Source organism: Cantharellus anzutake (genome assembly GCF_015039405.1).
Source record: "Cantharellus anzutake strain C23 chromosome Unknown EI90scaffold_3, whole genome shotgun sequence".
NCBI classification, from domain to species: Eukaryota; Fungi; Basidiomycota; class Agaricomycetes; order Cantharellales; family Hydnaceae; genus Cantharellus; species Cantharellus anzutake.
In genome coordinates, this window is record NW_024066953.1 from 1,726,404 (window position 1) to 1,779,500 (window position 53,097).

At 49.2% G+C, this 53,097-nt stretch overlaps 20 protein-coding genes across 20 annotated transcripts; 14 read left to right on the forward strand and 6 right to left on the reverse strand.

Moving 5' to 3' along the window:
* The first annotated feature begins 222 nt into the window (after positions 1–222).
* EI90DRAFT_3032610 (uncharacterized protein) lies at positions 223–2,932 on the forward strand. Its single transcript, XM_039058403.1, has 15 exons — positions 223–782; positions 852–930; positions 988–1,001; positions 1,055–1,075; positions 1,131–1,236; positions 1,292–1,343; positions 1,400–1,456; positions 1,525–1,536; positions 1,593–1,681; positions 1,735–1,805; positions 1,858–1,945; positions 2,002–2,026; positions 2,080–2,099; positions 2,151–2,188; positions 2,246–2,932. The coding sequence occupies exons 1-15, from the start codon at positions 718–720 to the stop codon at positions 2,433–2,435; spliced, it is 927 nt and encodes a 308-aa protein (XP_038922886.1). The 5' UTR covers positions 223–717; the 3' UTR covers positions 2,436–2,932.
* Positions 2,933–3,326: 394 nt separating this feature from the next.
* EI90DRAFT_1321307 (uncharacterized protein) lies at positions 3,327–3,859 on the forward strand. Its single transcript, XM_039051666.1, has one exon. The coding sequence runs from the start codon at positions 3,503–3,505 to the stop codon at positions 3,770–3,772; it is 270 nt and encodes an 89-aa protein (XP_038922887.1). The 5' UTR covers positions 3,327–3,502; the 3' UTR covers positions 3,773–3,859.
* A 2,251-nt stretch (positions 3,860–6,110) lies between these two features.
* Positions 6,111–6,549, forward strand: EI90DRAFT_3032619 (uncharacterized protein). Its single transcript, XM_039058404.1, has one exon. The coding sequence runs from the start codon at positions 6,212–6,214 to the stop codon at positions 6,434–6,436; it is 225 nt and encodes a 74-aa protein (XP_038922888.1). The 5' UTR covers positions 6,111–6,211; the 3' UTR covers positions 6,437–6,549.
* EI90DRAFT_2965346 (PLC-like phosphodiesterase) lies at positions 6,111–8,137 on the forward strand. Its single transcript, XM_039055522.1, has one exon. The coding sequence runs from the start codon at positions 6,512–6,514 to the stop codon at positions 7,868–7,870; it is 1,359 nt and encodes a 452-aa protein (XP_038922889.1). The 5' UTR covers positions 6,111–6,511; the 3' UTR covers positions 7,871–8,137.
* Positions 8,138–8,683: 546 nt separating this feature from the next.
* On the forward strand, positions 8,684–10,823 carry EI90DRAFT_2903794 (uncharacterized protein; the record flags this gene model as incomplete). Its single annotated transcript, XM_039054155.1, has 8 exons — positions 8,684–8,742; positions 8,810–8,913; positions 8,975–9,008; positions 9,105–9,915; positions 9,974–10,223; positions 10,283–10,512; positions 10,578–10,712; positions 10,773–10,823. The coding sequence occupies 8 exons, from the start codon at positions 8,684–8,686 to the stop codon at positions 10,821–10,823; spliced, it is 1,674 nt and encodes a 557-aa protein (XP_038922890.1).
* A 774-nt stretch (positions 10,824–11,597) lies between these two features.
* Positions 11,598–13,198, reverse strand: EI90DRAFT_3278872 (P-loop containing nucleoside triphosphate hydrolase protein; the record flags this gene model as incomplete). The annotated part of the gene is made up of 9 exons (XM_039066633.1): positions 11,598–11,774; positions 11,833–11,919; positions 11,974–12,007; positions 12,060–12,352; positions 12,405–12,600; positions 12,651–12,752; positions 12,806–12,912; positions 12,969–13,080; positions 13,143–13,198. 9 exons carry the CDS (start codon positions 13,196–13,198, stop codon positions 11,745–11,747), a joined length of 1,017 nt encoding a protein of 338 aa, XP_038922891.1. The 3' UTR covers positions 11,598–11,744.
* A 2,774-nt stretch (positions 13,199–15,972) lies between these two features.
* Positions 15,973–17,453, forward strand: EI90DRAFT_2903778 (Di-copper centre-containing protein; the record flags this gene model as incomplete). Its single annotated transcript, XM_039054154.1, has 8 exons — positions 15,973–16,137; positions 16,207–16,313; positions 16,376–16,396; positions 16,451–16,572; positions 16,631–16,797; positions 16,861–17,037; positions 17,092–17,143; positions 17,182–17,453. The coding sequence occupies 8 exons, from the start codon at positions 15,973–15,975 to the stop codon at positions 17,451–17,453; spliced, it is 1,083 nt and encodes a 360-aa protein (XP_038922892.1).
* A 1,204-nt stretch (positions 17,454–18,657) lies between these two features.
* On the forward strand, positions 18,658–19,843 carry EI90DRAFT_3032639 (uncharacterized protein). Its single transcript, XM_039058405.1, has 5 exons — positions 18,658–18,706; positions 18,781–18,836; positions 18,895–19,100; positions 19,169–19,348; positions 19,417–19,843. Exons 1-5 carry the CDS (start codon positions 18,695–18,697, stop codon positions 19,524–19,526), a joined length of 564 nt encoding a protein of 187 aa, XP_038922893.1. The 5' UTR covers positions 18,658–18,694; the 3' UTR covers positions 19,527–19,843.
* On the forward strand, positions 19,417–21,554 carry EI90DRAFT_3032640 (uncharacterized protein). Its single transcript, XM_039058406.1, has 7 exons — positions 19,417–19,757; positions 19,793–19,960; positions 20,260–20,380; positions 20,448–20,614; positions 20,681–20,833; positions 20,900–20,942; positions 20,998–21,554. The coding sequence occupies exons 2-7, from the start codon at positions 19,793–19,795 to the stop codon at positions 21,270–21,272; spliced, it is 927 nt and encodes a 308-aa protein (XP_038922894.1). The 5' UTR covers positions 19,417–19,757; the 3' UTR covers positions 21,273–21,554.
* On the reverse strand, positions 21,391–23,496 carry EI90DRAFT_3032642 (uncharacterized protein). Its single transcript, XM_039058407.1, has 2 exons — positions 22,955–23,496; positions 21,391–22,904 (listed from the first exon to the last, which is right to left on the reverse strand). The coding sequence occupies exons 1-2, from the start codon at positions 23,162–23,164 to the stop codon at positions 21,624–21,626; spliced, it is 1,491 nt and encodes a 496-aa protein (XP_038922895.1). The 5' UTR covers positions 23,165–23,496; the 3' UTR covers positions 21,391–21,623.
* A 1,848-nt stretch (positions 23,497–25,344) lies between these two features.
* EI90DRAFT_3143628 (uncharacterized protein) lies at positions 25,345–27,281 on the forward strand (the record flags this gene model as incomplete). The annotated part of the gene is made up of 6 exons (XM_039065040.1): positions 25,345–25,666; positions 25,750–26,337; positions 26,390–26,609; positions 26,668–26,933; positions 26,987–27,085; positions 27,145–27,281. The coding sequence occupies 6 exons, from the start codon at positions 25,345–25,347 to the stop codon at positions 27,279–27,281; spliced, it is 1,632 nt and encodes a 543-aa protein (XP_038922896.1).
* EI90DRAFT_2965361 (uncharacterized protein) lies at positions 27,277–31,022 on the reverse strand. The gene is made up of 12 exons (XM_039055523.1): positions 30,712–31,022; positions 30,208–30,606; positions 30,084–30,155; positions 29,761–30,031; positions 29,562–29,701; positions 29,248–29,508; positions 28,967–29,197; positions 28,575–28,913; positions 28,272–28,514; positions 27,749–28,206; positions 27,626–27,699; positions 27,277–27,581 (listed from the first exon to the last, which is right to left on the reverse strand). Exons 1-12 carry the CDS (start codon positions 30,862–30,864, stop codon positions 27,541–27,543), a joined length of 2,682 nt encoding a protein of 893 aa, XP_038922897.1. The 5' UTR covers positions 30,865–31,022; the 3' UTR covers positions 27,277–27,540.
* Positions 30,977–31,549, forward strand: EI90DRAFT_1321221 (NADH dehydrogenase 1 beta subcomplex subunit 3). Its single transcript, XM_039051665.1, has 3 exons — positions 30,977–31,086; positions 31,152–31,365; positions 31,417–31,549. The coding sequence occupies exon 2, from the start codon at positions 31,154–31,156 to the stop codon at positions 31,352–31,354; it is 201 nt and encodes a 66-aa protein (XP_038922898.1). The 5' UTR covers positions 30,977–31,086; positions 31,152–31,153; the 3' UTR covers positions 31,355–31,365; positions 31,417–31,549.
* Positions 31,466–33,161, reverse strand: EI90DRAFT_2965364 (retinal short-chain dehydrogenase/reductase; the record flags this gene model as incomplete). The annotated part of the gene is made up of 10 exons (XM_039055524.1): positions 33,022–33,161; positions 32,838–32,948; positions 32,683–32,784; positions 32,533–32,628; positions 32,406–32,482; positions 32,258–32,343; positions 32,121–32,205; positions 31,949–32,064; positions 31,613–31,896; positions 31,466–31,572 (listed from the first exon to the last, which is right to left on the reverse strand). Exons 1-10 carry the CDS (start codon positions 33,110–33,112, stop codon positions 31,466–31,468), a joined length of 1,155 nt encoding a protein of 384 aa, XP_038922899.1. The 5' UTR covers positions 33,113–33,161.
* Positions 33,162–33,815: 654 nt separating this feature from the next.
* Positions 33,816–36,782, forward strand: EI90DRAFT_3116181 (uncharacterized protein; the record flags this gene model as incomplete). The annotated part of the gene is made up of 4 exons (XM_039062865.1): positions 33,816–33,873; positions 34,002–34,438; positions 34,491–34,911; positions 34,963–36,782. 4 exons carry the CDS (start codon positions 33,816–33,818, stop codon positions 36,780–36,782), a joined length of 2,736 nt encoding a protein of 911 aa, XP_038922900.1.
* Positions 36,783–37,870: 1,088 nt separating this feature from the next.
* Positions 37,871–39,332, reverse strand: EI90DRAFT_3116182 (Di-copper centre-containing protein; the record flags this gene model as incomplete). Its single annotated transcript, XM_039062866.1, has 8 exons — positions 37,871–38,130; positions 38,185–38,227; positions 38,286–38,462; positions 38,524–38,690; positions 38,758–38,879; positions 38,931–38,951; positions 39,015–39,121; positions 39,189–39,332. The coding sequence occupies 8 exons, from the start codon at positions 39,330–39,332 to the stop codon at positions 37,871–37,873; spliced, it is 1,041 nt and encodes a 346-aa protein (XP_038922901.1).
* A 1,472-nt stretch (positions 39,333–40,804) lies between these two features.
* Positions 40,805–42,609, forward strand: EI90DRAFT_3116183 (uncharacterized protein; the record flags this gene model as incomplete). The annotated part of the gene is made up of 3 exons (XM_039062867.1): positions 40,805–41,348; positions 41,407–41,708; positions 41,764–42,609. The coding sequence occupies 3 exons, from the start codon at positions 40,805–40,807 to the stop codon at positions 42,607–42,609; spliced, it is 1,692 nt and encodes a 563-aa protein (XP_038922902.1).
* A 1,092-nt stretch (positions 42,610–43,701) lies between these two features.
* EI90DRAFT_3032658 (uncharacterized protein) lies at positions 43,702–45,510 on the forward strand. The gene is made up of 5 exons (XM_039058408.1): positions 43,702–44,033; positions 44,111–44,246; positions 44,310–44,454; positions 44,532–44,624; positions 44,666–45,510. Exons 1-5 carry the CDS (start codon positions 43,982–43,984, stop codon positions 45,299–45,301), a joined length of 1,062 nt encoding a protein of 353 aa, XP_038922903.1. The 5' UTR covers positions 43,702–43,981; the 3' UTR covers positions 45,302–45,510.
* Positions 45,511–46,524: 1,014 nt separating this feature from the next.
* Positions 46,525–47,563, reverse strand: EI90DRAFT_1322601 (uncharacterized protein). Its single transcript, XM_039051667.1, has 2 exons — positions 46,706–47,563; positions 46,525–46,609 (listed from the first exon to the last, which is right to left on the reverse strand). Exon 1 carries the CDS (start codon positions 47,357–47,359, stop codon positions 46,718–46,720), a length of 642 nt encoding a protein of 213 aa, XP_038922904.1. The 5' UTR covers positions 47,360–47,563; the 3' UTR covers positions 46,525–46,609; positions 46,706–46,717.
* On the forward strand, positions 47,318–49,818 carry EI90DRAFT_3285348 (carboxylic acid transporter protein). Its single transcript, XM_039066965.1, has 11 exons — positions 47,318–47,563; positions 47,626–47,713; positions 47,829–47,902; positions 48,017–48,250; positions 48,325–48,353; positions 48,466–48,784; positions 48,840–48,917; positions 48,981–49,216; positions 49,274–49,337; positions 49,408–49,474; positions 49,530–49,818. Exons 1-11 carry the CDS (start codon positions 47,431–47,433, stop codon positions 49,741–49,743), a joined length of 1,536 nt encoding a protein of 511 aa, XP_038922905.1. The 5' UTR covers positions 47,318–47,430; the 3' UTR covers positions 49,744–49,818.
* Positions 49,819–53,097: the final 3,279 nt, after the last annotated feature.

Below are 53,097 nucleotides of genomic sequence, written 5' to 3' on the forward strand. Positions count from 1 at the left end.
TACCTTTCGCAGTCGACAGGAGACAAGGCAATACTGTCACCAAGCCGAATACCAAAGAAGCCCATGACCAATTGCGGGAGAATGTCGAACATCCAGCAGGAAACAGCGGTGGTGCAAACAAATATCGATTTCCCAGCGTGGTAGCAGCGTGGTCATGTCTGTAAACGCTGTGTTGGAAAAAGTTACACCTTTCCGCGATCGCGAGGCAGTGCAAACGCTTCCCCGCACTCAATTTCATTCCATCGGAGCTTCCACTGCTTAAAGGACCAATCCCGAGAACAAGGAGAAAGGAACCTCCTCTCCACTCCTCTACCCCTTCGCTATCTCAGAACCGATACTGGAGCAACACTTCTTTTTTGTGTGATGTCCCGCAGTCGCTTCCCAGTCGGGCGGCACTTGTGTCTTATCGGCCGTATTGAACAACTGACATGCTCCGCGACTGGAGAACGCGCCGATATATCGGCACTTCAGCACCCATCTCCTATATAGGGTTCTGTGAGATATGCTGCTACCTCTTCGCTCCGTGGCCTCTCTGGCCCTCAATATCCGCGTTTCAAATACATCTGGATATTTTGACGGAGTAACAGCCCCGCGCCCCGAGCCTCTACGCGGTTACAGAGGTTTAGGGGAGTCTTAAAACTGTCGGATATTTTTGGAGTGGTTGAGTTCGCTTCACCCGATACGCTTCTTTCATCATCCTATCTGCTTAACGTTTCGATGACCGCCACTAGCGTCCACGATATCCTTGGGGGCGCATTCTCCGGTCAGCTGCTCGCTGCTGTGTGAGTTGCCATAGGGAACTTGTCTTCCCGTCAGCGTCCTAAACCCCTCCTGTATCACAATACTACCAGCTTCTTCGGCATTATCACAATACAAGTCCGCACCTACTTCTCTGCCTTCCCAAAGGACTCTCTATATATCAAGCTTGCAGTAAGTGCATTGCGTTTTGGTCGTGACAAATGCCTGAAATGTGGAATGTCCAAACAGGTCTCCTTTTTGTGGTGAGTACGAGGCTCAGATGATGGTGTGACTATAAATTTAAAGTGCTGCCTAGGGTCATTCAAGGTCTCCTGGTGTGAGTCTTTCTCAATTTAGCGCTCAGTAAAGAACTCGTCTCACAGAAGATGAAGTGCATGCACGACGCAGGCTCTTTATTGGTACCTTGTGGTTGCTTCGACTGAGAAGAACGTCCTTCCGTTCGTTACCTGGGAAATGGCAATGCATCAAACTATGACGGTGCGTTTGGCATCCACCCACGGAGTTTAGGTTGGGGGGTTGAGACAAATTCTAGGTTGTCTCTTCGACAGCTGTTCAATCATTTTTCGCATACCGCGTGTATGCTTGTACGTACCACTCATTTCCTTGGTTTTGTGGATACCCATGAGAGGCTCCCCTGCAGTGAGCACAAGCCGTATATTGGGGTGCCTAGTTGAATTGTTATCTCTCGCGCAATTCGGTATGTATAACACCAAAATCTCACACACTATGAAACTGACGATGGCATCGAATTCCTATGTCTACTAGGCCTTGGGATATGTACGGTCTCTTTTGCGTTCTGCTGTTCGTGCTGCCAAACCGTTTCCCCATATTAGCATCTGCCTATCGTGCATACCATCTTGCGAATTTTTCCACGATTCCACAGCAGGAACGATGGTTGATCGGATCATGGCTCCTTATGGAGGTTAGCACATGTTCTACTCCGATGTTCCCGGCCTCAATCTGAATGATTGATAGGTGATTTGTGATGTCACACTTGCCGTTTCGATGACCATCCTGTTACGCCGGCAGAGAACTGGTTTTAAACAGTTAGTTTGACCTGAGGGTGATGTTGTGCAAGCTTACAAACTCGTTCCGCAGAACCGACAACATCTTAAACAAGTTGATTGTTTATTCAATCAATACTGGAACAGTCACAGGTGTAATAGCTATTGTCATTTGCGTCGCTGTACGTATCCTTACCTGAGGGTCAATTCCTAGCACTAACGTTTCTTTCGGATGAAGTTTGCAATTAATGGCTTCGGTTTTGGTACGTTAGCATCGTTGGTCAGCAGACATTGGGACTCATTTTCGCTGTTTTAGTCGTTCTCTTGTTGGGGATAGTGAGCAATTTTTCCCCCGGTGTTGAGGCAGCCTTCTGACCTTGGATATAGCCATTCGGTGCTGTATACAATTTCACTATGCTTGCCAAGTACGTGGGCAAGACATGCGCCTCAACACACTCGAATGCTGATTTTTTGCGCTTCAGCCTGCACTATAGAACGCAACTCCGTCAACATTTATGTCCCGCACACATGCGGAACACTGGTACTGGGCCGAACTGCCTGGGTGTCAAAGTTACCGTCGACAAGACTGTAGAACCATCACCGTCCCGACATGCCCTCGACTCCAGATCCAGATCCTTAAGTCGGAAGGGCTCTCCTGCATCACCTCCCTGAAGTAGTTCTGGAAAACATTGGGATGATTCATGATGATACGCGCCTCATTCAACCTGAATTGGAGGATTTGTTCGCTCCTACAAAACGATTATCGAAGATAGATCATGATCAAGGCAATAGAAACCGTTGATATTGGTGTCCTGGATACAATCACGGCCAGAAACACATACGCTCGTGCCTAAAGAGAATACCTATCGCTGACTACGATGCGGATCCATTGGCACAGTGGATGGAGAAGCAACTCATTCCCCCCAATATTCACCATCGCGGACGCTGATTTTCGAATGAAATCGGCTAGATTGTAACATAAACACTCGTTGGCCTTCATGTCCAATTTGATTGTGTTGGTGCCCTTTTCCACCTAGCACTAGGTTCCATCCGCCGTACCGCATTTATGCATCATGTGCGGTTCCGCCGATTCCACACCTCTACTCAGTGACTGATAAGGGAGTTGAGGTTCGATGACCGGATAAATGACCGGGTGGATTGAGCGCACAATAGCCACTGGTTATGTAGGATAGTGTCAACAATACGATTCCTTATCTTCCGGGCCTCCACTATCGAACCATGGTGAGGATCGGTCGACAGTTGCGGTTGTCCGCTTTGAGACGATAGTATACAAGATGCGACACGAACATCACTGCCTCCAGTCGAGCTTTAGAGGCAGGTTATTTACTTGGCGACACAAACCCCTCCCATTATGGAGCGTAGCCTATGAACAAAGCAGGCACGTCATTCCCGAGCCGTTATCGCACCCTTACCCACAAACGGAGACCTGGGGCGTACCTTGTAACCACCGAGCTGACGGCGTCGGCGTTCGTTATCAGCATCGCCTAAGATGTGGGCAATGGTCAATTCCTACTGGCGTACGTGACAGTTGCAGTCAACGAACCAATTACTCTATAATTCATCCCGATCATCGGTTTGTTCGAGTTGGCGTTCTTGTCCGAGGGTCTAGAATTCAGATTCTATATATGAGTGCGAACGTATGATATTGACTGGTCGAAAGATAGGCAGAGCACATGTAATGTACTTGAGGAGAGTGCGGCTCTGTACCTGCTAGAAACATGGTGAGCATGCTCTTCGTCCTCTTCATGAGCGGTGGCGTAGCCGCCGATTCCGAGTTCACGAGCAATGTGAGGGATCTCAGAGCGTGGGTGCTAAATGGAAATACCATGTCAGGGAAAGCTGGGGGGGAATCCGGAAAACACGCACTACTATGGTTGTTGACTGCAGCTCTGTGGCCGCGAAGAACGTTTCCGAGACCAGCTGTGAAATTAGTGTTAATCGTTACTGTCCCCGAGGCCACTTTCTCAACTCCATTCACCAGACATTAGTAGATGAGTCAAAGTTTTATGAAATTAGATTGACCCGAGAGCAAGCGAGGTTGGTGAACAGTAAGTTGTAACGACGTAATTTACGCCCATATTTATACGCCCAAGCCCATTACATCGCTCTCACGTTTATAACGAGGTCATCTAGGACTCCTCATTGAAGTGGCGCCAAAGGACTACGCGGCTTGCATGGGACGCATCAATAGTGCGTGCATCTGAACCTCAATACCGTCGAAACAAGCCCACGTCAAGATTGCAACCACACTAGGCCATGAACCCCAACCATTCAAATGATCCGGCACCTGGACGAATGGGATTGACAGGTGGATGCACGTCAGAAATAGATCTAGAGTGTCGATTGGCCGGAAAATCGATCGTGGGAACCTCCAGAACCCTGAGTCCCTACTGTCGTTGCGTGAACTCCCTCGGAGCGCAGTCCACATTACCATCGCGACGACTCATGATTCGACTGGAAAATTATACGAGTATCTGTAAGCGGGACTTGTCAATTACGAAGGGATGACTTATTTTTATATATTTATTTCGAAGACTCCTGCCCTCTCAACAGCGTTTGCAAACTAAATACCTAGAAGTCTTAGACACTCATTTCTGATACCCACTGCTCGGGAAACACAGACACCCCCTGGGTAACGTGGGAGGCTTAGGACAACGGCCGTACGAAATATTGGAATATCAATGTGCATGCGTACTGATATTTTCTTTATTGACGCGATATCAATTGAGGATATCGTATATACCTTTTTGTCTTGATGCACTCTTCATTGCCGGTTATAGCAGGCAGTCGCTATAAGCGATATTAGCGCTAGGTGTATAAAACACACTGTGCGCGGAAATTTTTCACACCCCCTCAGTTCTCTTGTTCGAGACTGAGGTGATATCCTTTTTCTTTTACTTTATTCATTGTATGCGAGTTCTGACTGTATTTACAGACCGCGCGTATAGGTAAAGGAACAATAAACTTAGTTCTCTTGTTCGAGACTGAGACCGCGCGTATAGCTTATTTACTTTACGAAAAACCGAAAAACTCATGGCCTGACCCAAGGGCATCACCAAATTGGCGAAATTCCCTGGTGTAGTGGAAAAATGTACGAACACCCGAGATGGATCCGATCCTGAACGTAATTTGGCAGTCGCAGAGCCGGGGGACTCAGGAGAGAGAAAAGGCGGAACGACATGGAGCAAAGATGAACTATAATTTCCCCATCATAGACACCAATCCCTGAGGACACCAATCCTGAAGACTAGCTATATGACACTACACCTAGTAACCCACCTTTCTAACTCGTAACCAGGAGGTTTGCCAGCCGAATGACATTCATCCATTCATCTTCGGTACCACATCATCTTGGCATCTGTCATCTATTCCAATAGAGGCTGGTAGCCTACGTCTCTCATACCGCTCATACCGGATACATCATAAGGACTGCCATCCAAACGCACGTTCGTTGGGATGACGGTCTGGTGCATAGGCTCAAGCAGACGGTGTATCATGGGTCTTCTGCATTCTCCGCATCGACAATGACCATACAGTCTTCTATCAATCTGTGTCCGTGGGTCTGCCAACCCATGACATAGCGCATGCGATACCCCAAGTTTTGCTGTAATTGAGCGAGTGGGTGACTCTTCAATTATCCGAAGTGTTCTTGTCCACTTGAATCATTCCTTTAGTTGCATCCCCCCAATGCGGAGCCTCTACCGGTTGCGACGGTGAGATGCCCGCGGAAGGAGTACTCGGTGCGCTTCCCTTGTGTTATCTACGTTTTCAGTGGCCCAATCCCGTTCAGTGTTATTGGGGGCCGCTGGAAACAGAACACGTTCTGCTGGTCTGAATCCCATTCATTCATATCCTCGGGGCCCCACTGAGTGGCCTTGGAACTTGCGCATCGGGTTTCCGGGCGCCGACTCCATACTCATTGATGTGCCCCTAGATTATCAAATCTGCGTATAGATACTCCGTTGGCGTCCCTTGCAAGGCTTCCCGTCTTTATCGTCCCCTATTTAGGGCGCGCGATTTGGTGTGCGCTACCAGTGATCAACTGCTTCGTTAGGAGGGTCCATACGACTATGATACGGGAAGCTTGGTGAGGGTGGCAACCCCTGTGAGATGCCCAATATCTTTATCGAAATTTCAAATTGGAGACTGGGAGCTGTGCAAAGCCTGCTCCGGGATCGCCGATCCGTGGCATAAGCGTGTCTTAGGTGTCTCTCTGAATTGTGTTCCCGTTGACTTGGACTCAATGGAAAGACTACCACGTTAGGCAATGGATCATGTGCAGCAGGCATCCCTCTTCATAAATAGTTCGTCAGACTCCGTCGAACATGACAGTTGTCAGTGCTACGTGTTGCGGCTCACATTGGGAGGAGGCCCGGGCAACTGGGTTAACTGTCGCGCCAGGACTTCGATATCCGGTACTATTTCCAATGGGCCAGGTAATTGGATGTGATCTGTATTTCAAATGCTCGATTCCTTTACTAGGGGTGCTGCTGTGTGCCCAGTCTGCCCCCTGTTTGGACCCACGCCCCTGTACCATTCCGTCATATAAGCTGGGCATCCAACCCAACCCGATTACCATCCACCCTCTGAAGACAGGGATTAACACGCTGTTATCTCGCCCCCTTTTTAAGCGTGCCTGTGCCCTGTTTTAGCAAAAGTGAGGTCAGACTTATTATCTCCATATTGAGAATTCAACCTCCTCTCAAGATTTGGATTGTTTCTTACCAATGGGTCAAGGAGGATGGATCGACATAGTAAACGGGACGACGTATGACTGGACCCGGGGCTATGTCCATTCTTATCAGATGTCCGCTTGGGACTTTCCTTCTGTCATCAAGGCCGGGACCTCCGCATCCGTGTACATTGAGTTTAGAGAAAAGTTGGGCGACAAGTGGGAGGATGATGGGGGCGAAGTTGAATTTGTCATTCAGTCCACTCAATCTCCCCGCTTTCAAATTCAAGCCGGGGGCAAGGGAGGGTATACACTTCAGGCATGGTTCAGTAATTTCTGGACCCAAAACAATCCTTCTGGCTCGACCATCCGCCTTGGATGGAAGCACAATGGACACGTAAACTTTGTTCTGTCGGGCTTGTCCGGGAATTTCTCGTCTACGAACCCGCCCTCTGCGTGGATGCAAGCTAATCGAGATACCCTCGGTAGTCGAACACTGAAGCAGATCTGCATTCCCGGCTCTCACGACGCTGGAATGTCCGTCATGAACGGTGGAACTGCTTTCGCTACCCCCGGAAACAGTCTGACACAAAGCTTTGGGATAGGCGCTCAGCTTGCTGCAGGCTCGCGTTATTTCGATATTCGACCTGTCATCAGTGGAGGCCATTTTAAAACCGGGCATTATTCATATGTCGGTTCGGTCTTGCAGACCATCGGTGCAAACGGGCAGTACATTAGCGACATCATCAATGAGATCAATACGTTCACGTCGCAGAACGCTGAGCTCATTATCATAAAGTTCAGCCATACCTTCAACACCGACGTCGGACGAACGTACCCGTCATTCACCCAAGCTGAGTGGGAGAGACTGTTCAACGATCTCCTTTCCATTCATAATCGATACATCACATCTGCGGCAAACCTCACCACCGACCTCACTCTTAATGACTTCATCTGCCCCGCCGGAGGCCCAGTTCCTGCAGTCCTTATTATTGCCGATGTCGAGTCTGATTGGATAACTGACAAGTACAACAACCAGGGCATCTATCCTTTGTCATCGATAAATCTCTACGACAGTTACGCGAACAGTGACTCTCCCGATGCCACTATCTCCGATCAACTCCAAAAGATGCGAGATAATTCCAGCCAATATTTCCTCCTCTCCTGGACGCTTACGCTCCAGGCAGCAGATATCATATCTGGAAGGGCTACGATCAAGAGCCTCGCAGAGACGATGAATCCTTTGCTGTACTCGCGATTAACCGGAAACGTCACCAACTCGGTGTATCCAAGCATCATCTATGTCGACTATATCGACTCGAACGTTGCGCCGCTTGCAATGGCTATTAATACTCGCATCACATCACTTTTGCAAGTCGGATCCTTGGTGTCGAAGATAACGTCGAAACTTTAAGCTCGTAGCGACTGGGGTCGGGTTTATGGTATACGCAGGATTGGAACGGACTACTGTGTCGTGGAATGTTGTGTATATTTTCGTGTGTTCAACTATCTTTACATCATTTACTGCGAGCAAATGTCTCGACTCAGCGGACAATCCCAACCCGACCTCAGTACATGTACGTTGACCACCCTGATCGCTGCTTTCTTTGATATTGGAGCAACATTAACAACGCGATGTGCAGCTGACGTTTGCTCCAAGTTCGGGAAGAGCATACTCCCTAGTAGTAAGCTTCCCAAAAATGAGGCAACCAGACAAGTGGTGGGTGGCCTCTCACGAGTTGCCGAAGCACTACTCTATAGCCACGTTGTGTGTATAAATGTCAGCTCAACGTATAACAGCGAACGCGCATATATCCATCAATAATAGCCCCTCCATGTTGTAGGCTCAGGTCAATTGTTGGAGACTACGAAAGGTGAGATCATTCAGAAGCCCCTCTGGAGCATGGAAAGTTGAACCCGAGGACCTCATCACAGCCCTCATCTGGAATCCTGCCCGCCCTCATGTATGCTGCGGCGCAACCAGGATAGCCACACTGCCACAACATTCCGGGACCGAATAAACGATGAGCCCCGCTCGATATGGAACTCGGATCCAGATATAACCAGCTAGTATATTAGATAAATTCCGATCTATATTGGGATGCTCAAAGCTTTCTCCCTTCCCATTCCCGCTCTCTTCTCCCAACGAACCACCTTCTTGCGTCCACTCACTCGACGAAATCTTAAGAATCACGAATCCGTGCCTCGATACAATCTTACTGTCAGGATGGCTTCAAGCAAAACGATTGCGGTCCTTGACGTCAACGAACTGAAAGATGGGCAGATGTGAGTATAATATTCCCGTGAGAGAGGGTCGCAGTAACTTTTTCCTCTACCACTACACAATATCAAGTAAAGAGGTCGACTTTGACTCTGGAAAAGTTCTTCTGAGCAATATAGGAGGCAAGATCCACGCAACCTCTGCGTACTGCACGCACTATGGTGCTCCTCTTGCCAGTAAGCGTCAGCGGCACAGTTACTCACTATATCAGAATTACTGACGTTAAGCGTTTCGTAGAGGGTGTCCTTGTGTCCTCTGGTCGAATTACATGGTACGTAATCATACTCCACTCGTTCATCATCACCGATTCAACGACTGACTCGTTACGTCATTTGCACTCCCCGCCGAACTGTGGCATTGATCCCAGCCCATGGCATGGTGCTTGCTTCAACGTCTGCACCGGCGATATCGAAGACGCGCCCGCTCTAGCAGCCATTCACTCTTTTAAGGCTACCGTTAAAGACTCCAAAATATATGTTACCGCTGACCCATCTCTCACCACCAATCAGAACAAATCTCGCCCACCGACTAACCGTTCGAAAGGTCTTTCACTTTCCGCCACCGACCCTGGTGTTGTCATCGTAGGGGGAGGAGCAGGAGGTCTCGCGACTGTGATCGGCTTGCGAGAGAGCGGTTATCCTGGGAAGATCACAGTATTGAGTGCTGAACCACATGCGCCGATTGATAGGACGAAATTGAGTAAGGCCCTGTTGACGGATGCGAGCAAGTTGGAATGGTATTCTGCTCAGACACTCGTTGAAACGTTCGACGTCAATCTACGCACGAGTACTACCGTCACAGCAGTTGACGTTGCCGGGAAGAAGGTTTTCGTAGGGTCCGAGGCTGTTCTCTATGAATATCTTGTCCTCGGACCTGGTGGAATTCCGAGGAGATTACCCGTTCCTGGAGCGGATTCTCCAAATGTGTACACGCTTCGCTCTGTGGATGATGCTAAGAGGATCAGTGACGCTATTGGACGTCCGTCCATCCTCCCGGGCAAAGTGGCTAATGTGCTGCCCGGAGGGAAGAACTTGGTAATCATCGGAAGTTCATTCATTGGGATGGAGCTCGTGGTTGCTGTGAAGGACAGAGGGTTAGCGAGCATAAGCGTTATTGGAATGACGAAGTTCCCGTTCGAGGCGGTGCTGGGAGATAAGATCGGCGAAGGATTTAGGAAGGTGGATTTAAAATTTCGTCGGTAGCCTCACGTTCCGACTTACATTCTCTGTCACACAGTTCCACGAAGGCAACGGGGTTAAGTTCTATGGAGAATCCAAGGTCACAGCTATCGACGAAAAGTCGGTTAGCTTTGAATCTAATGAGGGCAAGAAGACCACAATTCCAGCTGATGTCGTCATCTTGGCTGTTGGTGTGGGTCCCGCTACACAGTTCCTGAAAGGTAGTGGCATCGAGACGCAGAGGGATGGAGGCATCATTGTAGATGAGTACCTGCGGGTTAAAGGCGTGGAGAAGGTCTTCGCAATCGGTGGGTTATCTCCGCCTCCTTAATGATACCGGCTCAACGCGCATGTTAAACCACGTCAGGCGATGTCGCCATCTTTAAGGAGCCCACAACTGGAGAACAGGCGCGCATCGAACACTGGGATGTTGCGCAGAATCATGGTCGTTGCGCCGCATCTGTCATCGCGGGTAAACCCCTTCCATTCGATAAGACACCGTACTTTTGGAGCGCTCAGGGTCAACAGCTAAGGTACGCGGGGTATGGGCACGGCTATGATGACATCGTCATCCGCGGGGACCCTGCGGCCTTAAAGGTGCGGCTCTCTCCAGGGTTTTCTACAGTTCAACTTGAGAGCTTAACAAGGAATTTGTTCCATAGTTCCAAGCGTACTATACAAAGGGGGACAAGGTTATTGCAGTTTCAACCATGCAAGCTGATCCACTCGTGAGCAAGGCGTCCGAGTTATTTAGGCTGAATAAATTCCCTTCTGTGTCAGAAATCAGAGCTGGAAAGGTGGGTCTATTACTCATGGTAATGCAATGTGAGAGCTGACTCGGCCGGAAACATCTCCAGGATCCACTGGAGATTGATATTTCCTCGAGCGCTGTGGACGTTCGCCATTGATGCAAGATTTGGATATTAGGTCCAAGTCCTTTCGATGGAGGTGGTGTCAAGGAATGAACAACAAATTTGAAATTATCGTATTGTCATGCTCGTCTGATGCTGTATTTTTACGAAGCGGTCACCAACAAGATCGATGTTACGCGAATATACAACTAGCCGAAGTTATGCAGTCATTCTCAAGGGCATTTATGAACCTCGACGAACTCGTTGAGGGCCGGGAAGGACACGCGATGAAGCGGGTCACTATGCCAGCCCCCGGACCCGGTGATGACCGTGGTTACCTCGCTCTGAACCAAAATCACAAAACCACATCTCGTCAGGCACGGAGCAGATTTTGTGTGGTACTAAAGAGAAGTCTGACAATGGACCTGGAGGAAGAGGTAGGATCCCTGATAGCGAGTAGCCTCGGAGCTAGGAAGGGAGATACTTGTGGGCGATGGTAGGTCTATAGATCGTGTGAGGCATTCAGGGGACTCCGTCACATCCGAAGTCCGATCCCAGGAAGATTTCAACACCTTCGGGTTCCTAGAGCGGGCGAAGGATCCACCTCAGATCATTCGCAATGAGTCCACCAAAGGCAAGCGTTTCCGGATTCGGATTGGGCAGCCAGTCAACCAGAGGATGGCGGACATGAATGAGACAACCCAGGGCCAGATACCTGAAGTTAGGACCAACCTCAAGAGCTGAAAATGAGAGCAACGGAGGTGCGCCGCATCTACACATTGGCACGACGTTCCAGGGTGTTCAGGATGGATCCGATATTATTGTCATTCCAGAGAAGCGTCAAGTTACGGCAGAATTAGAGCGGAAATATTGAAATTGAACTCCCGGAGACATAGGGAGACCAAGATAGACCGTTCCCGAAGTCATAATAGAATTCTGTATTCACTCAGCGCGAGGCTTTTATCTAGTACGACAAGATTACACTTTGAATAATTCAGGTTTCATATTCTGCGGATATCAATGTGTATGATGAGCAAACCCCTTACAGCAGCTACCACAAACTCACCAGTTTGCAAAGACGTGCTAAGAGTCCAGAAAGCTGGATCAATGTCCCCACACCCTCGAGGATCCGCATATGTGTCCAACCGATCTCCTGGGGGACCAACGGTAGTGAATATAATTAATGTTATTTAGACTGTTAACTCACTTTGATGAATTCAAGCTTCGTATACTCGGGAAGTCTGAGAAGCACGGAATGAGAAGCTAGAAGAAGGGAGAAGCACGTCACCGAACTCATCGAATGTCTTGACCACACGAAATATTGTCGTGATAATATCTATTGCGCTGTAGCCCTGATCCCAAACATCCTTCAACTTTTCCATTGCGCCATCAATATCACCTTTCTGGCATGCCCTAATTATTGCCTGGATTGCGATTGGGTGTGGCTGGTCGCACACTTTGAAAACATTGGTGCTGCTGACGAAGCCAGATCCAGACCAGGTAGACTGCAAGTTGTTTATGGCTTGCCGCATGTCGCCTTCGGAAGTGAATATCAACGCCGAGATACCCTCATCATTGTATTCGACCTGGAGGGGATTATTGACGGCGTGGTTGACAGTAGCAACCATATGTACGAGCCTTTTCGAGTTCGCATATCTCAAGTAACCGCTTCAGAATCTCGGCATCTTTTAGCTTTGAGTAACGGAGGATGGCACATCGGCTCTGTATAGGTTCGATGATTTTGTTGGAAGTATTGCACGCTAAAGCGAATCGTGTTGTGTTTGAGTAAATCTCCATGGTCCGACGCATGGCTTGTTGAGCGCCTGCAGTCATGCTGCGGAAGTTTGAGCGAATGCAAACGTAATGAATGCCGAACACTTGTACCTATCTGCCTCGTCAAGTATAACTATTTTGTGGCGGCCAGGCGGGAGGGTGACCTTCTTTTGGGCGAAGGTTTTGATCTTATTTCGCACAACATCTATGCCTCTGGTTAAACCTTCAGTTTGACGCAAGGATAACGGAACCAGCGACGTCTTGACCTTTCATCGGATGCATTGAGCTCCAGGACCCCTTCTTTATAGGAATCACCCAATAGTGTATGGGCAAGACAGTGGATGCTAGTCGTTTTTCCAATTCCAGGTAGGCCCTGCAAATTGGTATCAGAACCAACTCTGCATCGCAAACTGAAGCAAAGTAGCGTACGGATATTATAATGTGGGGGCAATTTCCTTCGCGAGCAATGACCTTTAAGCGATCGATTGTTTCTGAGTTGCCAACTACGTCCTCCAGCTTTCGGGGCCGGTACTTTTCTACCCTGTGTCGAATGAGGTTGGGTGAGAATGACGAAATTAACGTCCATGGAGGATTTTTACTCGCCAAGGGAGCTCGTATGCTTCGGGCACCGAGTCATCTCCGGAACCGTCTTTTGCCATGGGGTCGAATGGTTGATTCTGCTTCACGTTTCCGCGACGCGTCTGACGCGTTTGCTTCCGTTCTCAAGTCAAATAGTTCTACTTTAGTGCTCATACATTGAATGATAATGCAACAGTATATAGTCCTCCGAGAAAACTTGAGCTCACCCGCCCAGATTGAGATAGAGATTGGTCTAGGCATCGACGACCTTCAAAAGATTTCCACAGTGAGGCGCATTTGGATGGCCTCATTCTTCGGCGATTGGCTTTTTGTCATTTATGCTCCAGTGTTAGAATGGTAATCCCCTGCTCGACATTCGAGCATCGCCGTTGAGAGTAGTCACCAGTCACTCGATCATAATGGCACACGTTGTCGCACTGCATTCGAACCCAAAAACCACTCTGCCCGTCCTAGGCAGGTTACCAGCCTCTTATGTCTGTTACCTTCGTTTTTGCTCTCGGTCATTTGATAATGATCAGGATATGGATGATAACACGTACAAACTGGTTTACAATAGATACACGTACTGGTCAAGTAACAGTGGGCATGAAAAACATGTCGAGAAACTTCATGTGCTTTGGTCGGGTAATTACTGTATGTCAACAAGCCGTGGGGGGACAATGCAGTAGCCCACGACACGACACTGCCATGTCGCGCGCAAAATGGAAGAGCCGAGCGTCTCCCGAAACCTGCCTTCTCCACGAATTGACAACAGTCAAGCCCCCAGTAACCATGGAAACTTCCCGTCCTACGTTCCAGCTGCGGCCCGCGTCCAACTACCATCTTATAGTATCTACACTCACGCGAGTGTCATGGCCGTCGACGATCCGTCAAAGATCGGTCTAAACAATATCATGTCGATCGTGATCCCGATCAGCTGCGTAAAGAAGGCTTTCGCTGCGGAGATATCATAGTTCCAGTATTGGGGGAAGGGAGTTTGTGTTATGATGGTAGTGAGACGGCCCAGGAGACTTGTCGCCACGCATACACAAAGAAGACAGGTTGGCAAGCCACGAAGCACAGAATCACCGTTACGCATGACGGCCGCTCTTTGTTGGAGCGCCGTTGCTGCGATGCATGAAACGTTTTTCCAGTTATCATCCTTGTAATCGACTCGACAGTGGAAGGAATTGCGTATTGCTTTCCCAGCAAATGTGTTACGTGTGAACGTTTGAGCACCACCATTAATGCGGTGCCACTTCTCTGACAGTTCAAGTCACCCTCAAATCGACATGGATGTAAACCCATGATTCCCACTAAGCGAAGGTTCAGCCGACTGGCTCTGCCATGCTGGCAGGTTCGTTTTGTCGTTCAAGAAAGTTTTCCCTAGCCATAGATCACGTTGTGATCTCGTCGATGGTATCGAGTAGATATGATGCACATTCGAACGCAACGTTAAGGACAAAGATGACGATGAAAAGCTCGATTTCATTGCTCGGGGCCCGCAAGCAGAGCGCCACTTTTGTTAGGGACTGCCAGGAGTTCCACACCCGTGTGGAATTGAAGGTTTCCCACGAAGGCAACATTCAACGCCATTTACTTTGTGGTGGCATAACTTTTCTCCGCCTCTGCATTTTCTATCTTACAACGGCCTTGCTTCGTCGATCAACGATTGATATGACTCCGCTGTGGTCGGGATCGGATTGGTGTAGCACTGGGTGGGGGCTTCTCGCTTCCCCGGCTAGGCGGCTCAGCCCGTAACATTGTCACTAGCGATCTGGGCTTAGAAAGCGGTTACTTCATTGTCCGATCTGTCCGCGGACTTTTGAAAGCGTCCCTTCGAATTCTTCAGACGCCTTGATCCACAGGTGGGAATAATCAAGGCATGTGTCGCAGCCCCTAGAGAGACTCATCAATCGCCGGATGATCACTGCATGGTATGTGTGACTCAATGAGGACCCAGTTGTTACCAAAGGATGGTGGACGTCGTGCGTATCAAATTTTCAATCCTAAGATAAGTTTTGCGTGGACTCGTTCTGCCGTTGCTCGAAGAACCCGGGAGTTGTCGAATTCCGTCTTCGGCTGGAAGAGGCTGCTGTCACATCAGGTGGTGTGCTAACTCATGGTTACGCCCAGCCCCAAAAACTATATAGTGCACCGCCTCGCTTTCACCCAACCATTTGGCATATTATTTGCAACTCTGTCATATGTCGGCGCGTGAAGTTACCACTAGTCGTGATGTCTACAAGGATTTGCACCGCTCCATGGTAATTCGTTGGGTTGATCGGCCTTACAGTATGGAAACGGAGCATTCGCATTTCCCAGTTCATGATAAATGTCAATGGCTCATCCCCAGCATGCGCGGATGATCGGAGTTGGCTACAAACCCCACAAACATAGACAGCAGGGAAGTCTATTCACCTAGGCTTTGCTCCGCGAACGGAAGCAGGAGGAAATGCGCACGTTGAAACACGTACCCTCCTCGTTTCATGCGTCCAATTATCACTCGGTCTCAACCCGATCACATAAGACTCAGAAGCAGCGGAGATCAATGAATCACTCTTTGTATCGCCTCGGATGCTTATACATGGGTAGATTAAGGCTCACACGGCTATCGGATACTTGTTTTAGAGGACATCGGCAAAATGTTCAAGGTGCTAATCCATTCAACATTACAGTCAGTGACTCTGTCATTAGAAGAGACGGCAAGTTCGGCGTTATAGTGCTCCTTCAAGAAACGTCACCTGCCAGGCACAAGCATCTTCTCATATACTATGGCATCAATTGGTCGACATTCGCGTATAAAAGTGTGGCTTGCAGTTTTGCTTGCTCACCAGTGCCTCCCTCTGCTGGAATGAAGGGGGTCAAGTCATTTTTTATCATCGCATCTGTTGTCGCCACAGCTTTAGCTGCACCGGGATCATGGCGTAACAAATGTAAGAATCCGCGAGTCCGAAAAGAGTGGCGATCCGAGTCCCTGGGATATAATGGTCGGAAGGCATTTGTAGATGCTATCAAGGTCTGCTCTTCCTTATTATTTCATACCTCTAGCCATGTTAATTGGGGTTGTACCCCACTGCCTCTTCAGTGTTTGAGCTCCTTGCCTCATGATCCTGGGCTTAAACCCACTGGCGCTACGCCTGGACTCCCTCCGATTAGGGCTGACAGTTCACGATATGACGACTTCGTGTATACGTAGGTACTTTGCAGTATGACCTAATACAATTAGCTCATCCCGATGCTTCGGTCGCCCCCAGGCATATGGATGCCACCGACAGGTGATAAAGTTTAAGACGCAATCTATTTTACTCCTTAGCTAATCGTTGATTTAGTGCTCATTACACCGGCATCTTCTTCGGTTGGCATCGGCTGTTCCTGAATACGTTGGAGAACATGCTTCGAAAGGAATGCCACTATACCGAATCTCTTCCCTTCTGGGATTGGACGTCCAAGGGTTGGTTCGACTCTCTTGAACACATATTATGCATTGAATAATGGCAACATGGCTGCAGATTACCACGACATCGAGCATTCGTACATTTTCAATGCCGATCCCGAAGTCGGGTTCGGTGCATTTCCAGGTCCAGAGACAAACTACACTGTCACGACCGGAGCCTTCCGTAATTTGATCCGCGCGTATCCATACACTCATCATGTTCAGAGGAATTACAGCCTAACTGTGAGTCACTCCCGGATATGCATCGATTTGTTGTATGAAATAAGACTCTGACACAACGATTAGCCGTGGGAGGAGCCCCGACCCCCGTTCACTTTTCGTAAACCACATCTTCAGGCGAATACAACCCTCACACCCAAGGAATGGAAGAGGCTTGTGACTGGTTTTACTGGGAATTACTCAGCCTTTCAATATATGGTCGATGGTGTGCGGTGGCAAGGTATGCATAGTGCCGCACATCTTGTGAGTCATTATTTCCACCTTCGAGACCTTGGAGTAACTTGACGGGTGGTGCAGATCATCGGAGGGCTCGGAGGGGACGCGTCAAATTTATCTTACTCACCAAACGGTGTGTAAACAGTCTCCCACCTGGCAGTTGTTCATGAGTGCTGTCAACAGACGTAATATTCTTCCTCCTTCACTGCCAACTTGATCGTCTTTGGGCCGCATGGCAAGCACACTCTCCCCATAATAGGCATGCCATTGGCGGGGGTCTGACTCAGGATATCACCAATTACGACATATATCCGACCGGGAGGGGTACGCCAGTTACGTTGGACACCGTTGTTCCTCTTTCGAATCTCGGCCCCGATACGAAAATCAAAGAGTTGATGGACACGGAAGGCGGTGTCCTATGCTACAAGTATGAATATTACTGAACTAACGTGCATGCAGTGTTCAGAAGGCCAATGGACAACTGGAGAGTGATGACCTGTGCACTGGAAACAAGTCTTAAAGATGTATTTACCATCGCTGAAGCTGCTTGGGGGTCATGAAAACTGAGAGAGTTGCCGAGAGTATGAGTTACCCATTTCAACAAGTGTTGAAAGAAATAACCACTAACTACGGTTCATATACGTTAGCTCGCAGTGCTGTTTTTGCGCGCATTGCAAGAAAACCTCTGAACAATTGACCCAGCCGCTTTGGGCCTCCATCGCCTCCTGCATCCCACATCCCCACGGCAGATCACTCATTGAGCCACCATCGTACAGTATCCAGTACCTGCACCCACGCAAAGACCTTACCTATTGTTGTTAGCCTGCCAAAGGTCAGTCTAAGCAATATCAGGTCGAGCCTGTGCAGAGAATTTCGCGGGTGAGACGCCACACTTCGAGAATCGCAGACGCAAGGTTGCGGGACTGCCATCCACGAAGCACAGGATCATCGCTACACATACAGCTGCCAGGCCCCTAAGACGATGGTAGGTCCCTGTCGAGGCCCGACGCGCCATTACCTCAGGTGTCTTCATACTACATAGTCTTCCATTATCGACGCCCGGCCCGCACTCCGGACAATTCTGCACTAACTGTGACATGAAGAAATATTGCCGACATGTGTATCTCGACTTCTCATCAACTTAAGCGGAAAGTTCCCCCTGAATAATGTGGATGTCCTTGCTTCTCAACAGCGGAGAATCCAAGCACCGAAGGCAGCATCAAACGCTGTTTGCTGAGCTTACATCACTCTGGTGCCGCAGGGTGTCCTATTCTATATCTTCGCACATTTCCTGGGATACTCATTCCCCAAATCCTGTCATGGATCCAGGAAGACCGTGACGTCTACTTCATCACCGCCCTCCTGCTACCTCACATGGCGATACTTCGTCGATCGTCGAAGAAACATTGGCTCCGTCGTTGGTCAGCATCAGACTAGTGTGCTCGGCGGAGGTTTCTCGCTTTCCTGTTCACGAGGCTTAGCTCGTGGCACATTCACTAGCCCAGATCCGTTACTGTCCTGTTCAATCTATCTGGTGACTTTATCCGCCATCCAGAGGTGGGGATAAAGGGACAGAATTGAAACCGATCCCCTGTGCCCATACCAAGGCTTACCAATCACCGGCTGATAATCGCATGGCATTCGTGGGCCAATGCTATCTTGAGGGCTGATTGTCGCTCAAAAAATGTCGGATATAGTAAGCGTCGCGTTTGAGGTCCCTGCACTCGTCCAGGTGGGCTAATTTATGGGCTTGCTGCGCCGTTGCTGGAGGGTCCGAAGGACTGTCGCATCCTCCCTTCAGCTCGAAGAGACTGTCACCATTTTAGGTGACGTGCCCGAGCCCTGATTATGTTAGTATATGCCAACACTCGGAGTTGCTGCTAGGGTCATGGATCTTATCATAGGAACAAAGCATTCGCTCTCTCCACTCGGCAATGCATCCGGCTCCGGTGCGTGTTGCGGCTTGGGGATAAGTTCCGAACTTCCCAGACATGAACAACTGGAGGGTCTGTTTAGCCCCCTGAATGGAAGCGAGTATGGCAAAACAGATAGGAAGAAAGGGAACCGATTTTCCAAGCCGGGATTACCAAGTAAGCTTTCGGCTGAAGTCGCCTGGCGGGTTCAGTCTGTTCACCATATTGTCCTGAATCGACATTAGTTGGCGTGGGATCTCTAGGGCGCTGGACTGAAGTAAAACCCACACCATCGCGCACCAGAGACTCGTTTCGTGCCTTTACCGATTACTCTGTCTCTATTCGCAAATGGACCCAAGCATATGCAGATGGTGAAAGCGTACACGTGGCGTGTGCGTCACGTCAGACTAACGAGAAAGAAATTAGTGGGTCGATTTTTGTATCGCCTAAGGCTGGGAAGAATCACCAACCAACTTCACTTTTCCTTTATCAGGGCCTATTCCCGGCGTGGGAGTTCCTCGCGTGTCTCCTGTAGCAGAATTGATCGGTCTTCGACATACATATTGCTCCCAAGTTAGCAGTGATGCATGCTTGGGAATTTGAAGGCTCACACGGCCACCAGCTACTCTTTCTCGGCTGAAAGCTAAGTCCCATTGGACCAATGCGGGAGGTACTAAATTATACACGTTACAATCAAGGGCCCTGTTATACCGAGATATTGCTTGCAGCTGACTGTGAGCTTGGCTCATCCCCGCATGGAACATCCCCGCCAGGCACAAGCACTTCCTCGTGTAACTATGGCTACAATTACTCGGCATTGCATATATAGCTGCGGTTTGCGGTTTTGCTTGCTCACTTCCTCCGCTGTAATGAAAGAATTCCTCCAGCTCAAAGCGTTCATTTTCCTCGCATCTGTTGTGGTGGTGGCTTTAGCTGCACCCGAGTCATGTGAAAACGAATGCAAGAATCCAGGAATCCGTAGAGAGTGGCGATCTTTGGGATTTAATGATCAGAAGGCATTTGCAGATGCTATTAAAGTCAGTCCTTCTTTATTTCGCCTCCAGTGATGTTGATTCAGGCGATGCTCCGCGGCTTCTCCAGTGTTTAGCTCCTTGCCTCATGACCCCAGCCTTAAACCCACTGGCGCTACGCCTGGACTCCCTCCGATTAGTTCCAACAGTTCGCGGTATGATGACTTCGTGTATACGTAAGTGCTTTGCAACACGCTGTAACCCACTGATCTTGATGCTTTGATTGCTTATAGGCATATGGATGCCACCAACAGGTGAGAAAACTCCGAGTTACGATCTACCCCGTATCTTTATCGTTGACCCAGTGCTCACTTCACTGGCATCTTCTTTCTTGGCATCGGCTGTTCCTGAACACATTAGAAAACATTCTTCGAAGTGAATGCCACTATACTGGACATCTTCCCTTCTGGGATTGGACGCTTGGAGGTTAGTTCGACTCTCTCGGACACAGTTATGCATTGATTTGGGCAGTACAATGACAACATGGCTGCAGATTACCACGACATCAAGCATTCGTACCTTTTCAATGCTGATCCCGAAGTCGGCTTCGGTGCCTTTCCAGGACCGGAGACAAACTATACTGTCACTACTGGTGCCTTCCGCAATTTGATCCGCGCGTATCCATACACCCATCGTGGTCAGAGGAACTACACCCTAAGGGTGAGTCGTACCAGTATCATCATATGCATCGGTCCTCTGTATGAGTTGAGCCTGATAATCGGCTAGCCATTCGCTTACGACCCACTACTTCAAGCAAATACTACTCAGACACTTGAGGAATGGAAGAAACTTGTAACTGGTTCTGTCGGGAACTACACGAGTTTCCAATATTCAGTTGATGGTGTGCGGGGGGAAGGTGTACACATTGCTACACATCTTGTGAGTTGACTGTTTTCACCTTCTAAATCTTGGTGTCACTGATTCTGGCTGCGGCGGACGTCGCAGAGTATCGGAGGGGACGTGGCGGCTTTATCTTACTCGCCAAATGGTGTGTAATTAGTCACCCTAGCTCACTGACGACCATTCATGAGTGCTCGTATCAGACGTAATATTCTTCCTCCTTCACTGCCAACTTGATCGTCTTTGGGCCGCATGGCAAGGGTACTCTCCTCAGAACAGGTATGCTATTGGTGGAGGTCTGACGCAGGATCTCCTCCATTATGACACATACCCGGTCGGAACGGGTACACCAGTTACGTTAGACACCGTCATCCTTCTTTCGAATCTGGCACCGAATACGAAAGTCAAGGAGTTAATGGACACGAAGGGCGGTGTCCTGTGCTACGAGTATGAGATCACTGGATCAACATACATGTAGCGTTAAGAAGACTGATGGAATAGCTGGAGTGGCTGATGGCGGAAAACATACTTCAAAGTATTCATGTATATGAGAACCGCGAAGACCGCCGTGAGCGGGAGTTAACGTGTCCCCACTCCCTCATTTTTGCTTTTGCTCTCATTCTTGGTGAGAATGCGATCATTATATGCACAAACTGGTTTGAAGCAGATGCACGTACTAGTAAAGGAAGCGGGTCGTATATACATTGGGCGGGTAATTATTGTATGTCAATAAGCCTTGGTGCAATATAATTATTCTGTGCGATCTATACGCGGCAACCCGCAACGCCGCTATCTCGTGTGCAGGCCAGAAGAACGAACTTCTGAACAGTTAAGCGCCTCCCGAAACCCAACCCCACCGATCGGCGACAGCCCTGATGGGACTTCCCAGCAACCATGGCTGCTCCCCATCCCACATCCCCGCCGCAGCCCACGCGTCTAACCACCATCGTATAGTATATAAGATCCACACCCACGCAAACACCCTCCTTATCATCGATGACTTGCCAAGGATCGGTCTAAACAATATCATGTCGATCGTGATTCCGATTGGTTGTACGAGGAAAAATTTCGCCGCTGAAATATCATACTTCCAGAACTGCAGAAGGGAGGGTTGTGGTGGTGGGATGGATCCTGGGGGACTTGCTAGGCGTACACGAAACATAAGGCTGAGATGGTAGAGCCCAGAAGCTACGAAGCATAGGACCATCGTTACGTATGCAACTGCCGGGCTAAGACGACGTTTGTTTCCTGCAGGTTCCTTGTCGTGGTTCGATAGACCGTTATTGCGATGCACGTCAAGTTTCTCATTTAGGGTACCGTTGTTGAGCACCAATCCGGCACTACTCCGGATCCCATTCTGTTGCGGGCCACCTTGGGTCGTGGTTGACTTGTCGACGGAAGGTGAGTAGTCTGCTTCTCGGGCAGATGAGTCGCGCGTAGACGGGAATAAGATGTAGATAAAAGGGTGTGCGAATCTCAGAAAGAATTGCCGGTAGGTAGTGTGCCATGCCTGGCTCCAGAAGTGGGGCAATGAGCCGGACATTAATGGATTGTCAAAAGGAGGCGGCCAATTATCGAGGTCGGAGCAGAGACCTAAGCCGAGGCAGAGAACGAGGGGTATAGTGTCCGATATTACGTACACCACCTGGATTTCGAAGAAGAATTCGAACGTGCAAATGATCTGCTGCCAGAGTGGTAGAAGAGAGGTGAAAGGGGTATGATTTCCGGGTGATCGTGTCCTGAGAATGGGAGAGATCACGAAGTAAAGGTACGAATTGGTGAAATCCAGAGCGAGATAGCTGAGGAATGCAGACAAGGCGGATGATAGTGCGAATAGTCGTGGACTGGCGGCTTGGGCGGCCCGATACGTGGCAACTTTTGGTGATGCCCAATTCCAATGACGGCCTTCATAGAAGCTGGTTCCTCTCATGGCGTATAGCATGTCTAAGGAATAACCAAGTCTTCTGAGGGGTGTCGTGGGGAGTGGGATAGGGTTTCCAGTGCCATGGTCGATGTAGTGGGGTGGTCTGCTGTCGAGGAGTGTGAGGAGACATGCGTCCACCAGTCGGACCATACCGATGGTAGTAATCGTCCCGACAAGCACGTAATTCTGCCATGTTTTCCATGAGTAATGTACTATTAGCTCGTACGAGGACGTACAGTTGGGTAGAGAGCCCCATCGAATTCGACGAAATCCCTCCAACAGAAGTCGTAGAAGGCGTAGAGGCCCAAAGGGGCTAAAGCCAGTCGAAAGAGTCGTGCCGTCGTAGAACCTTCATACGTCAAACTATACTGACATGCAATCACGATCCCGAGGCCCAGGGAGAGGGGTGGGAATAAATTTATGAGTTTGTCGAGCTGAGGGATCATCCTTTACGGCGAACCCGCAGATTGTGAGTGCTGGCGTGAAAGACGCTCTACGTTCTTCAGACTAAGAGAACGTGGTCCTGGTGGTTGTGAGACTGCGCAGACAGGATGTAAGGAAGAACTCCAGCGTGAGAAGAAGGAATGCGGCGGAGGCGCTGCATGCAGCTGACTGATGGATGATGCACATTACATGCTTATACCGGTTGAGCCAATCCAATCCAACCTCTCGTTTCGTCTCGGGTGGGGATGGCTAAAGTCTACCGGTCAGAGTTTTGGTGCAATTGTGACGCGCAGGCGGATGTCGTGCGTTTCACGTTCTCACAGTTCGGTGCCGCTTGAGTCGCCGGAACATCGTTCGGTTGACTCGCACGGAGCTAGCACGTAACTATAACTTTCCTTGGCCTAACGGGCTCTCAATGATTTACCGATCCCTGACTGTTTGGAACTACAAGTCTGTGTTGCGAAATAGCTGGAAGATGCAGTTCATCTCTAACCCATCTCAAATAACACGTTGTTTAATCGCCCGAGTGCAAGTTAATGCGTCCAGCACATGTCTCATTCTTTTGATCAACTTCCTACGTTCCTAGACAATCCTTTCGGCATACGGGAAGGCAGTTATTCCCCGCTTGTTGGGCCTATAATGCAATTATCCACGTAGATTTCGAAGCTGTCTGGGTAGTGCAATCGGATTCACCGAGTGGGTGTACTTCTTGCAGCTCAGCCCTGGAGATGTATATTGAATGTTGACATGGGAGGCAAGTCCGGGATGAGCCCAAGGAGCCCTACAGCGATAGTTCATGATGTCCGAAGACTCAAGCCTTCAGGTACCGGTCCCCCAGGTATAGCTTTGTCAAAGCCAATGTCAGGATCCCAATAAACGTCACTCAGGGTCGATACTGCGTCGGGCCAGCCACGTTCTGCTTATGGAGAAAGGTCCTAATTTGCGTTTGGGTTCCATCGTTGTCTTTGGGGCCTTTGCCGTTAGCCGTCGGACTTAAATTTAAAGCGATGAGGAATGTCAGTAGACCATCACCTATTAACGTATCATGCAAGTGCATCTAATTGCCCCAGCAATCGATTCATGAGGTCCCGAAAGTTGAGATAGTTTTGAGTCCAAAATCGCAAGCAATATCGTCAGAAACCTTCGCATGTACCAATGGGCCTAAGCCGTGGCCCGAATTGGATATGTGCATTCATCCGTATATATGCCCAACGCATTTTCTGACACCGCTAAACAGGAATTCACGCAGTGTCCCATTGGTCTGACCGTTCTGTTGTCGGGCTTATGAACTGGATTGGTGGTGTTAACAATTCCCGCTACTCCGTAGCGGGTCCTACGTTTTTTTCTCCCAAACTCAATTGTCCTATGCACAGGGTCCATTCTCTGCCCCATACAGTAGATTCTATTCCGCTCACTGCATGCTGGTGGTCCTGAAACCAGAGTGTGCGGTGGGTTTGGAACGAATCTCGGCTTCGTCTCAGCCAATAGCAACGTTGAGAGTGAACATGCATGCAATTGTAAGAGTAGCGGGATCTGCCGCTTCAGGCGGCGTTCCCCAGTCATCTGTGTCATGTCAGAGTAAGAACTGGTTGGTATATGACGAGCCATTGAGACAGCGGTGCGATGGATAGGATTCTTATCCAATCACCAGAGACAGGAATAAACGAGTCAAGTCAACATGAACAATCAGCACCAAACAATCACACATAGTGGTGCTGGACGGCCTAGCACACAGTTTGCTTTAAATTATAGTTATAAGGAGTGACGCTCAATAGATCCTATTCCTGGCCTGGGATGGGAAGCCTGAGCGTCAACCAGGGACACTTGGCGCCCAGTTGAGGGGGAAGCTGAGTGTTCAGAAACCGGTGTGACTATCCCAGAGGGTCCAGCTGTGGCCACAAATGCAACAACGACGAGTAAGAATCGCGTCACCAAGCGAGGTCTATCTGACCTCCGAAAGATTGTCTATCAATTATATGGGTGACCAGTTCCGATTCTAGTGGCACATAAACCATTGAGCAGAACGCAAACGCCAATTTCCCAGTCCTTTCGAACTCGGCACCAGAAGCTAGGTTCCCACGGCCCTGTCTTTAGTTTTTCCTGGTCGCGAACTGGTCACCTCTGGACCACCAAGATAACCGAGTGGTTCACCTCCTTGCCACTGGTGTAAGCGAGATCTATCATGATGCCTGGCGCTACTCTAGAGTACGCTTCTACAGCCCCTTCACCCCCACCACGATATCCCCGTCTGCCACCACATTACCTTCTCCCATCGGGAGAGCCGGATTATTTGAGGCTCATATTAACATCTAAAGTCTACGATCTGATCAAAGAGACACCCCTGGTCCGTGCACCAGGGCTGAGTTTACGATTTGGGAATGAGATCTGGCTCAAACGAGAAGATTTGCAAGAAGTGTTCAGCTTCAAGATCCGGGGAGCGTACAACTTTATGGCAAATATTCCTCAAGATGACAAGTGGAAAGGAGTCGTAACATGTAGCGCGGGTAAGCTGTTCCCGATTAACTCCGAAGGAACACCCTGCCAACGTTATTTGACTGAAGATTTATGATGGTTGGATGATTTGTAGGGAATCATGCCCAAGGCGTCGCGCTGTCTGGAACACACCTTCAGATACCCTGTACCATTGTGATGCCAAATGGGACCCCATCTATTAAAGTCAAGAACGTTGAGCGCTTTGGAGCAAAAGTTGTCATGCATGGGGTCGATTTCGACGAAGCCAAGATTGAATGTGCCCGTCTCGCCGAAGCACATGGGCTCATCTATGTTCCGCCTTATGATGATCCCCTTGTTATAGCGGGACAAGGCACGATAGGGCAAGAAATATTGAAGCAAACACCTGATAGTCAGACTATCGACGGTATCTTCGCCTCCATCGGAGGTGGTGGTTTAGTTGCGGGAATCGCCTCATACGTAAAACGAATAGGCTCCCCCAACACCAATGTTATTGGCGTGGAGACGGTTGATGGGGATGCTATGGACCGAAGTTTGAAAAAAGGCGAGCGAGTAACATTGAGGGAAGTGGGCCCCTTTGCCGATGGGACTGCCGTCAAAATCGTTGGAGAAGAGACTTTTCGCGTATGCAAGCAACTGCTGGATGGTGTTGTCAGAGCGGACAATGATGAAATTTGCGCTGCAGTCAAGGACATCTTTGAGGGTACGCTCTGTGATTTTTGCTGCTTTGGCCGTTTCTCAGTCAGGGAGTACAGATACTCGCTCTATCACAGAGCCATCGGGTGCTTTGGCCCTAGCTGGATTAAAGCGATATATCCTCGACAATGACCTTGTCGGGGCGGGGAAGCGTTTTGTTGTCATTGTCAGCGGAGCGAACATGAACTTTGACCGACTGCGCTTTGTCGCTGAACGCGCCGAGCTCGGAGAAGGGAGAGAAGCTCTTTTTAGCGTCGAGATACCGGATGTTCCTGGAAGGCAAGCACCTCCGTTGAATCACAACCGCGGAAGGCTACTTAATCGAGTGGATTCCTAGCTTCGTGGAACTTCACAGTGTTATCCATCCACGAGCTGTCACGGAATTTTCTTATCGCTATAGTTCGATGCGTCATGCACACATATTCCTTTCATTCATCCTTCAAACCAACTCAAGGAGCGATGAAATTTCAACCTTCATCTCCCAGCTCAAGTCGAAAAACATGGTCGCATACGACATTAGTGATGACGAAATGGCCAAGAGCCATGCAAGGTACATGGTTGGCGGTGCCAGTGACGTACCTGATGAGAGATTGTTCAGGTTTGGTGCGTTGATGTGCAGTGCCCGCGTGTTCGAGATATCGACCTGCTTCGCACAGAGTTCCCTGAACGACCTGGTGCCCTTCGAAAGTTCCTTGCTGGGTTAAAGAATGATTCGTGGAACATATCTCTATTCCATTACCGGAATCATGGTGCCGGTACGCACAACGCATCTTCTGACAAACAGTCTCAACCATTCCCCTAACTTTACCGCCAGATCTCGGCCGCGTATTGGCGGGAATACAAGTCCCTTCGAGTACGCAAGCCGAGTTTGAGGATTTCTTGGTTAAACTCGACTATCCTTATGTGGAAGAAACCAGTAATGCTGTTTATAGACGGTTTTTGAGGGCTTGAATGGAAGAATCTCTAATGGGCGGCTTGGTGAGCTGCTAGAGACAACTCTATCTATTCGGATGAGATCCGGGAACTGGAACGCAGGCTCAATACCATACATCGTTAGAACGCAGGTATAGTAAGAGTGTATGTGTGATCAACTAGCGCTACAAACCCATGTGCGAGACATGACGAGCGTATAAATGCATGATATAATAAATTGCCTTGTGTATGACGATGAGGGGTCTTGTCCAATGTGAATCCAAAACAAAGAGAATCGTTAAAACTTCCAGTCGGAATCGACTGCCATTGCCCAGGGGACTACAAGAAATGAGATACGAATTCTAGAAACGAAAGTTACTCACATTTAGTAATTAGTGACTTGGTGAACAGCTTTTCGACAGGTACGCCGTTCCCTTTACACCAGGCAACCGTAATCCTATGGGGCATTGGCAAAAATGACCTTAATGGCGATAAGCCGTACCCACCGAGGATCCAAGTAGTTAATTTTACTCGTTCCCAAGCTGACTTCCTTCAGGTTGTCCCTATCTTGACGCTTCACCTTGGCAGTCTTGATACGCTCATCAAGCTTATCAATGGCGGCTATTACCTGAGCCTCGGATTGAGACTTCTTAAGCTCAGCGTGCGCAGTACCACGCTCGGTCTTCAGCCGATCATATTCCTCGTTTATTTGGTCAATCTTCGAAATGAGGTTGTCCTTGGGGATCGACGGCTCGCCCTCAGCCTCCGCCTTCTCGTTGTCTTTTTCCCACTTCTTGGTAGCTTTCTCAATCTCCTTCTCCCGAGACTCATCTTCGTACTCTGCAATCCATTCATCATCTATATCACTCTCGTCCTCGGCGTATCGAGGATCAGTCTTGTACTTAGAAGATATCTTGAACAAAGCATAGCGGAGTTTGCGACGTTGGTACTTGATGGCACGAATCTATGAGGGTAAGAAAAGGGTGACTCATGTGTTACCTGTGTCCCAGAAGCCAAAAGGGACTATACCTGATTTCCAAGCTTCTCCATATTCGAGTCGTGGTTTTTGTTGACCGCCTTCTGGTGGTTACAGAGAATCGCTACTTGCCGGTTGGCCTCATTGTACGCAGCGATTTTCTCCACTACGGAAGCGTCTTTTGGTGTTCTGTTGCTGAGCTGATCTTGGAAGGTGATGGAGGCGTTGAAAGTACGGAAGACCTTGGCCGAGAGACCGCTCATCCACCCGGTGAGATACTTGTTGATTTGATTCGGCTAATAGAATAAATCCCTCATAAGCGCAATAAATAGATGGGATCAGAAAATAAAACGCACGGACACCCGGTCGAACACCGCGTCGCCAATTGTCTTGGGTGGCTTCTTGAAAAGCCGAATGTTCTTGTACACCTGGGGATCAACGGACACAGTGTTTACATATCGGATGGAATCTTTACCCAGGAAATCGAAGCAGAGACGGTCTGGAGGCTCAAGGGTGATGTGCTCATAGCGAAGCGAACAGCAACCCACTGTGTCCGCCTCGTCCTCGCCCTTTTCGTTTCCTGCTCGGAGAGCGAGTCTGTCAATGAGGTAAAGTGCAGTTGCTAGTTGGCGATCTATCATCAATTTCGACGTCAAACTGTTGGTGTAATCAGCTCTAATCAGGTCAACGTGTTTCTACGGGAAAACATTCTAGTAATTAATGTTATGTGGGAGAGTTGCCACTATACCTTGAGTTCGCGAGCCTTCTCGAACTTCTGCATGTCGCTCTGGCCTTTCAGGGAACTTCCGGCGGCGAGAAAGACGTACTTCAAGTTTCCATTGACATTTTCTTTCCAATGGACCAGCCAAGTCACAGTGTCATCATGAATTATCTTTCCCCACTCGCCAGGAACATTGGGAGTGGGAATGGGCACACCCTTCCCAATATTCAAAGTGATGTCCTCGGGAGAGAGTCGAAGCTGAGCCCGATAATTAGCTATCGGAGTCAAAGGAACCGGCGCCATGTTACCTTGAGAGCTCCTTTCTTGGGGTGTTCACCACGTCCCCGGAAGAGACCAGGGGGCTCCGCCCTGAAATTGCCTACTTTCTCCTTTCGTCCATCAAGCGTGCAATAGACATACTTCTCCTCCAGCTTAGCCTTTTCCTCCTTCAACTGTTTCTTAGCACTGGCAGGTAGAGCTCTGGCCTTTTCGCGTTCCTCTTCAAACCATTGTGCCATCGTCGAAAAATCGCATTTGTCAAATTCGGCGATTTTAATCTTATTCCTTGGCTATGAATCTTGTGAGACTGCAACACAGCAATAATAAGCATTGAAGGGCGCACAGGATGACGCTTAAGGACTTCGAGGAAGTCATGGAAAAAATTCTTCTGAAAAACGAGATCTTTGGCATGTTCCGTATTCAACATTGCAGCAAAAAATCCAGCAACCTCTTCAGATTCCGGAGGAAGGTCAACTTCCCGACCTAGACAGAAGTCATCACCCAATTCACGACTACGGAGAATTGTAGCTCTGGCGACATACCACTGTACAACAGCTTCACATGAGGAGGCAAAGGTTGGTATAGCGGGGGGAACAATATGCCATTGTGCTCCAGTGTCGTCCACTTCTTGGAGCCATCCTCAACAGCCCCCTGCTCCCACCAACGATACAATTCCTCTTCCTCTTCCTCGCCTTTAGATTTCTTCGGGGATTCCGGCTCCTCTTTCTTGAACTTTTGCTTGACAGATTGGGATCGAGGTGTCTGAGGGGCTTTTGAGGTTGACGGCTTTAAATCTTCGTCGTCAGGCCCCTTCTGTAAAGAGAAAATTAGTGGATGGAGGAGGCGCCCATGCTAATACACTGACCTTAACCTTTTTCTTCGAACGACTTATCTTCCGTTTCGCATCATCTCCGGAAGAATCGTCATCGGAGTCTTTCTGTTACTCCGGATCAGCGTGCTAAGACTAGAAGCCACAATACGAGTCCAACCTTGACCTTCTTGGTTGCTCTGCGCCTAGGCTTTGGGTTAATAACAGTCTCGGGAAATGGAACATCCGCTGGCATGGGAGATTCTCTCTTTGGTGAGATAGCCTTGTTCTTGTTCTTGACCCGAGCACTCAGAGGAAGATCATCGTCGTCACTGGAGGGGTTGGGCGCGGAAGTTGTGGCAGCGGTCTTAACAGCGGAAGGAACACCTGAAGCGACGGCTCTTCCATTGGCAGAGGGAAGAATCGCCTTAACGGGGATCCGTTTCGTAGGCGAAGCGAGAGGTTCGTCCCCGGAGGATGATGATTCAACTTTCTTGCGCTTACGGCCTGGGCGTTCTTCCGACTTCGCAGTTGTGCGAGCCCCATGGGATGAGCGCGAACTCCTTCTCTGCTTCTTAGGCTGGAAAAGTTGGGTGTAGGAGGAAGAATCGGGGGTGAACAAGGAAGAACATGGATGGTTAGCCAAGATGCTGGCATGATTGATTCCGTCCTTGAACCAACTCACAGCTGGTGTGCCATTGACGGCCTCATCAGCATCCGAAGAAGGGAGCTGCCTCTTCCCATTCTTCATCGTACTCCCGGCGCCATTGACGCGCGCAGTAGCCGGAGTGCGATGCAAGGGGATGTCTTCCGAGTCACTGGATTCAACCTTGGGCATGATTGATTACTACACGACGCGAGTTTTCAAACAAATTTGAAGGCCCGACACTCCGAGCCTGTGAGGGTGAGTTGTGAGTGACTGGGAGGACGCGCACACAGCGAGGAGAGGGGATCCTGGGAGGACCACGCAAAAAATCCGCTAAGTCTTTGTATCCGGTGATTAAATAAGCCAGCTAGCAACCTCCCATCGTTGCTTCGTCCACACACGTGAATCCATAATGTGAGTACTGTGGGGTTACTTTCCGCTGACCGCAGATCATTATGATCTCTTGTTATGCCTCTTAGTCATGGCGGACGGACCTCTCTACCGCGATCCATGGGCTCGTCGCGAAGCTTGGCGCAAGCTCCCCATTTTCTCAAACACTGCCCGCATCAGAAACCTCTTCCCGGGGTTCGGGATTGCACTTGTTGCATTCGGCACTTATCTCGTCGCTGATCAATTTATGTTGAAATCATCATCACATGAACACAAATCTTCCCATCATTAGATTTTCTACTTGTGAGCCATCCCAATCGTCTTGCAGCTACGACGAACCTGACATTCTGGCAGCCTGGAGTGCATGAAGGAATGTACATATTTACATGAGGTAAGAATTCAACTATGCTTCCTTACTACCTTCATCATTTACTACTTCTTCATCCCCACGTAATCCCGACACTTTCACGAAGTTTTCCATCATATAGTCAGCTCCTGAAATCTGCAGAACTGTTACTGTATGCGTATGCTCGCCACTTTTCGGCATCACTTACCCACTGTAGCACGTCTCTGACCCAAGATGGGAACACACGGGACAGTGCAACTAAATGAGCATAGAATGGGAGCTTGATGTCCGTTGACTCATTCGCGTCTAATGCAGCTATGATCGCCTTCACTACTTCATGCGAATCCAGTGGGGGAGCAAAGAAATGGAAGAGCCATGCAGGCAGTGGTGAAGGTGTTTCTGTAGCTGCATACGACGAACGTGAGAAAAGAGGAGTATGGATGAATCCCGTTGTGACAAGTGTTGTCCGGATCTGCGGAGTGCGGTATCTATTGACTAGATCCTTAGTAAGGATACGAAATAGAGAAACGGTGCACTTACATCTTGTCAAGCTCGTAGCGAAGTGATTCATGGAGGCTGATCACAGCTGATTTGGACGCGCAGTAGTCCGCCATTCTTGCTATACCCGCAAATGCAGTGACAGATGATACCGTGACCTACACTCTGAAAGATGAAGAGGATATAATCAGAGATCTTGATGGAGTCGGCTCACGATGTGACCAAAACGCTGCTTCACTATACCGGGCAAGAAGGCTTTGAGAACCCAGAAGTGGCCGAGAGTGTTCACGGCAAAAGTTCTTCAAGTTGGATTTTGATTTAGAAAGAGACATAATGAGCAAGAAAACACACTGATTGATATCTTCAGCGGAGAGTTCAACGAGCGGCTTTCCCTGAACAACGCCGGCATTGTTCACAACAATAGTAGGTTGCCCAACCTAGTGAAAAATGTATCATACCGTGCGCAATGCATATAGTTGAATGACTGGCTTTGACACACCTCTTCGATTATTCTTTTCGATATTACATTCACTTCTTCCCAGTTGGATATGTCACATTTGTAGTAGTGGACGTTGTCTGTGACATCTGCGTGTTAAACGGTAGCGCGATCCAGAACGTGGACTGACAGTTTTCTGAGACGATAGGATTGACATCGAGGACAACAACGTCAACATTTCGCACAGCAAGCGTGTTAGCAAGAAGCTCTCCAGTCCCAGAGGCCCCTGTGGTATGATGGGAGTGAACAGCTGCCTTCTGAGGGATCATTGATTGCCCACCTCCTGTGATTAGTACAATTTGGTTTTCCCATGAAGTTCGTGCAGACTGATACAACAAGCTCCCTCCATTCCGCCATAATTTGGAGATGAACCGCAAACTCCCTGTGCAGGATTAGCTCCTGTGTCATGCTATATACTTGTCACTAGGCACTTACAGAACATGGATAGTAGAAAGAACCAACCAGCACTCCACTTCACCGCGGGGGCATCCCACTGTTGGCGCTGAGACGCGACAAGTAATGGGATGAACGCGGTGAAGAAAGGACCTGGTAGAATGTAGCAACGCACATGAGTGCTCTGGCAACACCTAATGTGCATGCCATAAGAGGTAGTGCCCACTGAATAGAGTGCGACTGAGCACTTTAATGAAGACGTCGACGTCGAGCACCCCAAGGGTCTCTGGAATATCAGAGAATTGGCCGGATGGCATAGAACCACAAGAATAGAAGTGAGAACGTTGTTTTTCAAGGGTGTTCCAGCACTGAAGAATGTCTCCGTCACTGCCCGGAAGCAAAGGCCTGGTGACCGATCATCATCACTTGCACCCCTGCTGAGATGAAGAGCCGCCACTTCACAGGCCAGGCACTTCCTCATTCACGGTGCTCAATCAGCATATGAGGACTTGTTAACCATTGTATAAGATAAGCAGCAGCCCTCTAAGCCAGTTGGTTAACTAGGCGCGCGCCTAACAAATGCTAACTGGAGCATTCCAAAGCTGACGTATTTAGACTGCGCGCTGCCGAGAGAAGCCTGGTGTTATCTAGCTCTTCAACATTCTTCGACTCTCAGATCCCAAATTCTCGTTGTCGTTGTCGTGGTAAAGCCGGAAGCAACCACAGAGCGGGCCTATGTTCGGCCTAATGTTTGGCCAGAAAAACGCCGGTGTCATTTCGTTCATGAAAATGGCTGATTTTACCACAACTCTTAGCTTTTTAAACTTGCTAGTTGGTTCACCTAAAGCACCCTATTGTTATCAGTGCTAGCTTTTACAGAGTACATATGTTATTTCCACATGGAACGCCAACCAAGAGAACGATGCACGTGTCTCGGGACCGCCGACAAGACTCCAACCCAACTGAATTGGTTTGTCCAGATTAGGATACCTCAGTCACGTCCAAGACTCGCTCCTAGCGATGGACCAAGGCTTTCTTCCCCTTGACCCTAAGAGTCACTCGGGACAATCGATATCCGGTCAGTGTCATCATCGAATGTTGATTGAGGAACGCCCCATTGAGATTGCATTGACGCCCGACCCATATTTGGCCTTCCTTGACGACGCCGATCCTTTCCTCTTGCCTGGCGTCCAAATACTGTTCTAGGCTCTGTCATACTGCCGAATGAGCGTCCAGGTTCATTTAAGTCCGCTCTGCATGTCATCTTTGAAAATATCATCATCCAAGATGATACACGGACAATTGATGCGCAGAGTGCGGCGCTATTGCCTTCCTACGGTTGCGAATATGCTCTTGTAAATTCTCCTGAGGATTACGGTGCATTTGTGCGCAGAATCACTATAACGGAACCACTGGTTTTCGCCGCTTTGGAATCCCTCGATAGAGCTTCGACTCCTGACAATTCTCGAGAGCGTGATGCACCAGCTGACTCACTAGGAAGTTCTGGGAACGACTTCCCAGAACAAATCAACGGGATAATGCCAATTCCGGCAAAATATCTAGAGAACGTACTTCGGACGTGTGTAAACCTTGAAGAATTCTCGTGGATATCATCGACGCCACCCCCAGATGGCGTATGCGAAGTAAGCCGGAGTTTATTTTTCCCACCGCCTGACTATTGATGTTTTAATGTAGGTCCTTGCAACTTATTGTCCGAGACTTATCAGTTTCTCATTTAACCCTCCAAATCCGGTTCTTGCTGAATCCTCGCCCCTCATCAAATCAGGACCTTCCCAGCTCCGCTGGGATGGACCATCCCTATCTTATCTCTCGGCTTTGCAGCTAACAAGACTTCATGTTGGCCGCCTAACTCAGATTGGCGCCAAAAATTTGCTAGCATTCTTCACTAACACTGTGGACTTCTCTCCTCTGGAAGAAGTTCAGCTCAACTTCTTATGGTTGGACGATACCATATGCGAAGCACTTGGTCAAAGTGCTCGAAAATTAAGGCGGCTAAGGCTTGGAACTAACGGGACAAAGCTAACGGATCGGGGTGTATTAGCTATATTGGAGAGCTGCGATACGTTAGAAGAGCTTGAACTCAGCGAGGTGCAAGGTTCGCTTTGTCGTTCTGGACATCCAGAACCAATTGCTCACCGTTTACTAGGACGGCTTTCACGGGCACTTTGGACCAAAGTTGAAGACTTCCCACCCAAATTGCATACTCTCAAGATTTCAATCAGTGCCGAAGGTCCTCATCATTCGTGGACTGCTGAACACCTCCAGTCACTTCACTCTCTACCCTTCTCTGTGTCATCTATTTCCATGCTTTCCGTCTGCCGCACAGTCAATCCCTTTGACGCGTCTGGAGTGATCGACGAGGTCGCAGCCTTGAAACCAGTTCCCCAAGAGTTTCTGGAGAAGCTAAAAGATGAAGGGAACAGTATTACCCGTCTCGAATGTGATTGGTGGGCTTGGACGCCACTTGACCTAAAGGAGCTTCTTGAGGAGTGTCCTGAACTGGAAGAAATTCGGATTACGCTCAACGCACCCTTTTCCAAGTTGTTCAACCTCGCAAACATTTTCGCTAACATGCTCAAGCTCAGAAGAATTGGAGTGGTGATACCTGAAACGGTTGCCCCTGCAATAGTTACGGTTACCTCGCGCGCTACGTCGCGGAAGTTGAGCCAGTACGGATTGTTGACCCCAGGATCATCCCCAGTCGCGCCTGTCAATTCGCTCCCGACGCCAAGTCCAAGCTCTGATATCAAGACTCCAAGCAGAAAACGGAATTCATCGTCTCCGGGGACAAATATCGTTGATCTTGCCTCCCCAACATCAACTACCCCGTCCCAAGGTTCAGTCTCTTTGCAAACAAGACAGAATACAGCTTCTCCAGTTCATTCAGTGAACAAAATCCCTCCTTTGTCGTTCAATACCCCGTATACAATCAATGACCCACACATCCCAAATCTTCGAGATATTCTAAAATTCGCCCGTCGCTGTCCAAAGCTTGAATTCATTGAATGGTATGGAAGAAATGGCCGTGGATCGTGGGTCGTATCGCGTGATAATGGATCCTCGTCAACCGCATCGAGCAACCAGGGCCCTGGAACGCATTCGTCTGGTAATTCGAGTGCTCCCACGGGTACATCGGCGATTAAGGTCGACCATGTCGCTCCATCTCTTACCACTCCCGCCGAAATATCTCGTTCAGAGAGAGAAGAGGATGCCATTATACATGGCTGGACGCCGATCGTTCCGCGCGCTGGACGAGAGTGGACTGGACACGGCGCGGAGGCCTATAGAAACTCGCTCGAGGAGGAAAGGAAATCTAATGAGAAGGAAGAGAAAGCTAGTCGAGGATCTCCACCTGTTTCCCCACAAGCCGAATCCGCTTCTCTCCCTGGTTCGAGTGGAGTCTCACCGACGAAATCTTCCAAGTCCAGGAAACCTTCTGTCTCCGGAAAAAATGAACTCGCGAACCTGGGATCGAAACGTAAGCCCTCGATAGGCAATTCTGCTGCATTGAAACCAAACGCCCTTGGTCTGTCATCGTCAACGAGCGTCCCAAAGTCCGACTCCCGGAGGCCCTCTCATGCAAATTCACCTGTCTCTGCTCCTGCGCACTCATCAAGGCCTACTTCTGAATCAGCTGGTGCCCGAAGCGCAGCGCAAATCAGCGAAGCGCGCAACAAACCTCAACGTCGGAATGGTAGTACCCCAGCTTCGTCTGGATCCGGAGGGACCGGGGGAAAGGGGAATGCTGCTTCTGCTAAGAAATATTACAAATCTGATGTGCGAATTAATGGGGCCACTCCGTCTATGTCCGTCCACCCTACGCCTACTGAAGGAAGTCATGCTGGATGGGCCGCCAGTAAGAAGGGCTCAGGTGGATTAGACCGGGGGAGGTCATCAAACGGGAGCACGAGGGACGAGAAGGGCACATCTGTCCAAGCCAAAAACTCAAATGGTATCGTTGCGTGAACCCCCATTTCACTTTTTAACCCTTCAATTCAAATTGCCCTTGATCATAGCATACAAGGCTACTGTACATGTACATTGAAGTTAAATTACTATCTTCTCTTGAAACCGCTGGCGAACACAGTCGAAGAGTCGAAGAGTTGGGGGGAGTCTGTCACAACGCACATGATCGCTCAACGTTCGAACAACTGCAGTCTCCCTTGGCAGTGAACCATTAACAGCCTAAGCACAAGGCGTTTCGCACGCAGTGACGCTTGACATTTGCGTATCAGCACCACAAGCAGAGCTTGAGAGGTTTGACCTCTTAGCAAAGCCTCTGACCAGGTCTGTAGCTGAAGTTTGAGCTGCGACTCCAAGGCTATGTGTGAGATTAGAATGCTTGCATTCGAGGAGGCTCTTTGGCTTTGATCTGGTACGCAGGTGAAAGGATTCTAGCAGAATCATTCCCCGACAAGATGGCCAGCCGGCCTCCAGCATGGAGTGGCCAAACTTCGGCATTTCGCAAGGCGTTGGTCATTCTTGTTGCCTCTGGTTTGGAAACCCCTTATCTATCTTTAAGTGTTTCTCCTGACGATTCGCACCGAGGCCACAGTCGCTCTCCACATTGCTCCGCCATGAGTAGCGACTCGAGGCAACTTTAAACATTTTCGTTGGGAGATATTCGTATTCTACCACCCTGAATCTATTGGTGATTTCTTCCGTTTCCAGATATTGACGTTCACATGTATTGGGGGAAACACGGCTATCCCAATGATTTCCATCAAAAGAACTCAGGAGAGTAATGACAGGACGAGAGGCAGACCCGCATGCCAGTGACCAGGTCGGGTCGGGGATACTCGGACGTTCTCCCAATGTGCACGCGAAAAAAAAAAACCATTGGCCTATTGCATATCAACCGAAGTTAGTTCCTGGCACTTGTTGACATAGACACCGCACTATGGCTGGCTCGTGCCCACGACAATTCCATCGACTTGAATTTCTATGGCTCCCGAGAAGAGTAAATACATTTAAGACGTGATTTCTCCTGCATGGATAAACACTCCCCAACTCTCCATCAGTCTTCTAGGTATAGATGCATGATGCATGCTAGTTCAGTAATACTCATACTTGTAGCATAGGACGCCGTCGGTCGTGTCCATCAATTCCTTGATTTTCGTGTTGGGCCCAAGATTCGAAAGAGGAATGATTGTTTCCAACGTAACTGACGTGCCCCTTCCGACCGGGTACGCGTCGAATTTGAACAGATCCTGTGTCAAACCTCCACCAATGGCGTGCTTGTTATGAGGGGAGTGTGCTTGCCACGCGGCCCAAAGGCGATCAAGTTGGCCGTGAAGAAGGAAGAATATCGGGTCTATTGCGAGCACTGGTGAATGGCCGGTAGTAAGCAGGGAGACTGATAACATACCATTTGGTGAGTGAGATAAATTTGCCATGTCCCCTCCGATGCTCTGGGGCATCCGCCAAAGTTAGAATTAGTGACTCCAGCATTTTGAGTTAATAACGCACAAGATGCGCAGCATTGTGCAAACCTTCCGCCCGCACACCATCGACTGCATATTGGAAATCCGTGTAATTCCCAGTGGAACCAATTACAAGCTTCTTCCATTCCTGAGGTGTCTGAGTGGTGTTTGCTTGGAGGTTCGGGTTGTTAAACGTGAACGGGAAAATTTGCTTCGCGAATGGCTGACCAGTGTGTTGTCAGCGCCTTAATTTATACAGCGGGCCAATGACTAGGGTGACTCACAGTTAGGTTGTAGTGTCTCTGAACGTGGTGGGGGGCTGGATACCCCCGGATCAAGTTACGGAACGCACCAGTGGTAACAGTATAGTTTGTTTTTGGTCCTGGAAATGCGCCGAAGCCGACCTCAGGATTCGTGTTGAAAAGGTACGAATGCTTGATGTCGTGGTAATCTGCAGCAACTTGTGTCATTATGCTACCCGAGCCAACATGTGGCAATGTTAGCGTAGTCGAACTAACCTCCGAGCGTCCAATCCCAAAAGGGAAGATATCCGGTATAATGGCAATCTTTTCGAAGAATGTTCTCCACCGTAACCAGGAAGAGTCGATGCCAAGCAAAGAAGATGCCGGTGAAGTGAGCGCTAAGTCCGGTAAGCTCCAGAAAATAGATCATAACATGGATTTTTTATCACCTGTTGGTAGCATCCATATGCCTGGGGGAAATCGAAGCATCGAGATCAACAGGTTATAGCGCAGGCATGCTGCAGAACACTTACGTATATACAACGTCGTCATATCGTGAAGTGCCAGGCCTAACCGGAGGGAGTCCAGGCGTTGCGCCGGTCGGTTTAAGGCTGGGGTCATGAGGCAAAGAGGTCAAACACTGGAGGTTGAGGTGTGTGACTTAAATTAGCATCGTCGGAGGCATGAAATGGCAGGAAAGAGCAGACTTTGATCGCATCCACATACGCCTTCTGACCCTTAAATCCCAGAGATCGCCACTCCTTGCGGATTCCTGGATTTTTACATTTGCTGTGATGCGGCTGAGGTGCAGCCAAGGCTGCCGATACAGCATGTGCGAGGAGAATAGCCATCTTGAGCCAGGAAAGTGCTTTCATCACAGCAGATAGAGGACCAAGCAGTAGCGCGAGCCTCAGACTTATATACAATGTCACTCAATTAGAACCATATGACATGACAAAATGCCCCTGCCTGGCCGGTGATGTTCTCCGAGCTGCGGGCATTCAGAGTGGGCCAAGTTCACAGTCGTCTGCGAAAGGCATCTTGGAATAATAGAGCCCTTGATTGTGATGTGAATGACCCAGCACCTTTCACACGATCAAGGGGGTTCCAACCGCAAACAGTAGCTGGTGGGTGAGCCTTTGTGTGCTCGAGCATAGATCATTGCTAACTTGGGAGCAGCATACATAACATGCAGGGAACGCAACCAATTCTGTAGGCAGGTTCCCAGCTGTAATTAACGAGAGTGGAACCAATTCTGGCAATTACATCAGGCGTGCGATGCTTTCTCACGCTAAGAACAAGTGTCGGCAAAGGAATCGACAAGCTGAAGCGGGGTGTCGGCATTCCCAAGCCCGAGGTGATCCAAAGTGTGACTTATCAATCTCATTAGCTTGATCAACGCACTCGCCACGCGTGCGATCTCACCCCTGAGTTTCCCAGGCATGTTTGAGTTCGGATGCGGGTGAACACATGGAGCAGGAAAGCTATACGTCTCAGCGTGCGATAATGGGGCCCGGGGAGCCTGCGTTTATCGAAGATCCTATGGTGTACAGGGTAAATGCATATCATGGAACCCGAGTTGAGACTTGAAGTGAGTTGTGTAGCCTCGGCGCAATGGATAGACGGCTCTCTATTCTGTCTGCTCAGGTGAGAATTAAACGGGTTTCCATTTAAAGAGCTAAGCTCGTGGATAAATTGTCTACATTTTTGTACTCCATAAAGTACTTCCCGCCCCGAAGCCCTGACAACGACGTCGTATGAGACCAAGAATTGCAAACGAGATGAGGCCACATCCAACGTTCCTTAGTCACGACCACGTCCTCACAACCACATCGACTCACATACCATGCCAGCCCGCATGCTGGTGAGTCTCTACGACACTAGGGGACCGGTTCTGTTGTTTCCACCTTTGAATGACATTCACAAGGATTTGAAGGGACACTTTTGAGATTACCAGACAGAAGAATAGCCGCCATTCTATGCCGAGATCGCTAGTGGGAGCGTTACGAGCCAAACTGCGTAAGCATGAAAGCCATTGAGCATACCAATCCGAAGTTGACCACGACGGTGTCAATGCATCTAAGGTTCTCTGGGAGATCAACAGAACAAAGCTACCGTTAAATAGAAAGCGGGGCGACTGAGAGAGGTAGGGCCACTATTGAGTCAATGAGAGCGGAAACAAGGCAGTGATCCGACGAAGGGGCTTTTAAGTCCATCGTAGAATTGTGGAGAATAGGAAGATGCTCCCAAGTATCTGCGAGGATGTGAATGGCCGATTCCGAGAAACCCACTTGACCCGTGGGAATCTTCCAGCGTCCGGTTCATGTTCCACCGTGCCCGATCTTCCACTGAGGCTTCAGAAAACCATGAGCTCCTTCCAACCCCATCGCGGGGTGGAAGAGACGGAGATGCCACCCCTGCATCCTCAAGGCGTCGCGCACAGCCTGGCTCGGTCCTGAGTGCGATGCTGTATGGAGTTGCGACAACAGCTCTGGGACGTACAGTTCCGAATGCGGATGCAGAGACTGATACTTTCACACCTCCAAGAGGTGAAGGTGTGCACGATCGTGTATTGAACAGGGTAATGGGTAAGGGGGCTGAGACAGTAAAACCTGCGAGTTCGGGAAAAGATGCTGCCGGAGGCAATGCGAAAGTGGAAAACGAGGACACTGAGGCCAAGGACAAAAACAACAGACAAGATACAAGTCCCACCATGAAAAGGACTAGGGATCACGCTCCTGTACCCCTTACACCCGGGGGTGTGTTCCCTCCTGGTCCCGAGGATATTTTCGACCCTGCTTCCGGGCACCTTGTCGGTTTGTTGCGGAATGCTGTACCTCTCGATGAGGGCGAGTCTTCGACTACTTGTGGGTCACATCAACTGCAATTACTAATAGTGTAGACTGCTCATTGCGCGGTGTCCAGCCAGGAAGCGACACGACACATCTTCTGACAAGATGTGGGCTCAAATGGCCAAGATACGGTCAATTCAAAGTGAAATAGCTAAGATGCATGCATCGTTAGATACCGCAGGAATCGTCGTGGACAGCATCAAGGACAGGAAAGGGACGGCATCCAGTGCTGCATCAATGCGGAGTGCGAACTTGACTGATCCTGGAATGGGTTTCTTTGGACGGAATAGGAGCATGAGTGAGGCTCCGCCCCCTCAAGTTTCTGACGACGAATTTGCAAGGAGAAAGGAAAATGTCGGCGAAATCATGAAGAAAGTACGTTCCCATTGAGTATTTCTTCGTGCTAAGCTAATTGCATCGTATTTAAAAGCTCAAAGTGCTTTCGGAGGCTGTTACCACCTTGCATGCCCAACCCCCGCCTCCTCTCGACTTCCCACCTGCTTCCCATGCCACCCATTCTCACACCGACTCACTATCCCCCTCAAACTCTCTCGACTCTGGGGCCAATGGATTCGACTCGCCCAACCAAGCTTCACCAGTGTTCCATTTTGACGTGCCCTCTTCTCACTACGCCAAGTTCACACCAATATCCAGTCCCCTTTCCGCCCCTCCCTCTCGCTTTGCATCTCCCAATTTAGCAAATAACCCGCCACAAAAGGCAGGCAGCCCCACACCCGTTGCCCCGGTCCCAGGCGGATCCCCAGCCATGTCCAACTTACCTTCATTCCTTGTCACCTCCTCCCTCAACTACGGCGCCGGGACAGGGAGCGGTCCCGTTGTAGACCGCAAAGTAAACACTGTCCCTCCTAACGTGGGTTTAAATTCATCCCAGTCACTATCCTCTTCGAATCCTCCTTGGCCGCTTAATGTCCCGCTCCCAACGACTCATGGAACGAGAAAGCTTTCGACACTATACGAACCACTAGACAGTCCTTCCTCCCCCCCGTTTCAGCTTCCCACGAGTAAAGATTTTGACCCATCTACGACGAGCAGATTCCCAGGAGAGGAAGGCGAGATGTACGACTTTGTCGAGGATTCTGGTGTGGAGAGAGGGGAGGGACAAGACTCCGGGATGCGGGCGGATTACGCTCATGCACACCTGTTAGATGGTGTTGTAAATGACAGCACGACCACGGGAACCAAGTTCGCACCGGTAGTCCATGATAGTCCAGTGGGTACACCTACCAGCTTGTATCATGAGAGGGGGGATAGGTAACCTCAACATACGGAAAGACGCCCTCCCAGGTAGCGTGATACTAAATGGGACTGCAGGTGCTGCCCTGGTTATCCAGTACTCCATTTCCTCTTGCCTAGACAATGTCCTTACCAATAATATTCTGCTGGTTGAGCAATGAAACCTATCATTTTGCGCATTGAGCGCCGCACCAATACATATCCTCGACCTCCCATCTCCAGCCACATACGTACACCTTTCTCCCTCCACATAAGGTTCCCGTTCCGGCCCCAGCCGTTCGATGCGAGTAGGAGGATCACTTGAGGGATTGAGCGCTATATGCCACATAATATAAACGTGGAGTGGGAGGTACGCCATACACACGCCACCAAGAACTCCGAGTTCATTCCGATCGTTGGCGGAGCACGTAGATCATGACGGGCGCCACATACACACAAGCGCCATTTGAGGCGGCGCGACTGCACGTGTAAGAGATCGTTGGAAGATTGATGTTGCCGCCGTAGCCAGCGATGGATCCTCTCCCTAGATGTTTTGCAGTAAATTTGGGTGCCGCAGGCTGGGCTCAGTCACGGAATTAAGAAACATATCTGTGGCTATCGTGATACTGATCGGAGTATGGGATGGTATGTTTTATAAGATCTGAGTTCGCGACGTCTAAGCACGATATCAAAGTGTCATTAGATATCGTGCTCTCAGCTCACAATAAGCATTTCGGGTGTGTGGCACAAAAGGACAAAGCGCTGCAGATTGAAGTAATAGAACAACAAAGCAAACTGCACAATTACATGGAGCAAACATATTTTTGGCTAGGCAACCGTCGGCACAAAAGGCACGTCAACATGCTTGCCAACTGGGTAAAACGAGTTGTTATACAGGAGTCAGTTTTTTGCCAAAGCCGGGGTTATTCGATGTGAAGGTAGCATTCCCAACCAGTCCGCATGCACGCCAGCGGCCACGAAGCAACAATGTGCTTGACCATCATATATATCGGACCCCAGCTAATCTGGGTATCGATGCCCGACATAGAATTCGAATAGCCAAACCTGTCAGACGGGTTTAGCCGGAAACTGAATGGGATTAGGGCGCAATTCAGTTTCTTTACTTAACCTATTTTGGCAATTACCATGATGCGCGCACTCAAATCCACGTTCGTTCAAGCTATGTTGTCGCCTTTGCCGGAGAACTCAACCTTGGAGTTGATTCGCCGACGGTTGGGCTGTGAAGGATGGGGTTGTTGGTGCGCGAGGCGAGGCATTCATGGTATTCCAACAGAGGCTGGTGACCTGCCTACATCCATGGGCGATGCTAGCGCGCAAGGAAGCGCGCGGATAATATGTGATGTGATGAGGCGATATAAGGGTGAAGCGTAGTTCGTGATGGCTCGTGTGCAATCATGCGTCCTCAGTGTTTGAATGGGGGACGATCGCGCATTGAACTGGCCAACGGTACGCTTCCACCATGAAAACGTAATGGAACATCACCCCGTGATGATGGGTTCGATCCTTTTGTGTGCGCGCGCCAGCGCTATACAATTGCCTTTCTTCAGGGCGGCCTTATTATACAAGCGTTAGGACCGTATACGTGCCGTCACTTCCTCTGCCTCCCTCCTTCGGTTCCTCGTTGGGTCTTTCTCCGCTCGCTTTTGACGATAATATTGGGTATTTCTGCCTGATCCATCCTTAAGCGCCTGCCCACCCTTACCGCCTTCCATCCAATCTTAGGAGCATGAGACGGGTTGCAGGACGTGCCGTGCGGAAATATAAGCCCGCCTCTTTGGGAATCTTCATTCACGATAATCGAATGCCGTATAAACTTTGGGTTCACCCTAAACTCGAAGACCGGGATGAAGTATTAAATGTCATCCGGGTACGTCAGATGAAATGCCTGTCCTTCCCGATCCCTATTTCCCTCAGTCTGAGCGGCACCCTTCTCCAATTTCTTAGACAAATGGCGGAATAGTTCTTCCAGAGGACAAGCTCGCGCCTGCCACTTATGCAGTTATCAGCGACAACTTGTCATCTGAGGACCTAGCGCCAGTATACACGACCCATGGCACACAATTGGGATTTCATACAAGTGGATTTTCCATTGTGCCATTTCCGGAAAGATTCTCAACGATCGTCCATACATCCTCATATCGCGAAGGTCATCTCCGAATTTCGATGTCGAAGACAGTTCGATTCCGCATGATGCGAATGAATCAACCCCTAGGCCGGAGGTGGGGTTGGGAAGGGATGCATCACTTTGGTGGTATGACAGATATTTTGGACAGGGAAGCTCGAATGCTGAATCATTCGGGCAACCCGTCCTGGCTGAGCTTTATCAAGAGGATGGTGTAATCCATCCTTTTGATGCTCGTGTTCGATCGCGCTGCAGTGATAGCGCTGGCGACGACAGTGCTGTATCTCATAGCTTGATGGAATCAGCAATTTTTCAGTCAAGCCTCACCCGAGGGGGTGAACCGCACACTGTCAGCTCGCCTCCCTCCGAATCATACTCTCGAACAATTAACTCCAGCGTCACATCGCCGCGAACACCTCCTCATTCCCTTCCCTTTAGATGGATTACTCGAAAGAATGGATCTAGAGTCCGGAAGTATAAAGCTTCTAGGCGGAATAGACGGGGAAATCTTCGTCACCGTAACACGAACTTTCACGCTCAAGACCCATCCTGGCTCTGTACACCCGCGCAAGATGGGAGTAGACGCTACTAGTGCGACCGAAGCTGCACCTCGAACTCCAAAAACCCACTATTTGGACCCTCATTCTCCCGCGCAATTTTTTAAATCTGGCCCGCCAGTCCTACGGTTTCCCCACATTCTCACCGCTCCTAAACCTCTGGACTCAAGTTTCTTTCCCATCATTTATTTATTCGGAATTACCGTCACATTGAATTAGTGGATCGGTCAAGGGAACGCTTGTTGTTATTGATTTAAAAATGTTGTATTTTTATCGCCCAGCCAAATGAGGATACATACATAGTTTCATGTTCATGAACATGGTTTGGTATCTGGAACGTGCATGATTCTAGTGGCTGCGCACAATGAAAGCGGGTGGGGAGGGTCATCAGGGGACCTAACTAGGTTGGCATGCATGTACGATGATGGAGCGCCGAGCACGCAGAAGCGGCTCAGGGGATGGAACGACGAATAAAAGGAAAAATATGACGTCCACGAGCACGAAGGAGGGTAAGATTATGGGTGATTGTTCAGCATGTTGGTTGGAGGGGGAGGTTAAGCATTTTAAGCTCAGAGGGTATCCAAGCCTTCAGCGGCGCAGGTGATGCAGTGTGTATTTACACTTGTTTGTCTCGAGTCGCCTCTTGCTCTTTACGGCGCTTCAAGTTCAAGCTTCAATAGGAACGGCAAATATGACCCCCGGTGGATGAGCTCTTACGCCCGTGGGCTTGGTCTGCGCTATAAGCAGTACATTGCTATCGATCCTCAATAGCCTCTATACTGCATATTTTATCAGAGGGGGGAGTTCGTAATCGACTTCCAACTTTAGTCCACACGACTTAGTAATAGGTATCACACGTCCAAACCCTTGATGACTATACACACCAAGTCCCATCAGGGTAACGCAGTTCATTTGCACCAATTAAACTTGTCCAAATATTTCTCAGGGAACACAGAGACTCGTCGAAGCGGAAAAATTAGGAAGAACATTGCCTATGCACTCGTTGACAGCACAGTGATGTGTCGTGGCAAAAGGTGTTCAAATGCCTTCTTTTGGCCTTCCGCAGCACCTGCCTCAACGTTAAGCCTGTTTGTGCCAACGTGGTGTGGATTAAGTTGCGCTGGGAACTTTGAAATTCATGGGGGCTCGAGGTTGTCATAAACTGATGAGCTGTGTAGGATCTCGTGAGAGGCGAGGTGTGCTGAGCCATGTCATAAAATCGCAGATGACATCTGGCCCGTTCATGTGCCCGCTTCAACGTGAAACAAATGCGCGGCTCAATGTCCACATGTAGCATCAGCAAAGTTCATGATTGTCAATCGTGATGAGTCGGCTGAAATGGACTGCTAATGTGTTGTTTTATGTTGACATCCCAAGTTTGAACAGTGGAAAATTTGAAGTTAATCGTCCCATTAAAATAACGAACACGACTGGATTACCCCCGTTGTTCGTCAAGAATATCTGCAGGATCTCCTGAGACTCTGGTGCGGAACATCGATAGCGTTGTGGGGAGAAATTAACGTACACCTCCGAATGCGTTTGACGTGCTGGTTATGATGAGAAAGACGTGGAGATGAATGCATTTCCCATTTTATACACGACACGGCTTGATGGTCTCTACGATCCGAGAATTGGCGAGATGAGTCCCGAAATCTCTTCGTGAGGTTCCGGTGATATTTGTGGGATGGCCAGTGATACAGAGGAACTGATGTGACGGCATACCTGACGACGGGAAAAGATTGGGGCTCGGGTATCCCGATGCCTAGGCAGCTTATGACAAGAATACCCTCTTTCTTCCTACCCGCTTTCCATTGATGGGAGGAGTAGGATATGATGAGCAGCAAAATATCTTCCACTCTTAGCTCAAAGCCCTCCCGTCGGGTGTAATTGAATGGTGTATTTCTATTTCGAGCCAAATCCAGCCATGAGGAATAATGCGTATATCCCTCTCTCGATCTTCCAGCTGCTGGGGCCACCTTTGATGCGTGCGATGAGAGATAGAAGCAAGCGAAAGGTGGGGTACAAAATGCAACCGTAGAATTCTGGGGCCCTGTACCTTTCCCATCTCCTCCCCTTGTCTCCTCTCCACCCATCCTCTTCCTCTCCGGCCTCTTTTGCAGTAGAATTTACTAGCTGTTAGGGATTTTCTGGATTAGATACAGTGATGAGAAGCTTTGGCGATGTGGCCGCTAATCACCTGCAGGGCTATAAGCTCCCTGCGCCACCCAGACGCGGCGGTCCAAGCAAGCTTCGGCTCCTGAAGGAATTGAGCCTCACGCAATGGTTGATGTTTCTCTGTACGTTTTTCCGTTCTGTATATATATGATTGCTGATTTTGACTCCTTTGTGGAATTTCCAGCTGGTTGGCTTGCATGGACGTGCGACGCGATCGATTTCTTTAGCGTCAGTTTACAAGTAACCAGGCTTAGCCAACAGTTCCACAGAAAGTAAGTGCCCAAATTCGACTCTTTAACTTGTTTGCCATGACCATTACGATGGCGACTGAACGATGAGCGTGCCTCGCTAACGTCATTTCATTCCCATTTTGTGACGCGACAATAGTGTACACGACATCACCACCAGCATCACCCTCACCCTCCTCTTCCGTTCTATAGGGGCCGTAATCTTTGGTCTCGGTATGAACGTTCCTTCCCCTCAGCCTCGCCGTAAATATTGATTCATTTTTTCTCTCCCTTGCTTTATCTGACCATCCTCCATCCACTCGAAAACTCGCTTCCTCTAAACATAAGCCTCTGACCGCTATGGTCGTAAATATCCTCTCATCCTCAACCTTGCTATGATTGCAGTGCTCCAAGTATTGGTCTCTTTCACTCAAAACTTCCACCAGTTCTTGGTCTGCCGTTCCTTATTCGGTTTGGCCATGGGTGGTGTTTGGGGTATGGCTAGTGCTACAGCATTGGAGAACTTGCCGGTCGAGTTGAGAGGTGTAGCAAGTGGCGTTGTGCAGCAGGGATATGCACTCGGTGAGTGGAAATATTTACTTCTACTCCTTTGAAATTATGCTGACTGGGCGTCTTCCTGGACTGTTCGACGGAAGGATACTTGGTTGCGGCCGTGTTTAGCCTTGTAAGTCAATATTTCATGGCATTCACTTCCAGCTCTCCTCCCAGCGCAACAGTAATCACTGAATCAATTGAACTCATCCTTCATTCACAACCCCACCGCATTTACCTTCTAGACCGTCGTTCCCCACAACAAACACGGCTGGAGAAGTCTCTTCTGGTGCGCATGCGGTTTCACCACCACCGCAATCCTGCTCCGCCTCTCTTTACCCGAATCCGAACTCTTCCTCCGCAACCGACGTGAGAAGAAAGAAAAGGAATTATTAGCCAAGGATCTCCGAGACCAAACGGGGAATGGGGCAGCGCCAGTGCAAAAGAGTGCTACACAAGTATTCATCCAGGAAATTGGAGAAATGTTCAAACGCCACTGGGCGTTGTGTATCTACGCGGTGCTTTTGATGAGCGGATTCAATTTCTTGAGTCACGGATCTCAGGGTGTGTATTCCAGGATCATTTGCCTGGGCTGAGATTTGTTGACGAATTTGGGTAGATTTGTATCCTACCTACTTGAAGGAGAGTAAAGGGTTTGATAACTATCACTCTACCGTAGCCACTATCATCGGAAGCTGTATGTATTTCCGTCCCTCCTTCATTCTAAGATCTCACTCATTGCCTCACCCCCTTCGTCTAGTGGGCGCTATTTGTGGAGGAGTAACTGCTGGTTACATCTCCCAGTACCTCGGTCGTCGCCTTACCATCATCGTCTACATCCTCTCTATCGGATGCTTTATTCCTCTGTGGATTATCCCCAATTCGTTCGGTAAACTCGCAGCCGGTGCTTTTTGCGTACAGTTTGGCGTCCAGGGAGCTTGGGGTGTTATTCCAATCCAGTTAGCGGAGTTGAGCCCTGCGGGATTCCGTGCTACGGTAAGCCTTGCCAGAGTACTCCGTTTATTTGAAACAATTCGTGGCTTCTTTCCCTAGTTCCCTGGCTTGATGTATCAATTGGGTAACATGATCTCATCGTCTGCCGCTCAGATCGAAGCCAGTAAGATCCCCATTCCACACTCGAGGAGTATGGTTTAATATTAATCCCTTCTCTTGGTACTACCTAAAAGTTGGGGGGGAAAATCTCCGCACGACACTTAACGGAAAGAATGTTCCTGATTACGCCAAAGTTCAAGGGTATATTTAAGGTTCTTTTTCCCCATTTTCGTCCGATTCACTCCCTTAATTCCAGCATCCTCCTCGGAACCGTTGCCGTCTTCACAATTCTTGTTACATTCCTTGGTCCAGAGAATCATTCATCTCACTTTGGGGATGATGTGCCTGCCCTTGAGCGAGGCAGGGGAAAAGGCGACATAGTTGTTAGTTGCTCTCCTGATAGTCCTGGGGGTGCAGAGGAAGAGAAGAAGAGTATTGGGCAGTCGAGATGTTTGAGCGTGTTTGAGTGAGCAAGTCTTTGTTAATGTGCCCCACTTGTGAGAGAACTAGCGTAGGATTAGCGCTCAGTTCACGAAAGTAGAACTAGAATGATATTAGTGTACCTAGCGTAGGATTAGCGCTAAGTAGAATACACAACAGTCTTTAGTAAGAGTAGTCGCGCAAGAAAGGTAGACCTCACCTCAGTTCACGAAAGTAGAACTGAGGGAAACAAAAGAGGTCGCGTCCAGTGGCTTTTAAGCCTAAAGCGACGTCGATCTACAAGAAAGACAAGAAAGGAATAAAGGAAAATCTCTGGCGGCTGCAGGTCCGTGCGCCCAAAATATGGGACGTCGATATTCCTTCCTAACTTCTAACACCCCCACTCGACGTACCATCCGATCTCCGGAAAAACGTATCCTTCCCTTGTAATCCCAAAGCCTCAGCGAACTTGTCGAATTTATCACTTCCCAATGCTTTCGTAAAGATGTCGGCGAGTTGATTGTTTGTAGACACATATTCGAGTTCGATTAACTTGTTGTCGACACATTCTCGGATGAAATGATGTCGAATCCCGATGTGTTTTGTTCGCGCGTGAAAAGCAGGGTTGTTCGCGAGTGCAATAGCACCTTGATTGTCGATGAGTAAAGTAATCGGGGTAGGAATGGACACACCAAGGTCACTGAGGAAGCGTCGAATCCAGATGGCTTCCTTCGCAGCGTGTGTTGAAGCCATGTATTCGCCCTCTGTACTAGATAGGGCTACTGACGCTTGTTTCTTCGAACTCCAACTAACGGCAGCTCCAGCCATCTTAAAAACGAATCCAGATATCGAGCGACAATCACGAGGATCTCCTGCCCAATCTGAATCTGAGTATGCCATCGTGTCGTCGTCCTTTGAGTATCCGTTGTAAGTTAAGCCGCAATCGCGAGTAAGCGATAAGTAACGTAAAAGTCGATTGATCGACGTTAGGTGTTCTTGTCCTGGGTTAGCCGAGTATTGGCTGAGAAGAGTGATCGCATAGCTGATGTCGGGTCTACTTCCCAACATGGCATACATAACGGATCCAAGGCGAGATTGATATTGTCGTGTATCGGTTTGGGGAATTTCATAGTGAGGTAATTTGAGACCGAGTGCGACAGGCGTGTAAGTAGGACGTGAGTTGAGAAAGCCGAAACGTTGCAATACGTCTTCGACATAGCGTTTCTGGGAGATATGGATTAGGCGCTGAGCTCGATCTCGAGTGATTTCAAGTCCGAGAAACCAGTGAATTTCGTCGAGATCCTTCATCTTGAAGGTAGACATGAGAAGTTTCTTCTTTCTTCGAAGGAGAGAGAGGTCGTCAGACAGGATCATAAGGTCATCGACGTACAGCGCGATGATGCAGATATGTTGCCGTTTTGAGCATATGAATACCGCGTGATCCGAGTCGCATCGGACAAATCCGATCTTCATCAACTCTTCCTTTGCCTTCATGTACCATGCTCACGAAGCCTGCTTCAACCCATAAAGACTCTTTTGTAACTTCCAGACAATACCTGGTCTCCCGAAGTCTGCACTTCCTGGTGGAGGTTGCATATAGATCTCGTGCTCCAGTTCTCCATTCAAAAAAGCCGTGGTGACATCCATCTGATGAACTTCAAGGTCGCGACGCGCAGCCAGGGCAAGGAGAATTCGTATCGATGACCATTTCACGACAGGTGTGAATGTTTCGTTATAATCGATCTCATAGACTTGACTAAAACCTTTGGCGACGATTCGAGCCTTGTAGCGTTCGATCTTGCCATTTGATCCTCGTTTCAGTGCGAATATCCATCGGCATCCAACGATATTCGAAGCGTCAACATCTTTTCGATTAACTGGCACATACGTTTTGGTTTCCCTTAGTGCTTTGAGTTCATTCAAGCATGCTTCCAACCAAGAGTCTGAGTCGGGTCGGTTCATTGCCTCGTTGTAGGTGCGTGGTTCGTTCCCTGTGGCGGTCATCGCCCATGCTGCCCCCACTGACTCTGGTATCATCTTCTTTTTGTTGTAGGAACTGACGTTATATCGGTCGTCATCATCTGGAATGGGAGCGTGTCGTAGTCGAGTCGATCGTCGAGGGAGTTCGGTGAGTTCCTCGGGTGTCTCGTCATTATTACCTGATTCCTCTCTCACGTCTTCCCTTCCCTCGTCCTCGTCCTTCTCTTCTTCTTCTGTTGTCGCCACAACATGCCCCCTCGACTCCACAATCGGCACTTCAATCGTTACTCGCTCCGAGTCGGCGACCCCTTCAAAGAAATGCACGTCCCTAGACTCGAGGACTTTGCGCGATGTGGGATCATATATCAAGAAGGCCTTTTTGCCTTGGGCAACGCCAATATGAATCCCGGTGAGTGAGCGATCATCAAGTTTACCTCGTTGATCTTTTGGGATGTGGAGTGTGGCTTTACAGCCAAAAGTTCGGATAGTGGAGACAGTCGGTTTGTTCCCTGTATAGCGTTCGTGAGGAGAGATGCCGTTGGGAAGTGATGAATGGGGAGAGACATTTTTGATGAGAGCGGCATGTCGAAGGGCATAGGGCCAGGAGGTACGTCCGATCTGAGACTCAACTCCTTTCATCATCGCGATAGCCATGCTGACCAACGTTCTATTAACTCGTTCTGCTACCCCATTCTCTTGCGGAGTCTGAGGGTTAGTCTTTTCATGGAGAATTCCCATACCCTTCAAGAATGTGACGAAGTCATTCGAGAAATACTCGCCTCCTCCATCTGTCCGCAGGGTCTTCAACTTCTGCCCGGTTTGCCTTTCCGCTTCAGCAAGGTATTCCTTGAACCGTTCCAGAGCGTCACTCTTGTTCTTCATGGGATAGACGGTAAGGTAGCGACTATAGTCGTCTACGAAGGTAATAAAGTACTTATATCCTTCTCTCGTCTTAGTTCGGACTTCACAGATGTCGGAGAAGACGCGTCCAAGAACTTGGTCGGCTCTGGTATGTGTTTCGGATGGGATTGGGTTGTGATGGTGGGAAGACGCTTCGCAACCTTGGCAGAAAGTTGGTTCTTCGGGTGATCTTTTCCCTAGTACGTCCATCCCTTTTACCATTCCACTGCGCATCATATTAAGGATAGATTCCTTTGATATGTGGCCTAAGCGCGTATGCCAGATGTCAAGTGACGCGCTGGCTGTTACAGATCGTGCCAGATTGGCGTTTTCTGGTGCGTTGATAGTGGATATGAAGGCCTTTTCTGTACCAACAACTGTTACAGGTAGTCGGAATAGGCCGTTGTCAAGGGTGGCTATGGCGATTAGCTCATTAGACGAGTTGAGGATGTGGCAAGTCTTGTCAAGGAATCGTACTTGGGCACCGGAGGAAGAGAGTTGCGGGACAGAAAGGAGATTGTGGG

Excerpts from the sequence above, each read along its gene's own strand:
- EI90DRAFT_3032658 (XM_039058408.1), top strand. The coding sequence starts at position 43,982 with ATGCGTCCTCAGTGTTTGAATGGGGGACGATCGCGCATTGAACTGGCC. Across the intron at positions 44,034-44,110 it reads GCGCATTGAACTGGCCAACG|CGCTATACAATTGCCTTTCT; the intron begins GTACGCTTCCAC and ends TGCGCGCGCCAG. Across the intron at positions 44,625-44,665 it reads CATCTGAGGACCTAGCGCCA|TGGATTTTCCATTGTGCCAT; the intron begins GTATACACGACC and ends ATTTCATACAAG.
- EI90DRAFT_3032640 (XM_039058406.1), top strand. The coding sequence starts at position 19,793 with ATGAAAGAATTCCTCCAGCTCAAAGCGTTCATTTTCCTCGCATCTGTT. Across the intron at positions 20,615-20,680 it reads AGAGGAACTACACCCTAAGG|CCATTCGCTTACGACCCACT; the intron begins GTGAGTCGTACC and ends ATAATCGGCTAG. Across the intron at positions 20,834-20,899 it reads TACACATTGCTACACATCTT|AGTATCGGAGGGGACGTGGC; the intron begins GTGAGTTGACTG and ends CGGACGTCGCAG.
- EI90DRAFT_1321221 (XM_039051665.1), top strand. The coding sequence starts at position 31,154 with ATGGCGGACGGACCTCTCTACCGCGATCCATGGGCTCGTCGCGAAGCT.
- EI90DRAFT_1322601 (XM_039051667.1), bottom strand. The coding sequence starts at position 47,359 with ATGGGTGGAGAGGAGACAAGGGGAGGAGATGGGAAAGGTACAGGGCCC.
- EI90DRAFT_3032610 (XM_039058403.1), top strand. The coding sequence starts at position 718 with ATGACCGCCACTAGCGTCCACGATATCCTTGGGGGCGCATTCTCCGGT. Across the intron at positions 1,946-2,001 it reads CTATTGTCATTTGCGTCGCT|TTTGCAATTAATGGCTTCGG; the intron begins GTACGTATCCTT and ends TTTCGGATGAAG. Across the intron at positions 2,027-2,079 it reads AATTAATGGCTTCGGTTTTG|TCGTTCTCTTGTTGGGGATA; the intron begins GTACGTTAGCAT and ends TCGCTGTTTTAG.
- EI90DRAFT_3285348 (XM_039066965.1), top strand. The coding sequence starts at position 47,431 with ATGAGAAGCTTTGGCGATGTGGCCGCTAATCACCTGCAGGGCTATAAG. Across the intron at positions 48,918-48,980 it reads AGCCACTATCATCGGAAGCT|TGGGCGCTATTTGTGGAGGA; the intron begins GTATGTATTTCC and ends CCCTTCGTCTAG. Across the intron at positions 49,475-49,529 it reads GATTACGCCAAAGTTCAAGG|CATCCTCCTCGGAACCGTTG; the intron begins GTATATTTAAGG and ends CCTTAATTCCAG.
- EI90DRAFT_3032619 (XM_039058404.1), top strand. The coding sequence starts at position 6,212 with ATGGGCCAGGTAATTGGATGTGATCTGTATTTCAAATGCTCGATTCCT.
- EI90DRAFT_2965361 (XM_039055523.1), bottom strand. The coding sequence starts at position 30,864 with ATGCCCAAGGTTGAATCCAGTGACTCGGAAGACATCCCCTTGCATCGC. Across the intron at positions 30,607-30,711 it reads CCGTCAATGGCACACCAGCT|CCTAAGAAGCAGAGAAGGAG; the intron begins GTGAGTTGGTTC and ends CAACTTTTCCAG. Across the intron at positions 30,032-30,083 it reads GTTCGAAGAAAAAGGTTAAG|AAGGGGCCTGACGACGAAGA; the intron begins GTCAGTGTATTA and ends TTCTCTTTACAG.
- EI90DRAFT_3032639 (XM_039058405.1), top strand. Across the intron at positions 18,837-18,894 it reads AGAGACTGTCACCATTTTAG|GGTCATGGATCTTATCATAG; the intron begins GTGACGTGCCCG and ends AGTTGCTGCTAG. Across the intron at positions 19,101-19,168 it reads TTCCAAGCCGGGATTACCAA|TTGGCGTGGGATCTCTAGGG; the intron begins GTAAGCTTTCGG and ends AATCGACATTAG.
- EI90DRAFT_1321307 (XM_039051666.1), top strand. The coding sequence starts at position 3,503 with ATGGTGAGCATGCTCTTCGTCCTCTTCATGAGCGGTGGCGTAGCCGCC.
- EI90DRAFT_2965346 (XM_039055522.1), top strand. The coding sequence starts at position 6,512 with ATGGGTCAAGGAGGATGGATCGACATAGTAAACGGGACGACGTATGAC.
- EI90DRAFT_3032642 (XM_039058407.1), bottom strand. The coding sequence starts at position 23,164 with ATGATCCCTCAGCTCGACAAACTCATAAATTTATTCCCACCCCTCTCC. Across the intron at positions 22,905-22,954 it reads ATGGGGCTCTCTACCCAACT|AATTACGTGCTTGTCGGGAC; the intron begins GTACGTCCTCGT and ends AAAACATGGCAG.